The 55,962-nt window shown below is 33.0% G+C and overlaps 3 protein-coding genes and 1 long non-coding RNA gene across 4 annotated transcripts; 1 reads left to right on the forward strand and 3 right to left on the reverse strand.

Annotated features, from left to right (window-relative positions):
• Window positions 1-41: 41 nt before the first annotated feature.
• Window positions 42-4,375, reverse strand: LOC132715595 (mitochondrial 2-oxodicarboxylate carrier-like; the record flags this gene model as incomplete). The annotated part of the gene is made up of 5 exons (XM_060698611.1): window positions 4,194-4,375; window positions 2,828-2,960; window positions 2,288-2,417; window positions 1,060-1,170; window positions 42-114 (listed from the first exon to the last, which is right to left on the reverse strand). Coding segments are annotated over exons 1-5 (520 nt in total), but the record flags the coding sequence as incomplete, so codon positions are not given.
• Window positions 4,376-4,528: 153 nt separating this feature from the next.
• Window positions 4,529-11,318, forward strand: LOC132715592 (small ribosomal subunit protein uS12m-like). The gene is made up of 3 exons (XM_060698609.1): window positions 4,529-4,617; window positions 8,586-8,665; window positions 10,783-11,318. The coding sequence occupies exons 2-3, from the start codon at window positions 8,590-8,592 to the stop codon at window positions 11,244-11,246; spliced, it is 540 nt and encodes a 179-aa protein (XP_060554592.1). The 5' UTR covers window positions 4,529-4,617; window positions 8,586-8,589; the 3' UTR covers window positions 11,247-11,318.
• Window positions 11,319-22,702: 11,384 nt separating this feature from the next.
• LOC132715593 (acidic amino acid decarboxylase GADL1-like) lies at window positions 22,703-35,610 on the reverse strand (the record flags this gene model as incomplete). Its single annotated transcript, XM_060698610.1, has 9 exons — window positions 22,703-23,213; window positions 25,018-25,159; window positions 26,175-26,374; window positions 26,638-26,716; window positions 28,490-28,671; window positions 31,852-31,986; window positions 32,311-32,429; window positions 34,913-35,110; window positions 35,384-35,610. Coding segments are annotated over 9 exons (1,456 nt in total), but the record flags the coding sequence as incomplete, so codon positions are not given.
• On the reverse strand, window positions 32,758-34,167 carry LOC132715594 (uncharacterized). Its single transcript, XR_009623707.1, has 4 exons — window positions 34,034-34,167; window positions 33,409-33,486; window positions 33,141-33,240; window positions 32,758-32,912 (listed from the first exon to the last, which is right to left on the reverse strand). It is a non-coding gene; the product is annotated as an uncharacterized LOC132715594 (long non-coding RNA).
• Window positions 35,611-55,962: the final 20,352 nt, after the last annotated feature.

A 55,962-nucleotide genomic window follows, 5' to 3' on the forward strand; every position in this document is an offset into this window, starting at 1 on the left:
CATATTAAACACACCATGACGCCCAAATGTGGATGTCATACCTTTTCCCAGACCTTGTGATCCAAACCCATGTTCTCGTAATATTTCACGAGCAGTGGCATATGTGCTCTTTTGCTGAAGATAACAATTATAAACATTAGTACAAAGACGTTGCTTTTTTACTGCAGGGGGAGATTAAAGTTTTTTTTTTTCAACAAATTTCTTTTAAATTTTACAATAAACAAATTTGCAGTACATGTTGATGGAACACATTGAAATATGGATTGAAACTTTGAAAAGTTCACTGTGTAACTTTCCCTGAGATATAATAATATTTCATTGTCTAAGATATAATAGTTTACTGTGTAAATATACCTGAGATATCGCAATATTTCACTGTGTGAAATACATGAGATACCACAATATTTAACTGTGTAAATATACTTAAGATATCACAATATTTCACTGTGTAAGATATAATAGTTCACTGAGTAAATATACCTGAGATATCACAATATTTCACTGTGTAAGATATAATAGTTCACTGTGTAAATATATGCGAGATATCACAATATTTCACTGTGTCAGATATAATAGTTCACTGTTTAAATAGACATAGGATATCACAATATTTCACTGTGTAAGATATAATGGTTCACTGTGTAATATCCCTGAGATATCACAATATTTCACTGTGTAAGATATAATAGTTCACTGTGTAAATATACTCAAGATATCACAATATTTCACTGTGTAAGATACAACATGTTACTTTGTAAAAATACCTGATATATCAAATATTTCACAGTTTAAGATACAATAAATACCTGAGATATCACAATATTTCACTGTGTAAGATAAAATGGTTCACTGTGTAATATCCCTGAGATATCACAATATTTCACTGTGTAAGATATAATGGTTGACTGTGTAATATCCCTGAGATATCACAATATTTCACTGTGTAAGATATAATGGTTCACTGTGTAAATATACCCAAGATATCACAATATTTCACTGTGTAAGATACAATATTTTACTGATATATCAAATTTTCACAGTTTAAGATACAATAAATACCTGAGCTATCACAACATTTCTTTCTGCTTGTAACTTTACTTTAACAACTTCAAATGGATTTATAACTACAGCTTCTGTTAATCCAGAACAGAGTCCAGCCAATGCAAATATCTGAATAAAATATATCAAAAAACATGTTTAATCAGTTATATAATTCAAAAGTTAATCTGTCTAAAGAAACTTATGTGTACCTGGATCTGGCTCAAGTTGTTATCATATTTCAACATTGGGCAATGCAGATTTATAATATATCATGCAAGAAGATGAAATAATATTCCAGTCTTTATTAATCAGTTAATTATTTACTTATTATACCTACCATAGATTGAGGTAAATATCTACAATATCATAACTTCCATAGAATGAGGACAGTATCTACAATATTATACCTACCATAGGTTGAGGAAAGTCTCTACAATATTATAACTACCATAGAATGAGGAAAGTATCTACAATATCATACCTACCATAGAATGAGGACAGTATCTACAATATTATACCTACCATAGGTTGAGGAAAGTCTCTACAATATTATAACTACCATAGAATGAGGAAAGTATCTACAATATCATACCTACCACAGAATAAGGAAAGTATCTACGATATTATAACTACCATAGAATGAGGAAAGTATCTACAATATCATACCTACCATTGATTGAGGTAAATATCTACAATATCATAACTACCATAGAATGAGGAAAGTATCTACAATATTATAACTACCATAGATTGGGGAAAGTATCTACAATATTATAACAACCATAGAATGAGGAAAGTATCTACAATATTATAAATACCATAGATTGAGGTAAGTATCTACAATATTATAACTACCATAGAATGAGGAAAGTATCCTCAATATCATACCTACCATAAACTGGGGTAAGTATAATACTGTATCTACAATATAATACTTTAGTCCTACCATAGATTGAAGAAAGTATCTACAATAGTATACCTACCATAGATTGAGGTAAGAATCTACAATAGTTTACCTATGCTAGATTAAGGAAAGTATTTACATTATTACACCTTAGTCCTACCATAGATTGAGTTAAGTATCTACACCATTATGCCTACCATAGATTGAGGTAAGTATCTACAATATTTACTTTCCAAAGATTGAGGTAAGTATCTACAATATTTACTTTCCAAAGATTGAGGTAAGTATCTACAATATTTACTATCCAAAGATTGAGGTAAGTTTCTACAATATTATACCTACCATAGATTGAGGTAAATATCCTCCATATGCAAATAAATGTTTGTAACGTTCAAATGTGAAGAATTTTACAGCTCTTTTTGGTGTCTCAGCTAACAATGGAGGTAATATTCCTTTGTAAAATGACAGAGGTCTAAAAATGAATTAATAATTCTTTTTATTTCCATGATTTAAAATTTAGAGAAAACTAAAATATTTGGAAGAGCAAAACAAGATGTTAAATAGCAGAAGGCATATACAAGTTATGTTATGGCACATGTATTGTATTAGACTAACTTTAATACAAATGAAACTTCATTGAAGAACATAATTATTGAGTTACTTCAGGAATATTAATTAGATATTTCATTTAAGAAGTGGTTATTCAGAAAAATAAATATTTGATTTAAGGAATGCTACTTCAGGAATATATAAACTATATACTTCATTGAAGATCAGTAAATTAAGAAAAATTAATTAGATATTTTATTGATGGAATATTAACTATATATTTCAGGAATGTTACTTAAGGAATATTAACTTTCTACACTTGAACATTCTTACCCTTCAGTTCTGTACATTTTCTTGAAACAATCAGCCAGAGATGTGTATCTATTTGGATCCTCTGGTCCCCTCTGTATTTGAAATCTTGTTTTCACCAAATCCAAAGGATGCATTATTGACACTTCCACAAAACCTATCTCAGAAATACAAACATGTATTTAAATTACCTATATAACACCACTTTCATAGTTCATAACTATATCCTATAAATATATCCTATAAATATTTTGGAGACTGCATTAGTAACCTGCCTTAATATTCACCCTAAATAGAAGATAATGTAACAAGAGCTGTCGGTAGGACAGCAACGCTCGACTATTCTTAGTGCTTGATAGTAAAAAAAGCCTTGATTAAAAGGTAAAATTTCTCAGTAAAGAAAAAGGCAAATTTTTTTTAAATCCATATTACAGTTATAGGCCTTGGAGAGAGTCCTATTATGCTCTCAAAAAGAGTATAAAATTTCAACATGTTTCAAAGCCTTATGTCAATGAACTTTGAGGTATAACAAAAACTTTAACGTAAATTCTAAGTCAAAAAAGGGGCATAATTCTGTCAAAATGCTTGATAGAGTTACCTCCTCCTGTCTACAAGATGGGGTCATGATGGTGAACAAGTTTGCAAAGTTTCAAAGCCATATGTCAATGGACTTTGAAAATATTTGAGGTATTACAAAAACATTAACGTAAATTCTAAGTCGAAAAAGGGGCATAATTCTGTCAAAATGCTTGATAGAGTTACCTCCTCCTGTCTACAGGTTGGGGTTATGATGGTGAACAAGTGTGCAAAGTTTCAAAGCCATATGTCAATGGACTTTGAAAATATTTGAGGTATTACAAAAACTTTAACGTAAATTCTAAGTCGAAAAAGGGGCATAATTCTGTCAAAATGCTTGATAGAGTTACCTCCTCCTGTCTACATGTTGGGGTCATGATGGTGAACAAGTGTGCAAAGTTTCAAAGCCATATGTCAACGGACTTTGAAAATATTTGATGTATTACAAAAACTTTGACATAAGTGGTTACGCCGACGCAGACACCGAAGCTCGGGTGACTACAATAGCTCTACTTATTCTTATCGAATAGTCGAGCTAAAAAAGTGAGAGAAAAAATATTGTCTTTAAAAATAGGATTGGACTTATGATTATTCAAAATAAAATTTGACAGGTTTATGAAAATGATCATTTATTTAAATATGAAAGAAACTAATTGAGATCTAATTCTTATAATCATTTATCAAACATTTTCTGTTTAATGTTGAGTACCGTGGTACCATATGACAACGGGCATTTCTCAGCAGACCGGTTTCTGACATTTTTTTTTTTTTATACAAATTGTAAATTCGTTTTCTTTAATCAGAAGTTGTTTACCTGCGCAACCACCAGCTACAAACTGCATGGCAGCAAGGTGGTGCAAAGCCCAATCCTTCTCAATAACTGTCATTTTGTACTTAACTTTAAAAAGTGCCTTTAGAATTTATTTGTAAATCAATGTCAACAAACGTGTCATTGCATACTTCATGTACATAATCACGTGACTTTCGCTTAGGGATAAGTTCGTATTCATATTAATTTTATATTTTTGGTATGAAATAGAATTCTTTTTATAAAATCCTAATAAAAGCAATCAATAAATTTGATTCTTCAAATAGATTATAAAAGGTCCCACAAAAGCGCAATAAAATAAAATTAGAGTATAATACATAATTACTTATCCTAACCGGTGTTGGGGTAGTTTAGTCCCGCGCACAAGGTCGTGTTTAACTTGCAAGATTTTGATAATTTTTTAACCTTTGTAAGTAATTAAAGAATATAAACCATCTCCGATTTTATCTAACAGTTACTTTTTCTTTTATAACAATGTTCATTTCGTATGGGTTTCTTTAGTGTATTACATAATCTGGAAATTCCTACTTTGGCTTACAGAAGATTTAGAGGTGATATCATACAAGCATGGAAATTATTAAATGGGAAGGAAGATATAGATTATAATGTATTTTTTGAAAAAGCACAACTTGATAATCATCACATCAGAGGAAATTCCATGAAGTTGAAAATAAAATCATGTAAAAAGGAATTAAGAAAACATTTTTTCTCATTAAGAGTAATACCAGAGTGGAATAAATTACCAGATTCTGTAGTATGTTCACCAACGCTGAATTCGCTAAAAAACAGACTCGATAAGGTTATGAAAAACAAATTATATACTATTATACCGGATAATAATCATTGGGTGTCAGACCTCGAGGGGGTTTTAAGAGATTTCTGATCTCGCGACCCTACGCTGGATAAAGTAAAGTACTAAAGTAAAGTATATACAAGTTTAACTTTTGAAATGGCCCATGATCTGATGATTGGGGTCTTATCCTGGAGATAGCCTGCACAGTTGAACGGCACTTCTCACTTCCCCTCGGAGCGTGCTCATCGCTGAGATAGCCTGCACAGTTGAACGGCACTTCTCACTTCCCCTCGGAGTGTGCTCATCGCTGAGATGGCACAGTGCATTGGCAGAAGATTTGAAGACTTGAGATGGCGCCAAAGATCAGAACTTGTACTGCGGATCAGCTGACTCTGACTTATGCCGAGGGGAGTTGCCCAACAAAGTAGTCTCTGAGTCGACGAGGATGGTGTACAAGGGTGTGTGAGCCCCTAGCATGGATAAACGGCTTAAACGGCATCCCAGTGTCCTCAGGTGTCCCACAAAGCTCTGGTGTAGGACACTTCCTATTTCTCGCCTAGATAAGAAAAAATGACCTCCCACAAAATGCATGGTTCAATGGGTTTAACATGTGTTTAATAGAGGGCTAGACATGTATTATCAATATTGTGGGTTTGATTCCTGGTCTGGCCAACTAAAATTACTAATCAGTCTTTCGGATGAGACTTTAAATCAGGTCCCCTGTATGAGTGCTGAAACACTTGCCATTTTAAAGAACCAGGGGAAGCTTCTTGAATTGGCGCATCTTTCTGTATCTGAATCTTGCACTATCCTCCAAAATATAAAATGACTAATACTCTTTTGGAGGACTCGCCAATATGTGCAACCAGTGGCGAGTATAAATAAACTCAAAACACACACAGAAAATTGCCAGGTCCGCTTGTTTGCAGACAAAACTGCAATATACATTGTCTGATTAGAGCTGTCAGAGATAGAGATGATATTGATGTATCGTTGATATTTTTCTGTTGATTAATAATTGATACACATCTTAAAAAAAACAAAAATTTTGATTAATTATTTTAATGTCTATAAATTATAAAAATTCGCAAAAGCAGGTGGCCATGTCTGACACCAAGCTGTGTCTTTCATCAAAAGAGGGGTGAAGTGTCTGAGGGGTGAATTGTCTGTAAATCCTTTGTTGTAGCTCCCAAAACTTTATAGTCTGCTTTTTAACATTTTTAGCTCACCTGAGGACAATGTCCTCAAGGTGAGCTTTTGTTATGGCCCATTGTCCATCGTTCGTCTGTCCATGCATCAAAAATATCTTTAAACAACTTCTCCTTCTAAACCACTCGGCCAAATTTGTTGAAACTTTGCAGGGCTGTCCCTTGCATGAAGCTCTACCAAAGTTGTTTAAAGTATTAAATTCCATAAAGAACTCTGGTTGCCATGGCAACCAAAAGATTTTTTACAAAAAATCTTTAAGAATCTTCTTGTAAAAAAAAACTAAAGAGCTAGAGCTTAGATATTTGGCATGAAACATCTTCTAGTTTGTTCAAATAAATGTCCTAAGGTCAAAATTGGCCCAGCCCCAGGGGTCATTGATTTTCCTTATATGTACATAGTGAAAACTAAACAAAATCTTCTTGTGAAAATCCAAGAGAGGTAGAGCTTAGATATTTGGCATGTCACATCTTCTAGTGGATGTCTATCAAGTCTGTTCAAATAAAACCCCTCAAGTCAAAATTGACGCCCCCAAGGAGTTCATTGATTTTCCTTATATGTTTATAGTAAAAACTTAAAAAAATTGTCTTGTGACAATCCAAAAGCACTACAGATTAGATATTTGGCATGAAACATCTTCTAGTGGATGTCTACCAAGTTTGTTCAAATAAAAGCCTTACGGTCAAAATTGGCCCCACCCCAGGGTGTGATAGATTTTCCTTATATACATATATATATAAATATAGGTTTGTGAAAATTATTTACATCTACAAAATACCTTTCAAAAACACTGGATCCCAAGAAAGATACAAGAACATGGAAAGAATAACAATAAATTTGGAGAAAATAAACGTTCATACAGTGCTAAAGTATAAATACCCAGAAAATAAATGTGCATACATTTAGCACTGTATGAACGTTTATTTTCTCCAAATTTATCATATATATAAATATATATAGTAAAAACTTAAAAAATCTTCTTGTGAAAATCGAAAGAGCTAGAGCTTAGATATTTGGCAAAAAACATCTAAGTTCTTGTGTATGTCTACCATGATTATTCAAATGAAAGCCCTAGGTTCAAAATTGGCCCGGCCCCAGGGGTCATTGTCTTATATGTATATAGTAAAACTTAAAAAATCTCCTTATGAAAATCGAAAAAAGAGGTAAAGCTTAGATATTTTGCATGAAACATGTTCTAGTGTATGTCTACCATGTTTGTTGAAATAAAACCCCTAGGGTCAAAATGTATGTACTGTAAATCTGGTATTTTTCGCCATGTTTTAATTTTCGCTATTTCTTCTGGGGTGAAATGGGGCTCCACTTTGACCTATTTCTGAAGTGAGTGATCCAGGGCCCTATGGACCCTCTTGTTTATTTTCATCTGATGCGGCATTAAATCCCGTTATGTCATAGTATAAAAATGTAAAATTTGTAAAAGTTACCCATTTCAAAAACACACAAAAACTTTAAACTGCAAGATGTTATCCTAAACAGGGTCTTTCAAATGATTTAAAAACAGGTTTAATATAAAGTTAGAATTCTTGCTGCTTATCATGATGTTATTTGGAGCTAACTGTAACAAAATTTGGGCAAGTTGTTACAGAGCAAATCATTATATCACCATGTATCTGAACACAAACTGTGTAGTTTAATTTGACTGAGTCAATATAAATATAGAAGTATTGAATGTATTCCTTGGTTTTAACACCTACTTTATGACTATTAAGTATTCAACAATGCACCAACAATTAAACTGAAGGCTATTGCCACATACAGTTTCCAGACATTATAAAGACAACCTCTGAAAGGGAAATATAATTATTATATTTATATGCTAATTATGCTTACATGTAACCATGGTGCCAGGAATGATGATAATTGGAAATGACTCATTAAAACATGAACAATTAAACATCCATACAAGGCTACAATTTTATGTGATTTTTTGTCGTCTTTCATCTTTCAATCTCTGTAATTCCTAAAATATGAACATCATATTTGATATTGTCCAAGAACTCACTTCTATCAAATTTAAATGATACATTTATATAATTTGATCACTTTTCAACCCCCCAAAAAAATATGTTCAGACAAAATGAAAAGTTCAAATTTTGTTTTCAAAATTTTCTTCTTCAATTTTGTTCAAAAAGTTTCTTTCTTTCCTTCCTTCTTTTCTTTTTTCACATCAGCATTAAAGTCACAATCTGTATCATTTTCAATGATAAATTTCCTATTTATCAGTAAAACATTTCTTTATTGATAACAGTTTTACCCTCTTGTAATTTGCATCTGGGTGCACATACATGTATACCCCCACATCAATAGAACTATTGTTAGTTATATTTTAATGTTAACTTCATACTGTTATTTTTTTTCAGAACTATGGCCATGTCTTTGTTACAAAGGATTTGTGCCCCAGTTACAAGACAGTTCACACAGCTACCAATCAGAACATTTTGTAAGTTGATAGTTAATTGTTTGCATTTATGTTTTATGCTATTTCCCATTTTGCCTTTTTTTAACATTTGAAACAAAAGACTTTATTTGGTTATGTTTGAATATTATAATATTAAATGTGACCTTACATGTAATTCAGCTGATGTAGTGAAAACAAGTATTTATGTTATTTCTCTAACATTAATTATGTCATGCAGTTTACCATTTCCCAAATTGTTTTAAGTTAGAAGAGTTCCCACTTTTTCCCACTTAATAAACTAAATTGAGGAATGTTATACATAATTATAGGTAATATTTGTGTGCTATCTCTAATGTATACACTTTATTACATTACAAGAACACGAGTTTAAAGCCTTGTAAAATAAGCCTGTGCCAGTTTTCCAATGTAGAAATACATTTGACATTATACCCACTATTATTTATTCAATGATACTGCTTACAACCATTTTGTCATTAAACAGTTGTGTTGAAAAAAAAATCTTTGTTTCAGAATTTAAATATGCAACAATGAGATCATACAACAGTTTTCATTCAGCACCTGCATAGTACAAAAACTTTCTTCTAGTTTATGCCCAGATGGTCATATAATATTATATCCCTTGTCATACGTCAATGTCATGATAAGGGGCAATGGTCTTCTTACTATATAATTGGCAATGGTCTTCTAACTGGATAAAGGGCAATGGTCTTCTACTTGTTACAAATGAAAAGAAATGGCCATTTCTTCTTTGGTAGACTGTCTGCCTGTCCATTATCAATTCTGTGTTCATTCTTTTTAACACCTTAAAGGATGTTCATGATACTTTAGTTGTGAAATGTTGATCTTATTGAGGCAACATGCTGAACCAGGGTTGTGTTGGATTACTTATTGTTCAACCACTGAATGTCAAATGTTTGTGTGTTGGAACACTTAACTGTTGAACCACTGAATGTCAAATGCTTACAACAGACAGAACACCCGCTTCATGCTAAAGGTCACAGTTAAGAATTAAAAGTTAAAATTTGTTTCCATTGTGTATGAATTTCATTTGGTTGAAAGATGAATATATTCAATTTCATTATAATATTGAAATATTATTTAACAAATTTGTTTTCAGGCATACATGTATATTAATATTATTAATTATCCTGCTATATTCTTTACTTAACACCAAGAATGTTTATGACACATCTGTTGTGAAATACTGCAAAATACCTAATTTTGAAAAAATCTTTTCTAGTACATACATGTAAATCTATTTATCACATACCCTCGCCACTTTTGCGACTCAGTAAAAATGGTATTGCACGGCCAGGTATTAGATATTTTGATGTGACATCATTTGTGATGTATAAACATAACGTTAAGATGCGCTAAATGTTAGCCTTTACTGTAGGCCCGTCAATGAAATTTTTTTTTCACTTCAGTCTTTATTTTTGGTATGTGATAAACAGAATGTTAAATTTGTGTAAGTTCATTACTGAATGTATTGAACTTGTTGAATAATTAGAGGTTAATACTTGGTTGCTGCTCGTCATTATGCGATAATGGCCCGAAGATGTGCATAATGAACATTATGAACTCGAGGGCCATTATCGCATAATGGCGAGTAGCAACCAAGTATTAACGTCTTTAATACCTATGTCTGAAATACGGCGTTTAGACATCGCAACTAATCGTTTGTCGTCCTTTCTAAGAAACGGACAGTTGTCAATGTAAACAAATATCTGTCGTACTGTACAGTTTAACACTCCTATTAACTTAAAAAACAAGACAGCACAAAATAAATATAAGAAAATGTTGTTTTATTGTTGTTGTTATCGATAATACAGAACCCTACTCTTCACATCGTTTTGTGCCTTCAACTCAAGAACGGTATCTGAGACTGTCTTGTTTCCAACCTTTTCGTACAGTCAATCTTAAATCATTTTTAGCTCACCTGTCACAAAGTGACATGGTTAGCTTTTGTGATCGCTTTAATGACCCTGAAATACCCTAGATTTTGTTACTATATATAGTAACATAGGTATTAAAGTAATATTATGCTCTCCACAGGCTTTCATAATATAATTTTATTCATCTCGTTCATTAAACTCAGTATTGAACTGACTCTCAATATTCAATATTCTCTATTTCAGATACACTTCAAAAAAGTTCTTTACAGAAGTTAACCAGTCCTGTTACACATTCAAATTTATGCGGACAAAGAACAAGTGAAATATGTAAGATATCTCACACAAACACAAGTCTATTTGCTCGCTGTATGGCAAGTTTACAAAATATGCACAAAACTGGACCTAGAAAAAAGATAAGAAAGCCCAGATCTCCTGTCTTAGGAGGTGCTCCACAAAAACGTGGTGTTGTTTTAAAAGTGTTGATAAGAAAACCTAAGAAACCAAACTCTGCAAATCGTAAATGTGTTATTGTAAGATTAACCAATGGAGAAGAAGCAACTGCCTATGTACCAGGTGAAGGACATAATTTACAGGAACATAGTATTGTATTGTGTAGGGGAGGAAGACTAAAAGATGTCCCAGGTGTTAAACTAAAATGTGTGAGGGGTGTATATGATTTGGCTCATGTGAAAAAGAAAACTATGTAAACATTATGATAAAACGATACATTTTTATGTGACCTATGTTCCTTTCATTAAAATACAATTATTAAAAATATTTATGTTGATATGATTTTTATATACAATACCCATTTCTCCAGTTTCACTTGGCTTTGATGTTAATTGAATAATACCCTATCATAGCTTTTCAAATAATTCCACTCTGCAGAACTCTAAAGCAAATACATGTATTTTACAAATCTTTGTCCAGAATCACAAGATATACAACTTTGGACATGAAGCATAACTTTTCATTCATTGACAATGCTTGTTTTAAGTATGGCATTTTGCTCCCGAGTATCCTTCCTTTAAAAAGAGATGTAAAGCAAAAAAATCTTAACACCTAGTGTTAGCATTGTTTATAAATAGACTGGTACCACGTTTCTTCAAATTATGTCCCCTTGGTGATGATCCATACCAGTCTGAAATATACACTTTCTGTAAGCACGTTTACCTGGGTATTTTGATGCAAATTTATTGGAGATCAGCTAAGTTATGCCCTCTGATGAAGACAGCTCGACTATTCGAAGAATAGTAGGGCTACCCTGCATGCATACATCTTATCTCATCAACCATGAATGATATTTGCTTGAAACTTTACACACTTATTTGAGAGCATGATACGTCACTGTCCAAGGCCCATGACTAAGTATGGATCTTTAACTTAAAATTCATGGTTAAAAGTTTTGCATACATCATCAATCTTTGAAACTACCGAGGATTTTTCCTATGGAACTTAATATAAATTTTTGGTCACTATCCAAACCTAATAATTCTGACATGGATTTTGACTGAATTATAGCCCTTTTAAAACTTGGAACATTCCTTAGTTCCAGTTTATTGCAACATCAATCTTCATTACTATAAAAAATGCTGAGCCATTATCATATTGATATTACCAACTGATAGGATCTGGTGACCTTTTTGCTTAGGTTTTTATGCGCCCAAAAGAATTTCGCCGTATATTGTTATGCTACTGGTTGTCCATCCGTCTGTCTGCTGGGTTTTCTTGTCTGGTCTGTATTTTTTGAACCAGTGAAAGGAAACTCAAACTAGTTGGCAGAAATGATAACCATAAAGAGAGGATGTGCAGAGCGCAGGTTTGACCTTTCTCAGGTCAATGGCAAGGTCACACTTAGTCATTTTGTTTCAATATTAAAAATTTTGTGTCCGCTCTGTATCTTTTAAACCGATGGAAGGAAATTAAAACTTTTTGGCAGAAATATTACTTATATTAAGAGGTGTGCAGAACACAAGTTTGGACTTCCTACGTTTAAAATTGGCCCCACCCCGGGGATTAATTTATTTATATAGACTTATATAGGTGTTTTTGTGTCCGGTCTGTATCTTTTGAACTGGTAGGAGAAAATTCAAACTACTTGGCAGAAATGTTAATCATAATGAGACAATGTGCAGAGCGCAGGTTTGACCTTCCTCAGGTCAAGGTCACACTTAGTCATTTTGTATCATTTTAAAAATTTTGTGTTACCTCGTTTTTTTTAAAACTGATAGAGTACACTACCTCAGGTCAAGGTCACACTGACTCTTTCAAAATCCTTCAATATAGTGTATATATTACAAAGGGAGATATTACAATGCATGAATTTATTAATATGTTTTCTCCCAATATATATGTATTTACCTCCCTTTGTTTTCCAAAATTTATTACCTTTATAATGTTGTTTTTTATGCCCAGGGCATATAGTAATTGAACCGTCCGTCCCTCTGTCCGTAGAAGATTAACCTAGAACAGAAAGTTGGATTTTTCTTAAGTTCTACCTGTACCAATGGCTTCATAATTTACACACTTACTAATCCATACAAAGTATATGATCTGGGCAAGTTACATAACTATGGCTTCCAGCCTTGTTTGTGCCGTGTGGAGGCTGTAAAAAGTCGCCCCGTAGGTTCAATCAGGGATGTTATATTTCCGATCCTTAAAGATCGTTCAGCACGACATTATTGTTGTGCTTGTGGTATTTTAGTTCTATCTATTCGGCATCTTTCTTGTTGGGTGGTTCCAGTATTCCTCACTTGAATATTGTTGAATCACCCTTAGGATATTAGGCCTGCTTTTTAAATTTGTCTTTTGACGTTGTATCTGTGATATGCAGGCTTCATAACCTCAGATCCACTTTCAAAATTCTATTTTTTTTAGTTCTGCCCATTGTTTTCTCGTTTAGTCTATATTTTACCAGTTCATGTTAAATGTTGAATTCTGCTTAAGCCGGTGCTAGGGGGCGTGGCCAGTAGTTTGCATTTGACCATACCGTCCATGAACAGGCTGAATCAAACCGAGTCTGCAACATTTTCAATTTTGCCGTGTTTGGCTTTCTTTAGGGATTCTTATTTCACTCTATTCCATTTGCACCAAGTTATGGCCCTTTTCAGCACTTAGAAAATGAATAATGGTTAACCTAAACCGGCAAGTTGGAAATATCTTATGTTCTATCTGAACTAATGGCTTAATAATTTTCACACTTACTTATCAATATAATGTACTTGATATTGCAAAGCTATATAAATGTGCCATCCATTTCCCAGTAATTTCCCTTTTATCACTTTGAAAATAGGGCCTTGTATGATTAACCTATTCCGCCAAGTTGGATTTATCAAAAAATTTCACTTAATTACCTAATTTATTTAATGATATCTTTCATATTCGGTAGATGGATACCTTTAACGGTCCTCTTATTTTTTGTAGCGTTAGGCATCTCTAGGTCAAGGTCAAGGTCACTTGTGTAAAAAAATAAATCTAAACATTTCTGCTCATACAGCCTTTATTTTTGTGTCGCCTTGAAAAGGTGACATATAGGGGTTACTTTTGTTGGCGGTGTCGGCGTCGGCGTCGTTGTCGGCGTCGGCGTCCCCTAAAGCTTGTCCGGAGCATAACTCAGTCACTATAAGTCTGATTGACTTCAAACTTGGTATGCATGCTTCTTTCAATAACCCGAAGTGCAGTGCACAAGGACCAGTACTCTGCAGTTCTTATTTTTTGAGTTATTGCCCTTTGTTAATTTTCATACTTTAATTTTGTCCGGGCCATTTCTCTTCAACTAAAAAAGCTATGGACTTGAAACTTCATAGGATGATAGATCTCATTAAGAAGAAGTGCAGTGCACAAAAACCAGTACTCTGCACTTCCTTATTTTTGAGTTATTGCCCTTTGTTAATTTTCATACTTTATTTTTGTCCGGGCCATTTCTCCTAATGTATAAAAGTCATGGACTTGAAACATCATAGGATGTAGGTCTCATTAGAAGAAGTGCACTGCACAAGAACAGGTACTCTGCATTTCTTATTTTTTGAGTTATTGCCCTTTGTTTATTTTCATACTTTAATTTTGTCCGGGCCATTTCTCCTGAAGTATAAAAGCTATGGACTTGAAACTTCATAGGATGATAGATCTCATTAAGAAGAAGTGCAGTGCACAAGAATCGGTACTCTGCATTTCTTATTTTTGAGTTATGGCCCTTTGTTAATTTTCATACTTAATTTTTGTCCGGCCTTTTCTCCGAAAGTATAAAAGTTATGGACTTGAAACTTCATAGGATGATAGATCTCATTAAGAAAAAGTGCAGTGCATAAGAACTGATACTCTGCATTTCTTATTTTTTGAGTTATTGCCCTTTGTTGATTTTCTTACTTTATTTTTGTCCTGGTCATTTCTCCTCAAGTATGAAAGCTATGGACTTGAAATATCATAGAATGATAGATCTTATTGATAAGAAGTGCAGTGCACAGATATGCTGCTCTGCACTTATTATTTTTTTAGTTATTGCCCTTTGTTATTTTTCATATTTCATTTTTGTCCTGGCCATTTCTCCTAAACTACATTGTTCACAAGGCGACACATCCGACTCGCGGAGTTCTAGTTAAGTTAATGTCTTTCATGTTTATAATAGTCATACCAAGGGAGGTCCTCTTCCTTTTCCTTTAGTAAGGGGTCATTTGGGTCAAGGTCACCAATGTCAAAAATAGATTTTTTACACTTTTACAGGTGTATTAACCTTATTCTATCGACAGATGTCTTGTATATTTTGTAGGAACTTAAAATTGAGGAATTCTCATTTGGATGGAGGTAGGGGTCAGTTGGGTCAAGGTCACCAGTGCTAAAAATAGATTTTTACACTTTTGCTCATACAGCCTTTTTAGCTCACCACAGAACCGAAAGCTCAGGGTGAGCTATTAGTATCAAAGGGGGATGCTCCGTCATCAACAATCGTCTTCTTCTCTGAAATTTCTGGGCAGATTTACTTCAAATTTGGTCTGTAGCATCCTTCTGACAGTCACACTTGAATTTGCTCATGTCTTTCCAATTGGCCCCTTTTAGGGGTCAGCAGAGCTAAAAATAGAAAAACCTTTAAACATCTTCTTCTACAGAACTAATTGATGGATGATCTCCAAACTTTGTCTGTAGCATTCTTGGGTAGTCTTTTATATCAAGTTTGCTCATATTAATTTGATTGGCCCCTTTTAGGGGTCTCTTGGGCTAAAAATAGAAAAACTTTTAAACATCTTCTTCTACAGAACTAATGGATGGATGGATGATCACCAAACTTTGTCTAGCATTCTTTGGAAGTGTTTTATCAAGTTTGCTCATATGAATTTGATTGGCCGCTTTAAGGGGCCGCTAAAGCTAAAAATAGAAAAACCTTTAGATGTCTATTTCTACAGAACTAATTAATGGATGATCACCAAACTTTGTCTGTAGCATTCTTAGGTAGTTTTTTATCAAGTTTGCTAATATTATTTTGATTGGCCCCTTTTAGGGGTCTCTAGGGCTAAAAATAGAAACACCTTTAAACATCTTTTCCTACAGAACTAATTGATGGATGGTCACCAAACATTGTCTGTAGCATTCTTTGGTAGTGTTTTATCAAGTTTGCTCATATTAATTTGATTGGCCCCTTTTAGGGGCCGCTAAAGCTAAAAATAGAAATACCGTTAAATGTCTATTTCTAGAGAACTAATTGATGGATGATCACCAAACTTTGTCTGTAGCATTCTTGGGTAGTCTTTTATCAAGTTTGCTAATATTATTTTGATTGGCCCCTTTTAGGGGTCTCTAGGACTAAAAATAGAAAAACCTTTAAACGATTGGCTCCTTTAACATTTTCCCTTATATAAACGTGTTTCGACGGCTTTTTGCCCCCCCTTTTTGAGGCCTCAAACAGTGAAAAAATGCCCTATTTAGGCCACAAACTCTGTTTTCCGTTTGAGAAATGTTGTTAAAAAAAGTGACCACTTTTTCGGCGCCGTCCCCCATCCAAATATTACATCAGGGGGTTGCCAGAAGGGGGATGTGCCCCCTTCTGTTTGGGGGGTTTGAAGGGGGGGCGGAGTCCCCCTCATCGCCAAGAAAATTTTGGACATGTGACAGGCTAAAAATGGCCTCAGGTCGATCTTAGGGTAACTAGTAACCGACGCTGGAAAGCCTTTTACTCTATCTCAATTCATTGAGAAGTTGCAGCACTTTGAAATCAGGCTGATGGAAAAAAAAGAATGCAAAATAGTGATTTTTGGCAATTTTGAGACGTCCCCCCGTTGCCATGGTAACAGGAAATTTACCACTGAGCATGCTGTTACAGAGGCTATGGTGTAGTCAACACTTGTGCCAAGTTTCATTAGTATTGAAGCATTTTTCATAGTTTCATAGCAGTTTGAACTTGTTACAGGAGGCTTTTCAATGAAAATGGCTATTTTTCGCAATATGCTCATGGGGTAAAAGGTTAAGGGACCGCAAAAGCTAAAAATAGAAATACCTTTAAATGTCTATTTCTACAGAACCAATTGATGGATGCTCACCAAACTTTGTCTGTAGCATTCTTGGGTAATCTTTTATCAAGTTTGCTCCCATTAATTCGATTGGCCCCTTTTAGGGGCCGCTAAAGCTAAAAATAGAAAAACCTTTAAACATCTCCTACTTCAGAACCAATTGATAGAAGATCACCAAACTTTGTCTGTAGCATTCTTGGGTGCTCTTTTATCAAGTTTGCTTATATTAATTTGATAAGCCCCTTTTAGGGGCCACTAAAGCTAAATATAGAAAAAACCTCCGAACATCATTTCCTACTGAAATAATTGATAGATGATCACCAAACTTTGTAGCATTCTTAGGTAGTCTTTTATCAAGTTTGCTCATATTTATTTGATTAGCCCCGTTTAAGCTAAAGCTTAAATGCCCCAGGTCCTGGCATTTCTTCAAATTATTGTTTAAACATATTCTATGCTCAAGTTTGATATAAGAATATATTGACATTCCAACACTGAAAAGCAGTTGTTTCTGGTGAGCGACTCAGCGCCATCATGTCCCTCTTGTTTATTTTTAACTATTTTCCTAAAGATTAATTTTTTTTAAATATTGTTACTGACACGAATCTGAGCCGGGTGGCATTTGTGTTTAACAAACACGTTCTTGTTTTTGTTGGTTTTTTTTTTCAAACTTTATTTTTTAGCTTTTTTTCCTGTCAAGATTATAATAATTGAGGTGCTTTTATAGGTTTACATGATTTAATTATTTTGAAATGAGACAATTTTATTACAACTGAAACTGATGTTACTTGAGATATGTAAATTCACTAAATAACAAGTTGTAAATGAGGCATAAACAGTGCCTTTATGATAATGTGAGAGTGACATTGCATTTTTTGTGTACGTACAAGTTTACAAACTTTGTCTGATTACGTAAAATAGGTTTTTTAGAAGCACATATCACACTAGAGAAGAAATAGAATTTAAAATGTCTCAATGGCAATGTTGGTAAAGTCATGGGATATGTGATAAAAAAAAATTGTCAAAAGTTCGAGCCTCACAAGATGTCTAACTTTTTTCTCTCTTTCTTTCACTATTTTTTAGCTCACCTGACCACGAAGTGGTCAAGGTGAGGTATAGTGATAGGACTATGTCCGGAATCCGTCATCGTGCGTAGTGCCTCGTTCGTCGTCAACAATTGGGTTGTTAACAGTCTAGCAGTCACAGTTTTGATTGGATCATTGTCAAACTTTGTCAGAATGTTTGTCTCAATAAAATACAGATCGAGTTCGAAGATGGGATATCTCCGGTCAAAAACTAGGTCACAGAAGCTAAAAATAGAAAAATCTTTTTAACACTCTAGTGGCTGCAGTTTTGATCCAAATATTCTAGAAATTTGTCAATGATTTCTAGGTCAAGTTCAAAGATTGATCATCTCCGGTCAAAAACTAGGTCACAGGAGTTAAAAATAGAAAAAGCCGTTAACACTCTAGTAGCTGCAGTTTTGATACAAATATTCTGGAAATTTGTCAGGAAGGTTGTTTTGATAATTTCTAGGTCATGTTCGAAGATGGGTTATCTCCGGTCAAAAACTAGGTCACAGGAGCTAAAAATAGAAAAAGCTTGTTTACACTCTAGTGGCTGCAGTTTTAATCCAGATATTCTGGAAATTTGTCAGGTAGGTTGTTTTGATGATTTCTAGGTCAAATTCGAAGATGGATCATTTCCGGTCAAAAACTAGGTCACAGGAGCTAAAAATAGAAAAAGCTTGTTAACACTCTAGTGGCTGCAGTTTTGATTCAAATATTCTGGAAATTTGTCAGGAAGGTTGTTTTGATGATTTCTAGGTCAAGTTCGAAGATGGGTCATCTCCAGTCAAAAACTAGGCCACAGGAGCTAAAAATAGAAAAAGCTTGTTAACACTCTAGTGGCTGCAGTTTTGATCAAGATATTCTGGAAATTTGTCAGGAAGGTTGTTTTGATGATTTCCAGGTCAAGTTCAAAGATGGGTCATCTCTAGTCAAAAACTAGGTCACAGGAGCTAAAAATAGAAAAAGCTTGTTTACACTTTAGTGGCTGCAGTTTTGTTAGGTCAAGTTCAAAGATGGGTCATCTCTAGTCAAAAACTAGGTCACAGGAGCTAAAAATAGAAAAAGCTTGTTAACACTCTAGTGGCTGCAGTTTTGATACAAATATTCTGGAAATTTGTCAGGAAGGTTGTTATGATGATTTCTAGGTCAAGTTCGAAGATGGATCATCTCCAGTCAAAAACTAGGTCACAGGAGCTAAAATAGAAAAAGCTTGTTAACACTCTAGTGGATGCAGTTTTGATCCAAATATTCTGGAAATTTGTCTGGAAGGTTGTTTTGATGATTTCTAGGTCATGTTCGCGAAGATGGGTCATCTCCGTCAAAAACTAGGTCACAGGAGCTAAAAATAGAAAAAGCTTGTTAACACTCTAGTGGCTGCAGTTTTGATCCAAATATTCTGGAAATTTGTCAGGAAGGTTGTTTTGATGATTTCTATGTCAAGTTTGAAGATGGGTCATCTCCGGTCAAAAACTAGGTCACAGAAGCTAAAAATAGAAAAATCTTTTTAACACTTTAGTGGCTGTTGTTTTGATCCAAATATCCTGGAAATTTGTCATGAAGGTTGTTTTGATGATTTCTAGGTCAAGTTTGAATATAGGTCGTCTCCAGTTAAAAATAGGTCACATTGCCCAAATATTGAAAACCTTTTTAACCCAATAGAGGTCACATTTTTGACTCAATTGTCATCAAACTTGGCCAGGATGCTTGTCTTAGACATTGCTTGGATGCGGTTGATGGGTCAGGGGAGCGATGGCCTCTTGTTTAAATTTTACATTAGATGCAAATGAATTGAAATATAAAGGTAGTTTTGTTTTATCTATAATTCAAATATACCGGTAATAATGATTTTTTTGAATATCCTGTGTATCATGTAGTAGTCATAATACTTGTATAGTGCATGAATATTTCGCCAACTGATGTAATGCTGAAATATTTTGTGTACATGTATGCATTTTGTTATTATGCACCAACTTGCTAGATATGGCTACATTAAAACAGAAAAAATGAAATGAAAAGTAAAAAGAAAATAACCCAACACTTAAAATCTTTACAAGAAAATACTACAACAAATTCTTATTAGATTATCAATAATACAGAAATATTTTTTACAAAAAAGGTACAATTCGAACATGGTCGTCTTGCATTGATATTTAACTAGAAATTTACCAGACAATCTTACCCACTGCAATACACGGACAGTTGGTAAATTTGTCGATATTTTAATTTATATCGCAGGAGAAGGCACACAGTTTGAGACATGGAGTGGTCGCACCAGTAAATGATAACAAATGTCAACTCCCTCCTAAATGATTGTCAATGTCATTTAAAAACATTTAAAAGCTAGTGTAAAATTTATAAATTTTTCAAGGAATATATATTTGACTAATCAACATGATCTTTGCTGAATCCTTTGGCAGTTTAATATTTGACTGAAAAAAGAAGAAAAAAGTGTGCAACCATAAATGCGTGAACTACAAGTTTGCAACTAAAATGCACTTGAACACGATATTTTCGTGTATTGAAACTTTTTGGAACATGCAAATTCAAACATTTGTTTGTTTGTTTGTTTCATTTTACGCCTTTTCCCAACAGTATTTCAGTCATATAGGCGGAAGTTTCCTTATCATCGTTCCTGGAGAGTTACACCAGTACAAGACTACCTTCCTCCGCGCTAAACTACCAAAGCATCTCGCGGGTATCTACACAGTATTGAAAGATACATATTTTGTCTTGTTTGGTACAGATGCGAGTAAGTGAGCTTAAAAATTGCCCTGTCACTTGTCAAATCCAAAATATGTAAATAACCAGTTTATATCGTCAATAACTTCGTAATATCAGAAGTTTTTAAACTGAGACCTTAAACCAAGTGTGTCGTTATCATAGGCATATTAAAGAATTTCAAAAAAGCATACAAACCCACTTATCTGATGAAAATACGTGAGGATGTTGTATTTATTCATGACTCGGTAACCATTTGGTCAAGTTTGCAACCAATTTTCTCGCATGAACTAAGTGTGCAACCACTTCACGTCCTGCCCGCATAGCATTTTATTTATTATATTTTTAGGCATAATATTTTGTGCTTTTGATTTTCTGGTATAATATTATTTATATGTTTCTTTGAATTTTTATCATTTAAAATTATACTTTATTGTTGTTTTCAGTAAGTATATATACTGTGTGACAATTGCATGGAGCACTTTGTGCTTCAAAATTAGTTTTTAAGGGCATGGATGGTGACATGTCTGGGGTCTGTACACAGCGAAAAGCATATAAAATTGTCACTAAGTATTCATGTGATAAGAGCATAGCTCTTTGGCCTGCATCAAAATAAATCTTAATATTGATAATTGAAATAAAACATACATATTTTGGACAAATGTTATTAATGGATATCCTTTCTGTTTAAACATTATGTTTGATAAATTTAAATTTTATTTAGTACTTAAAACAAATTTGCATCCTGGCGTATATTGTCACGCTATATGTGATGCTCTTGTTGGTTATCAAATTATATAATTACATAGCTAATTCACTGAAACTTTATACACTAGAGGCACTTATAACCCGACACTTACATTTTTCTGTATAAATATGTTATTTGTGGACGGATTTTGTTTATTTGGACCATACAAAATTCAACATATCATATCATACTTACAACTTACCTGCCACATCCATATTGAGGTCACCAAGAACTGTTAGAACATAACATGAAAACATGAAAACTGGCTATTTAAGCAAAGTCCATTAAAGCAGGAACCTCAAACTTTGTGTATATATACATCATAATAATTGATGAGCTTGACCTGTGTATCGCCATGAAACGTGTAGCATGTATGCTTTGGTATTTTGACATTGAGATAGGCAGAGTTCCAAAAGTATCAATCTAGAGCCCTGGAACTTTCTAAGAATATCTGTCGTCATGTGAATACACCTTTTGCCGCAATTTCATCGAAAATTAGCAGGGTTATGACCCCTAATTAAGCAGACATTAGCAATCTGTTTTTATATTCCCGAAAAAAGAATTCCGGAAACGTAAGAGTGGTTTATAACTTTATATAAATATTTGCACTCTTGAATTCACAGAGATGATTGTCAAATATCATAAATCATTGAAAATTAAAATAAATGGAGATCTCTCTCTTGGAATGGTGTGAAAAGTTCTGATGATTCTATAGACCATGCTACAATGACTTCTACATAAAAACAACAACTGTACATGTGACGTTCGGTGCTGTATATAAATCAGTTTACTTGTATACTAGGGAGTACCGGTGTTTTTTTTTTAGTTTACATGTTTGTATACCACGTGTATATCATGCTAATTGTTTCATAGTCAGCGACAATAAACGTCTTGGCATCTGGTCTAAGTTATTTCTCTATAAACAATCAAAACTATTCATGAAATGAATGATTAGAACTTGAGAACTAAATAAAACAACTTGGTATGCAATATAATTCTTTATTTGAAAAAATAAGATTTTTGTAAAAAAGCACACATATATATAGTTATATCTAAACTCATAGACTGGAAAACATTCGAAATATGGAAATATATTAATAGTCTGTTTTGAAGATTTGCGAACATATAAACTTTGAAGCCCGCGAATATATCTGCACATATAGTTATTTGCACTTGTATCATGTGCTACTGCTATATTACTATCACAAAACTGTGGAATTTAGGGGTACCCGCGGCCTAATAATTAAAAGTTTCATGCTTTACTACTTACTACTTAATTTTGCAAGCAAATACGACTGTATAATGTCATGCAGTAACATTTTTGGGTAATAGTCAGAATAAAAGTATTTGAATTTAATTTAGTACAAGACACATATTTATTGAAGCTTGGAAAACATGCGCGGGTGTCAGCTTGGTTCCCGATCGGCTTCAATTGTAACCATTTACGTTGTACTGCTGATTTTTTTTCAATCACAAATCACGGCCTAGTCTATCTATCTCCTGCACAAGGAAATCCATATCTTCTGTTGTTGTGTCAAAATTAGTGAGGACCATTCTGAAAAAGTTGACGAGATCTCCGTCTGGGTTATATCCGATCATCATGGATCCACACTGCATCATACCAGCTTTAATTGCTGGGGCTACCTGTTGTAAAAACATCATAAATAATTGATATAGTAAAATCTTACTAGCAATTAATTTCTATCCTAGTTTATAATATGATACATTGGTTATCATTTTATAAGGCATTGTATACTTAAATCATAAAATGATGTATTATTCATAAAGTATAGATGCACTGATATCTTATGTCGAAATGTTTGAATTTCAACTCTAATGGTGAGCTAAGATGTTCGGATTATGATGACTGTATTATACATAATCTCTGTAATAATACCTGTATATATATATTGTGTTACGATTTGGGGAACTGCATAATAGATAAATTCAGGTTCATTACAGATTATTAAATGATGAAGAAACAATTATATACTGTAATACTAATACAACTTCTACATTGTCAAATTTGTTTTTATGATGTGCGTGCGTGTGTATGGTCTGTGACCTTAATGAAAGTGTTTCAATTGTGTTCCTCATTCCACTATTATAACCACCTTTATTTTTCACACAACCACACAACAACGCTGTAACGGGGGGTGGGTGTATACTGGAATCAGTTTGTCCGTCAGATTTTTCATGACCGCCTAATAACCTAAATAATCATTTTGACAAACAGTCTTCACATTTGATATTGAGATTGGTCATGAGTATAGATTGATTGATTGAGGTCATTATGTCAAAGGTCATGGTCACAGGGGCCTTGACTAAAAAAAGATTGTCTGCCAAATAACTTAAGAATTCTTTGATCCACAGTCTTCATATTTAGCATGGAGGTTTCAAATGACCATTTGGGGACCCCTATTGATTTTGAGGACACTAGGTCAAAGGTCAGGGTCACAGGAGTTCAAAAAACTTGTCCGCCCAATTGTTTCAGAATGCTTTGATCAGCAGTCTTTATATTTGGCATGGAGATTGGGTATGAGAAGTAGACGACCCCTAAAGATTTTTAGGTCAAAGGTCAAGGTCAGAAGGAGTTTGACTAAAAAAGCTTGTTCGCCCAATAACCTTAAGAATCCTTTGACCCACAGTCTTCATTTTGGGCATTGAGGTTAGTGATGACCATAAGATGATCTCTTGATTTTAAGATCACTTGGTCAAGGTCACAGGGGCCTAGACTCAGCCCAATAACTTAAGATTCCTTTCAACCACAGTCTTCATTTCGCGTGGAGGTTGGTAATGACCATAAGGTGACCTCTATTGATTTTGAAGTCACTTGGTCAAATGTCAAGGTCAAAGGGGTCTTAAGTTCTAAAAGCCTGTCTGCTCAATTGCTTTAGAATTCTTTGTTTAACAATCATCATATTTGTTATTGAGGTTGGTTATGACTAGTAAATGACCCCTTTTGATTTTGAGGTCACTAGGTCAAAGGTCAGAAGGGCCTCGACTAAAGTGCCCAAAATACTTAGTAATTCTTTGACCCACAGTATTCATATTTGTCCTGGAGATAAGTCATTAGATGACCCCAATTGCTTTTCAGATCATTTGGTCGAATGTCAAGGTCACAGGGCCCTTGACTTAAAATAGCTTGTCTGTCAAATAATTTCATATTTTGCATGGAGGTTAGTCATGATTATAAGATGAGCCCTATTGGTTTTGAGGTCACTGGGTCAAAGGTTACTTTGATCTTTGCCAATTAAACATATAGAAAACATAACTTAACAATGCACCGGCTTTCTATCCTCATGTTTGGCAGGGAGATTGTCCTTGAGCTCTAAATGACCACTGTTGGTTCTGACAATTCGGTACACGGGGTATTCACGCAATGACAGTGGCAGATCTAGTTTTTACACCTATTTTATTTCGTTTTTGTGCTAATCTAATTACGAACCTTTGCAAGTTTATCCCACCATTCTTTGGTCTCCTGTTGACCTCTTAAGCTAGGGGGTATATACCAGAAACATACATTGGTGCACTCTGGCTCCTGTATAAGTCTGAACCCTGGTGTCTTCTTTAACTTGTCAGATAAATATCTGTGGAAGTAAAACACAAAAAATGCTCATGAAAGTTAATAACATTTCATTACAAAAAGTGTACATATTAAAGATAAATGTTTAATGTGACAATAAATAAGTGTTGTATAGGTCCAAAAATATAGGACAAGTGTTTTGTCTATAGATATACAGTACGTGTTTTATATGTATACATATATAGAATAAATAAAGAGTGGTAGGCTTTGTGCCTACAGATAGAAGTGTTTTACATGTCACATTAAATGAAAATGGGCGTTTTAAATGTCTAAAGGCATGTGATGAATATTTTTATGTTAACAGATATAAGTGTTTTATTTGTTTACATATATAAGATGAGTGCTTTATGTTTACAGACAAAGAAAGAGCGCTTTGTATGTTTACAGTTATAAAACGAGCGCTTTGTATGTTTGCGGATATACAATGAGAGCTTGTGTGTTTACAGTTATAGAACATATCTTTTGTATGTTTACAAGAATAGGATAAACGCTTTTAATGTTTTCATGTACGACAACGTTGTATGTTTACATATATAGAAGGAGCATTCTGCTTATTATTTTTACAAAATAAGCATTTTAGAAATTTAGAATGAGAGCTTTGTACGTTTACAGTTATAGAATAAGCGTTTTGTATGTTTACAGAAATAGAATGAGCGTTTTTTATGTTGTCTGATATAGAACAAGCTTTTGTATATTTACATAAAGAGTCTGTTGTTATTTATTCATACAGAAATAGTATTTTAAATTTTTATAGATATAGAGCGAGCTTTTTTGTATGATTGAGCTTTTTGTATGATTTCAGGTATAGAGCGAGCGTTTTGTATAGATGTAGGATAATGCTTTGTATTACGCTTGCAGATATAGGATAATTATTTTTATATATCTCTAGATATGAGTGTTTTATAGGGAGAGTGTTTATATATCTACTGATATAAATGAGTGTTTTATGTCTTTAGATATAGGGAGAGTGTTTTTATGTCTACAGATATAAATGAGTGTTTTATGTCTTTAGGTTAAACCTAGACAGCATAAACAGGTGATCTATTCGACTCTCCATCCCACTATCTCCTTCCTTCTTCCATAACATCCATAGTTTAAACACATCAACCTTTCTACCACATTGTACAGACTTGTCACCAGTGTCAAAAGAAACATCGTAGTTCTTGTCTGGTTGAAACAAATAGCTGGCATTAGCGCTGTGACAATCCATTATTATACCCTGGTAGAGCAAAATATAATACATAACATGATTTCTTAGTATGAATGAATATTCTAGATTTAATCTATAGCTGTTATTCTATACATTTTATATTATATACATGTATATGATTAGTTCTAAAACATCATGTTTCTCTTCTATTGCAATGTGATGCTTTAAAGTAATTCATTAATTAAAACATATTTGTACAAGTTCAAAAGTATACACATTAAAAAATAACTTTTTAATAGTTTTACGGCACAGTTTACCAGGTTACAAGTTACCTTTTGCTTTGTTAGAAATATAGAGCATTGCTGGGGGACACCCATCATCTTATGAGCGTTCCATACCATTGAATCTGCACTGTGTAAATAAATAAACATATTTCTTGAAAACTTAAAACATTGCATCTTTTATTCAACTTCTGAAGAAAAAAAAAAACCTTTCGTATTATGTGTTTTCATTTTTTAATGACGAATGCTTTATTTTGTCATATAAAAATCAAGCATTGTGAACGGCAGTTTTTGAGTTCAGTTTGGCAACTATTTTTCAGTGCAACCTTATTTGAAAAATATAGAAATACACTGATATGTATTTCAGATAAAAAGTTACTTCTAGCTTTTCAATTCCCTTCAAAAGATATTTGTCACAGGTATAAAAAACGCTACCAAATATACAAATACATGTATGTACAACAAATGACTCTTAGTATAGGTTAGAGTGCATATTGGGTGTTCTTCGTAAATAAGAAAGCTAAAAAGGAGCGGAGCTTGCGAAGCGACTGTAGCTTTCTTATTTACGAAGAACATCCAATATGCACTCTAACCGGCTTAGTGCTCCGCCCATTTTTTTCCACCCAACACACTGCGTGACGTCACACGATAGCCTAAATGTGTATAACCATATTTGGAAGAGGTAGCGGTACACATTTTCGGGTCACGTGTTTTGCATAGCTTATTCCCGCATTCTGTCTAGGTAAATAAATCAGACAATATCACGGTGTATATCCATATCGGTACCCTCTTTGAACATACACAGGCCATTCTCTGCTAAAAACAAACCAGCGGTGGATAACAATGCAGTAAAAAATCATTGTAATAAGGAAAGGAGGTATGACACGTAGAAAAAATGTATACCACGGAACACTAGAATGTTTTATTTATGTGCTGATTTGTCATGTGCCCGATTTTCATGTAATGCAACTTCACAATGAGCTACAAAAAGTCGACATGTCTTGCCTCGCCTGTCACCTCGACAAAAAATTAATAAATACACCCTACTTTCGGTTTTGCAGCGGCACGGGCTGTAATATTTACATAAAAAGTAAGAAATTTGTTTGTTTTGTTTGTTTGTTTCATTTTACGCCTTTTTCAACAGTATTTCAGTCATATAGGCGGGTAGTTTCCTAACCATCGTTCCTGGAGAGTTACACCAGTACTAGACTACCTTCCTCCGCGCTAAACTACCAAAGCATCTCCCGGGGATCGAACCCACGCCAGAGAGGTAAATTGATTAGAAGTCATCGACTCTAACCCCTCGACCACGGAGGCGGTCACATAAAAAGTAAGAAATAATACATACATACTTTGTTGGAATAAGTGAACTTTTTATTTGGAAATTATAAAATGATACTGGTTCCGTAAGTAATAAAACATTTTTATTGTTATTTTGCCTGTTTTCATTTCAATGAACCTCTTTTTTTTTAATTCTATGCCGTAGTGACGATATACATGTGCGTGTACGGAAAACAACATGATGCATAAATATTGATTAGTAGGAGTAAACCTCAAGATCTCTGCACATGCGTATATTTCACTATAAATAGCGCTCTTCGAAACTTAGCTCCGCCCACTTGCGTTTTATAATATAAAACGTCCAGTTTATATAAAATCTGTTCTATTAAGATTTGAAACCTAAAAATTTGAAAAATCCTCGTCGGTGATTGGCTTAAAAAAATTGGCGAGCACTAATACTTCTGTGACCTTGTTACCTTAATTAAATAGACCTCAAACGTCACCTCAATTGAATACCAAACATCTAAGGTTATTTATCAAGTCAATCAATGAACGCTCTACTTAAACATTTTCTAGAGTAAGATATGAAGGTCAACTTAATATCGGATCAATTGATTCTTACTTTTCAATACCCTTCAAAAGATATCTATATTTGGTGGACATAGCTGCACTTCCGCCCCACGCGCCGTCCACGTGCAACCAGAGCCCGTGTTTCTTACAAACATCAGATATTTCATCTAGAGGATCATAAGCTCCTAGTACAGTTGTTCCTGCTGTAGCATTTACAAAGAATGGCTCATAACCCTGAAATATATGCAATGTTTCTTGTTTCGAATTTTACACACGATTTTTTGTAACAACTCGAACATTTTATATTTTTCAATTGTATGCATAATAACTCTGACAGTACATACTTTTAATTAAAAGATGAAAACAAGATGCATTTGTGAAAAAACGCTATGCCATCGCATTAATACAACACTAAATACATGTAGTAGGAACAGGAGTACATTTTTGTTTCGATACAACTGAATTGTGCCATAATGCAGTAGTGTCAAGTGAATTTTGGGGGTCAAGGTCATATTTCACCATGTCGAATGACGTTAATAATGGAACACAACAGCACAGAAGTAATAATAACTGGCAAAGAAACAACAGCACAGAGGTAATAACTGGCAAAGAAATGCTGTCATAGTTCATTAAAAAGGAGCTATCTATAATGTTTTCATGGAATGCTTTTTATTTTGGCCTATGGAAGGAGCTATCATTATTAGCAGTTAATGTCATGTTTAGTTTTATTTTGATTCGTAAAAATCAAATAAACAAATATGTTGTTATATTTGTATTTAATAACTTTATGTAAAAAGCATGTGCATTGTGATATTTTTTTCACGAAATTGCAGACTCAGTTTAACAGCTTGTCCCTCAGCTTTATTGGCAATACTAAAACCCGGATTTCGAATATCGTTGTGGTCTACATTGATGCATTCATTCATTTATATATTTTCAAAATTTTCTTGCAAGAAGAACGTTCACCTGCCAATGTATATAAGGATTGGTAATGAAACTGTTGTAAACGATTATCCTATTGATTTCATCCACATTACGTTTATCTATTGCACAGAATGATTCTTTTGACAAAGTGTACCAGTATCCGTATGTTGAAAGCTATCCGGTTTTCTGCAATTACTGCTGTCACTTGGCCATCTAACTTTTTATGAATACTTTACCATTACTTTGCATGGCTTAATAAAACTGAGCCTGCAACATTTCATAATTTTGATATTTAGGCCGGGTTATGGTGTTCTATTGGGTTTCAGCTTTTCTCTATTTTTAGGGGAAGAAACTCATGTTTTCTAAATTAATTGTTCTTTTTTGTCTATCTTAGGTATTACTTACTATTTTTGTTGTATAACATTTACCAGTTGTAAGGTCATCAAAGGCATAGAGGCCCTGAGGAGTGAATATTAATAGACGTTTTACTGGCTTTATATACCTTAGACTGGAGTTTCTTCAGTTAGTACATACCTACAGGTTTTCTGCTACAGGAATCTTCTAATCACTATGTGAAACTAATTATTATTTTCTATGTGTTTGTATATAAATTGTTAATAAAATAACCTTTGGTAAAAATGAAAGGTAGAAAATTAAAGCTATGCATATAGGTGCTCATGTCCATATATTGAAACAGAGAAAGGATAACATCCTGAAGTTATCAATTTTAAACACTTGATATATATGCAGTTAGTTATATAGTAAAGTCTAATGGAAGGTTAAAAGAGGGACAGTATTTGTTACTGTAAGAGATATGCATTTAATGTTTAGACACTCACACAGCTCAATCTTTATTATACATGTATGATATAGACTATTTGAGATTTTTTAAAAACTTTTATACTATACATTATTATAGTTTTCTTCCTACAAGATTATGAATTCCATCCAAGTACCAATGTTAATAGGATATTATATTTATTTTCAATGGAATCTGGGAATTATTAATGTAATGTGCATACATATATATCATGGTTTATGGATATAATGTGGCTTGAAATATTTCTGTATTTAAAGAAAAACAGTTATGATGGAAGAGACTTGCATTTAAATTTATAAATAATAATACATGTATTACCTAGTCTACAGGTTATATGTGTTTATACCCAGCGTTAGCTGGCTAATAATAGTATCTATAATAGAGTTTCTAAATTATATATGTAGTTTTCTTTCTACTAGATTTTGAATTCCATCCATTAGTGCCAATGTAATGTTAGGATTTCATATTTATTTAATAGAAACTGGGAATTATTAATGTTATGTGTATACATGTATATCTTAGTATATGGATATGATGAGACTTATAATATTTCTGTATTTAAAGAGTTACAGTTATGACATTATTATTAAAGATTTAAAGTTATAAATGATAATACATGTATTGATTGAAAATGTCCTTAAACTTGGATCAAGCAATATAATTTATAAAGTCATATAAAAATCATATGGTATTCTGAATTGTTAATTGAATTTTTTCAACATGTGCATAGTTTGAAAAGGACAGCTTCTATCTTATCTATTTGTTAGCTCAACCCCTACAGCCGCGGTAAATTATTCTGTGGGTCACAGGTTTGAGTTCTGGTCAAGCTGAAAGTTTGGCATCTAGCCCTGTGTTTAATTCACTATGCTCTTTAAACATCAGAAATTCAAGGACACAAATCAGTATTGTGGGGAAATATGTTGTGGTTTAGAACTGGTCATTATTAATTTAAAGAGAAAATGTGTAGCCGGCCGGATAGCCCAGTTGGTCTTCTGACAGTCATAGGTTGGAAATGACAAATGTTTGATTCATTTAACAGATTGTATTAAATTTGAAATGGACAAAGGCAGTATTGTATGTATGATACTTTTAGACCTACAAAAGGCATATGATACAGTTGATAACAATATACTGCCAATGAAGAAGTTCTTCTTCTTCTTCATGGAACCTCAAGAACATCCGCCATAGGTAATGACATTCTTACATGATTCAAGTCTTATATCTGATGAACAGCAGCTGTACTCATTCTACTACTGCTCCAAGTACCTAGTGTGTCCCCCTGAGGTTCATTTCAGGTCCTCTTTTATGTCTAATATATGTCAATGACATGTCTGCAACCCTAAGCAATAAGCTTATATCATATGCTGATGACTCAGGTATCCTTGTATCTGGTAAAATAAATCTGAAGAAATTATCTCTTATGGCATAAGTCTTATAAGTGATTGGATAATTGACTATAAATTGTTTTTTCATCTTGGCAAAACAGAGTCTATTCATTTTGGTTTAAGTTTCAACTTAAACTGGGCCTAGTCTCAAAGACACATGTAATGGCACTGCTATGAATTACACATCTTTTGTTAAGTATTTTGTTGCAAAACTTGATCAATGTTTTTTTTGGCGTCGCTTTTGATGCTTTGCATCAATGCTTTTCTTGTATATACATGGATTACCTTTTCGTTGGCCTCTTTTATCTGTCTCTCTAGCTCGTCTGGAATCATTTTGCCTATCTTGTCTGACTTAACAAAGATGATATTGTTCATACCGATACCCATCAATGCCGCACTCTTCGTTACTGAATAGTGACACTACAAGAATATAACATATACGGCATCTCAAACTATATAAGCAATACAAAATCGGCATATTAAAATATTTTTTAACTCCAGTAGACTTATATCTATCCCATGAAAAGATAATTAAGGTCGTTTAATGTCATACAGTACAATATAGAGGGAAAAAGCCCCATAATCTCGTGTTCCTTGCGAAGTCAAATGTCACTAATCCAACTAAATGAAAATAAATTTTGCTGTTAACTAAAAAAGTCAAACTTTCTTGTTTAACACTTTATAATCGTTTTATATGGTTTACTGAATTTAAATGTTACGTAGAAAACAGAGAAAAAAGACAACCTTTTCAGACGTGAAGATACAAAGAGGTTTCTTTACAGCATATAAACCGTCAGTTTTAATCTCTGGAAATTTAGCATAACGTGCAACATTCATTCCATACATATTTCCCATGGACCCTCCTTTAAATATAATTCATGAAAAAGTTAAATATGCACACAAAAAAGAGTCATGGTAGCTGTAGAAATTTTATATAGCATTGTATCATTATACCCAGCAGGCACATCAACGTTGTTTCAACGTTGAATTATGGTCAGATTTCAACGTTGAAATAAGGTTGGATTTATATTCGGATTTGAAAGTTGAAACAACGTTGAAATTTCAACGTTGATACAACGTTGAAGCTTCTAGTTTCAATGTCATTTCAACGTTGAAAACCCACCATACTTTAATTTTTGGATATAAAGCAAAGTAACCAAGTTTAACAAAATATCAAGACAATATTAAATACTTCAGATATTTTATTTCAAAATACAGTTCAAGTGCAGCTAAAATTCACTTTAATAGTTTTAACAATTAAGCTACAATCTGTTCCAATCTTTTCTTCTAGATCTTTCTGGGTATGTCAAGTGTTCGAGTACTTCTTTGGCTGTCTCTTACTGCTTCTGCAAATAAAAATAAAAAGTTTGTAGTTAAAAGTGACTTGGTCAATCTCAAATTATACATATAATTACTCAACTTAGTGATTTGTTTTTATCTTAAAATGCTTTTATCTAAGATTTACATCATAAAACAGCATAGAAATTGAAACATAGCTAAGTTTGATATTGACAGCAAATACTGTATATAAGACAACAAAATCTTTTTAAAAAGAAGCTATTTAAAAGTCTCACCTATGATTTGTAAGAAAAACTGCTCCCCGTCAGTTCCTTGCAGCATATTCCCAAGAAATTAACATTCTAGGCTCTAGCTAAGACCATTTTATGCAGCATCCTGAAACCAACAAACATGTAAATTTTATATTAATAATGTTACAGGAATATTCCGATAGAAATATATTTTAAGACAAGATAAATATCCAGTAGTTGAAAAATTTATACTTTGTATTGTAAAGAAATTCAAATATATAAATTAATAAGAATAAATTTCAATTTAACAAACCTGACAGTCCCTTTCATGTTGAATGTATGGTATACAGGCTACAGCTGCAATACTCTAAATTTCAGCCAGGACCAGGATCTAGAATATAAAATAATATATAATAAAATAGAAATAGATTTATTATTAAATTTACGACTATTAAACTTTAAAGTTTAACACTCAAATTTGTTATTTAACTTAATAATAATCACTATAATGTATTTTTTTCAAACTAATTAACACTGTATTATACTATCAATAAAATATAAACATAGTTATATATATTGACGAATCGTCTTGGGACGTAAATTAAGTGGGCCGAACTACTTTATAGGTTTCAATTTTAAAATTGATTAAATTCTAAATAGGATATAGTACAGACAAATGTTTAATAATATGAAAAATAAATTAAAGAAAGACAAGATTTGTAAAATCATAAATTGCCAATGACATCAATAACTTCATGCTTACAAGGCCTACCGAACCCAAATCATTCAATTAGGTCGCGAAAACGTGTCAAATCAACTCAATCATGTGTTTATATCTCTCATTTATTTCATAAAGTAAATTAAAGTAGAATTTAAAGAATAAATAATAATATTTTAGAAAATAATCAGTAAACTAAAGTAAAACATAACGGTAATACCTTCGAAATCCAAATAAATTGCCAATCGTGTTGTTTTCAAATTTTCCAAACAGCGCCACCATTTGCACGAACGATAATCATAGACATAGACCGCAACAATTACTTCCCCTGACCAGCGTTATTTTATAAACGGGGTTTTGACTAATTAATATCAATTTATTAATTAATATTATTCATAAAGAACTAAAAAATAAAACAACAAACAACAAAACATATTAACTAATATTTAAAGCGTTAATAGAAAGTGAAAAATTATTTCCAACTTTATTTGTTTAATATTTTTTGAATAAACGGAAAAAGATTGTATAACGCTAATTTTCCTGACAAAAATCACTTACAGACTAATTCAATAAAGGAATAATATCACAAAATTAGTGGTATAAAAGTTTATATAATGATTAATCTAAATGTAAAATTTCGACCATAAACAACGTTGAATCAACGTTGTATATACATTGGCAATATATCGGTATGGTCGCCCATAGTTGAATATTGGTTGAACAACGTCACGACCATATTTCAACGTTGTTTCAACGTTGAAACAACGTCGAGTGCCTGCTGGGTAGTTCTCTACACATAATTAAAGATGTTTGTTTAATATCATATTATAAATAATAGAAATAAAAGTTACGGTCTGTTTTCATATTCAGTATCAATCTCTGTACATTTCTCCTTTTTAAACTAACCAGTTTTCATCACCTTGTCTAAGGGAGAAACTAACATAAGTTGAAAAATATATCCATGTAGATTGGTCAACTTACTTGGTTTATTTTCAATAGATTACCGGTATATTTTATGGAAATACCGGTTAATTTCCAATCAGATACCGGAATATTTTTAATTACTAAAATAAAACAAGTTATGTTCATGTTTTTCTACCTGGTACAAAGATAGCGTCACCACCGTCAAATCCAACGTAATGTAACATTTTACTGTATATTTCATCCTCCATCAAAGTAAAGACCGGAGCTACCTCGTATGTGTACATGCTAGGATTCAAGGCGTCTGTCAGCCAGTTACCCGCTAGTGAATACTGATTCATACTACCATATAACTGATTAAAGAACCGCGGATTTGCTGAAATAACACATATATACTATAATAAAGTACATGAAGAAGTTTTCTTTGAAATATTACAGAAAAATGATTGTGCAACGTTGCAAATATTCAAAATACAATAAAAAGAGAGAAAGAGACACGCACATCACATGCAAAAAACCTTGAATTTCCCATTAAAACAGTGTAGTATATATTGACCCTACCGATCAAATTATCGGCCGCGGTAAGTTCAAAATTATACAAGCTAGTTCTGGACAAAAATTACGGTTAATGTGATACATTTGTACATACATGTTTTGACACTGTATTGTATAACATCTTTACACATGTTCAACAGCCTGTCTTCACTGGCAGGTTCATCTGTAATCTTCAGTTCCTTTAGCATTGCCTTCAGTGTCTCTGGTTGATGAAAGTCACATACACGTCTGAAATAAAATACCAGACAACAAATTGGACTTGTTATAGTGAACCACCCCACTGACAAATACAATAATGCCAGCGCTTTTAAACTTTGAAACCTTTAAACATTTACTTTAAGATGCAGGCCTTTTTGTAATTAATGCCTTTATTTAGATCCTATATGTTTTGTGATTGATATTGTTACTGTGTTTATACACTTGCAAAAAAATATATATGTATATTATTTTGCAAATAAAACACTTTTCAAACATCGAAGAATATGTAAAATGTTCACTGCAAATATTTGTGCACATTATATTTAATCATTAAATTACATGCATTCATTTCTTGTTGGAAAATTTGACTTAGAATTTGTAGAAAATAAATTTCTAATTACCTCCCTTTATTTACATGAAATGTTAAATTCGGTAATATCTTTATAAATAATGCTTATTGGAACCTACAAGATTGACAAATCTTAAAGTTGAGCATCATATTTATGAATTAAAACGATGAAAAAATATGTTACAGGATCTTTAACTAGTAGAACTTCACTCTCTGGTGGTAAATAGTACTGAATGGGGAGCAGATAAATATGATTCAAGCGTTATCATAGAATGTCTGAGTCAAAATCTATCTTCTTCCTGTAAAATAATTCGTGGCATTCTTTGTTTGTTAAAAAAAGACATTATTTTTTAAATTCAAAATTCAGTCGTCAAGAGGAAATGTCACTTTATTGAAGACGGAAATCGGAAAGAATTGACTTCGGAGATAAACTTTGTATTCCCCCACCACACACATACACAGACATACGCACGGAAAACAATAAAACTTACTCTTGTTTTAAAACATATTTATTCTAAATGGTATAAACAATACTATATGTTTACATAATGGAAATGGATGAGAACTTGAGATGAATCTAAGAAATTCTTATCCTTTGACAAACAATCTTTGTCTTATATAAATTAAAAACTGTAAGTATTACAATGTATATAAAAAGTTATAGAGCAGATTTACAGTTAAACATATATATCTAAGACTAACTAAAAATGTGGCCATAAGACACGGGTGCCCTGTCAATCTTATGACTCTATGTTAATATTTTTGGGCTACATGTCACAGGTTGAAAACTTAAAATCATTTACTATGTAAAGGGCAAGAACTTAACAAATACTGAAAAAATCAACAAGCAAACCCAAAGGTGCATAAGTACACATGCTGACAAACATTCTTGTAAACTTTCAGGCCTACAGGTCAAATACTTTTTAAGCTATGCATGAACAAGTTGAAAATTGCAAATTTATACTTAGTCAAGGGCAATTACTCTAACAAAACTGAAAAAATCCACATGCAAAAACCCTAGGTGCATAACTTCACACTGATGTTGATAATGTTTTTTTTCTGTAAAGTTGGTTGATTCTAACCAGAACACTCAAGGACTAAGTCAAGGGCAATAACTCTAGAAATACTAGATAAATCCACATGCGAATCCAATCTCTAGGTGCACAACTACACATGCTGACCAACATTCCTGTTAAGTTTCATGACTCTAGGTTAAATACTTTATGAGCTGCGCACGACACAAATTGAAAATTGCAAATTTTCACTAAGCCAAGGGCAATAACTCTGGCGAAACAGAAAAATATCCACAAGCGAAACCCCAGGTGAACAACTTCACATGCTGATCAACATTCTTGTAAAGTTTCATGACCCTAGGTAATATACTTTTTGAGCTATGTGTGACACAAGTTGAAAATTGCCAATTTTTTTAGTAAGTCAAGGACAATAACTTTGATAAAACAAAATTAATCAACAAGCAAAATCCCAGGTGCACAACTTCACATGCTGATCAACATTCCTGTAAAGTTTCATGCTTTTTGGTCAAATACTGTTTGAGCTACGTGCGACACAAGTTGAAAATTGCAAATTTTTACTGAGTCAAGTGCAATAACTCTAAAATACTGAATAAATCGAAACGAAAATACCCAAATGCTGAGCAACATTCCTGTGAAGTTTCATGACTGTAGGTCAACTACTTTTTGAGCTACGTGCGGCACAAAATGAGAACGGACGAACGGATGGATGGGTGGACGTACAATGGTAAATCTAAATGCACCCCCCTTAAATTTGGGAAACAAAAACATATGTAAAAAAAGAAAACGAAATAGTGGGAAAATAGAGAGAAAGAAGGAATGTTTCATTATGGAAAGCGTCATTAATAAATCTTTATTCGTTTGTTCTATATTATTTTGTATATGTGTAAATATATTAGTATTGCCCTGCTATGTAAGAGATGGGTCACCATAGATATATATAAAATATATGAAGGTTTATGTTGAATTATTGCGAGTTAAGTAAGAAAAATCTACGGTAGGTGTACAACACTAAAAGAAGAAAAAAAAAGAAATAGTAGGTAGTTTCAATTTGCCCATACACCCCACAATGACATAGAGTGGTTAGTTTTAAGCTCTTCAGTTCGTTCGAAGACGTGTATGAAGTACCTGCAGTTTACGACTAACTATATAAAATGTTTGGCGTCTGTTTCCTGTCCTTGTTTAAAAATGTTTTGAAGGAAGACAGTGTTGGGCTGTTCCTTGTGGTTAATGCCCAACAGTTCCAATCACGAATAACAGCAAGAAAGCGTTCTGATACAAAGTACACAAAGTAGTCCTTGATGCAATTCATTTAATATCTTCAGCGTTCCATAAGCTGTATCGGTATTGATTTGGATTTGGTATAAATAATGAGAGATACAGATGTACTTTTATGCCAATCCTTGTCAAGCGCGTCACTAATGTCAAAGAAAACCACACCAACTTTAACACCATTGTCTAGTAATTTGTTAACAATAGAAAACGATTTTCAAAGCTCAATGAATTTCTGTTTTGGAATCGATAGGTAATAGATCTCTATGAAGGTCAGTTTCATCATTTACATTTTAATCGCCCATATTAATCAAATCATATATAAGGTGAGTAAACTAGATCTATCATTGAAGATAATTATACCCCACCCACCATTTGAAAGTTAAGTTATATGAAGCCAAATTTGAGCTGGGCCTATATTGTATGATGTTTCACTTGTGCACCAATAATGATTACAATTAATTTCCTTGCTAACATTATTTTGGTAAAAGAAAGAAGAATGGAGATATCTAAGTAAAAGAAAAACACAGTTTTTTGTAGCCAATTTGAATTAAAAAAATACTAATTATGTCAAACTAACCATCGCAGTTATTCACAATCCATTCAGAAATTGCATTGATATGTCAAGTTCAACTTAATTTATATACCTGTACCTGAGATGGAATGGGACGTATAAAAATAAAGTTGTAGCCATTAACATTATTTTATTTAATCATTAACTGGACCTGAATTGAAAGTAAATGTCATTTATGAATCAAGATCAATGTAAGTCTAATCAACTTAAAGACCTATCCCCAAGGACTGTGTTTTGTCAATGTATTAGGGCAGTTTTTTTCATAAACAACAAAGCTATCGCCACTTTGTGAAAAAAAAAAGAGATAGCAAAATAAAAGAAAAAATCGAAGTAAATTTGAATAAAAAGGAACCTAATTATATCAAACTACCCTATCAGTATTATCAAATTTTAAACACACACTTTCATTATGATATTGCATGGATATTTTAAATTCAAGTCAGTATCTCTACTCTTTCCTGAGATGGGAAGGGACTTGAAAGTCAAGGTCATTTATGACTCAAGATCAATGTAAGTCTCATCAACCTGAAGGTCTATACTTCTCAAGGATTGCTGTGTCCAAGTACGAATATAATTCGTTCATAAATAAGTAGGTTATAGCCACTTTGGTACATGTTTGTGATATTTTCTCAGAAAAATTAGAGAAAATAAAACGCCAATTATGACAAACATAAACTATCAGAGTTATGAAACTTGACACACACACACACACACACACACACACACACACACACACGCACGCACGCATGCACAAACACACACACAAACAAGTGTACACACGCACGCACGCACAGACGCATTGCAATCAATTGCAAAGATATGTCATGTTTGTCGAAGCTTTAATAATTTTTATTTACTAATTATAAAGTTTTACCGCCAATCATAGCAAAAGGCAGTGACAATTTAAAAATTACACCTGTGTGTTTCTTCTAAACTAAATAAGGGTCCATTCTCCCTTTCAGTCACTGAGAGCACGGACCCCGGACATATCACCAATCATGTCCTAATATGGTATTGAATAGTATTGCCAAATGGTGACCTATTAATTTTGATTCCAGTAATTGACTGAATGTGTCTAAATATATGTTATTTTTTCTTTTCTATTCGATGTACAATACATATGAATACTAGTCAGTGATGCAATGAGGCCTATGAGACCATTATATGCATCAAACTAAAATGTTACCAAAATAAAAAAACTAAGTAAAAAAATACACCTTCAAGGGTCATTTAAAAGTCAATGTGAAATTTAGTTTGATCTTCATCTAAAGGATGTTGTGTCAATCCATTCACAAATAACAAACCTTGTAGGTCACTCAAGGTCAATGTCAGTCTAGTCATCTTGAAGGAACATTCCGTATAGAAATAAATGACATCAACATCAGTAAAGAAGGTGTCTCTTATCTCCATGCCAACCTCAACGCCAACGCTACTGTAAGGAAATAAAGTGATCCCCTTTTGGTTTTTGATTGCCCAGTCGTACAATCATGACCACCGGTCAAAGTGTTGTGACCTCCACACGCACTCACGCACACACACGCACGCACGCACGCACACACGCACACACGCACACACACACACACACACACATGACCTTTGTTTATAAACACATAGTCCCATTTACTTTAGAAAGTGCAAACCCATGTTTAATGATGGTATAGTTATTGATTCATCAGCGAATACCCACGGCCGAATTATAAGCATTTATCATTTAACAAAGTTAATCAACCATATAGGCATAAGTATCCGACGATGAGTATATTAAGAATAAATTAAGCTTGTATTGTGCATTTATTGATATTTAAGATGTATAATTTAGGTTTGAATGACAGACTATTAAGAATTTTAAAGATTGTACAATTTCTATTAATTTATGTAAATTAAAATTACAAGTATTCTGATTTTATTTTTATATTTCAATTGATCTACGTCAAGGGGAATATTTTCTCCTGTAACGCTTAAGAGAGATGAATTTATTTACAAAAAAAAAATATAAAAGAAAATGAATGCTTGTATTTCCCTTCCATGTATCTGTTTTATTTTACTTTTGTTCGCTCATTTCATGCAAAATATAAATAAAATAATAAAATGTAAAATATCAGTAGTGTAGAAACAGGGTTAGGACGTTAAAAATAGACTTCTTTTTTTGTAGAGGAGTGGGAAGTTAGGCAAGAACATTAAGAGCATGTAAATGTTTTGTTTTTTTTTTACAATATTATATACTTTTGTATGTTTCTTAGGTGTCACATTGGCAATCAAATGATTTTGTTATAATGAATAATAAATATCTGAAGTTTTATTACAATTATTAATCTCTTTATATAATTTATATTATTGATTTCTTGATATTGATTGCACTGAAAAGTGCATGTTTCTTGAATATAATTATGTATATGATGATGTTCTACGTACAAATCAGAAAAAAAGTTCTGTTTTGTTCTGTAACATTAAACATTGCTGAATATATTAACATATGCATGTATAACTACGTCCGAGTTTACTTCGTTAAATTCCGTGAACATTAGGTCGTAAAAAGTGCAATTGCCGGTGTAACGTTGTAAAGTGACCCCATAGAAAAATGACCCCCGGTCATTATTTCATATCAAATAGTGACCCCCTTCTGTAAAATAGTGACACCTTTATATATAAAATAATGACCCCCTATTTTATCTATAAAATATTGACCCTCTGCTAATATAATCTCTAAAGTCGACGCCATGTTACAATTGCGTATACGTGTTGTTATCATCATTTAGGCAATTCAGCTAGATCTATATATAGTCCATCATCTTTTTACAGGTAAAAAGGTATTTTGACTGAAAGAGATCAGTTCTTTAAATATCACTTTATTTTAGAACTAAAATGTAACAGATACCGTGCATATTAAGCAAAATATTTAGCACCTGAATTTTCTACGAGCTGCACTCTTACTCAATTATATATGCTTAGTGCGTAATGGCACAGTGATATATAGCGTTCGTTTAATAAATGTTCGGGTCCCGGAAAAGTCGTTTTAATCACATATTTAGTTGTTTTATTTCGTTACATTTCAATTTAATGAATGTTATATTTCATGAACATAGAGCTATTTGAGAACATGACGTTTTACACTGATTTGTTGCCAGCATAATTCAAGTCAGCTTAAGGAGATAAATGACTGATCATACATTATGTGTAGATACAAACCAACTACAAATGTGCAAAAATGTTATTACAAGACCCGCATTTTCCCTATTGAACAACAATAAAATCGCTGTTGACATTCTTTATTTAGACATGTGACGTAACCATTAGACACGTGACGTAAAAATGCGAGGCGCTGAAATAAGTACGGAAACAAATGAGGCCAAATTTAGCTTTATATCAGGTACGGCAGCATCTATTTGTTAGAATCGAAATAAAATATCCAGATCTGTGATGTTATATCGCTTGTTAAAATGACTGTTTGTATGGTGGCTAATTCTTGCCATTCGTGTTTTGGCCCCGCGACCCCGCCAAGCGAAAATATTAGAATTAACAAGATAAAATGATTGGGCGCAGAGCGAAAACACGCTAATAATCGGGGGCGTGGAGCGAGATTCAAGGGGGAGAATCACGCCGTTCGTTACCCAAACAAACAAGATGGCGGATGCAGCCAAAAAGTAGGGTTTTCCCTTTTTTCTCTGAAATTCGTGATGTTCTAATGTAAAGGTACATATAACAACCTTCTCCACAATTTTCCTGGCACACAGGGTTTTATTTCATGATGTTTCGTCCCGTACTTTATCTGAAATGCGCGTCACCAGATTCGAAGCGAGAGAATTTTTCACCGGTTTGATCGTGGTAACGTACGGCCTTTTCTCTAAAATTCACTGATTCTTTTACATATATGTATATTAACTGAAACCACTGACTTTAAAAGTTGTAATATGTTGTCAAGTAAGCAATCATGCCCATTCTGGCTAGATTTACTGCTGTAAATATTAATATCGGGGCATTTTCTGGAAATGATAACGTATGGCGCACACAATTTCAATGATAACGTACGGCGCATTTTACTACTTGGTGGATTTCCATTTGTCCAATCAGCTGATAATGAGTTATTTTTATGTAGGAAATGATAGATATCTGAAAAATATGTTGGTCAGGTCAGAAATAATTAACTGAATAATGCTGTACCATCGGGTATAGATATCTTTCTAGCTGGAGGCATAATAGATATTCGTTGTTAATATACCAATTAAAACACACGGTTATAGTTTGAGAATATTTTGTATAAAATGTAGAATGGAAAGAAAAGCCTCCACTTACAGGAAACATTTGTGTAGTGTTTTCTTCACATTAAATTTCGCCAGTGCTGTGCGATAATTATGGTCTTATCCCCTTATCGGAAAGAAGAAACGCATTCAGCAGAGCAAAAATGTTAAAAAGGGACGGACGGCTTGATATATTTTCTTTTCCAGAGGAAAAGTCTAAAATCATTCCTAACAAATTTCTGATCAGCAAATTTTAATATTTGAACCCGTCACACATTTACAAAACGAAAATTGATTGCGACTATAGCTTACACCCAGATGGTTGAGTCTATCTTAATTCAATCTGGTCGCTCATTGAAAGAAAAATACATAACAGAGAAAATTGAATGAGTGTAGGTTCAATAATGAATTTATTGAATGAGTTAGAAATAATGTTATGCGAAAAACTTCAATAATTTTAGTAAATAAGAAATTTTCTGTTTATTTGACGGGCGGTTAATATTAAAACAACGCTACCATTTAGCGTGACGTTGTGCCACTATGACGTCAGATATATTTACGCGACATAGCCTTAGAGTTTTTTTATTATAGTAGACAGTAAACATTCTATTTCATTCAAATAGGCTTAAAAGCCGATGAGGACATAAAACATGCACAATAACGAACAGTTCATATAAACATAATATCACAAATCATGAAAAGGTTTGGAGAAGATCAATTTTGATTGATAAAGTAAATAACAGCCGAAATTTTATAAAGGAGTTACATATGAACATTTTCAAAATTGATCTTAAAACCAGTAACTTATTCCCTGCGGTCTGGAGACCGCAGGGTATTGGTACGCGTTTAACTTTTGAGGCATGGAGGAGCACGTGACCTGTTTTCGGTACATGGAGGAGCATGTGATCTGTAAACCGTATATGATTGGTTAATTGACCTTTTCGAAAACCCAGCTAAATACCGTTTGCCGGTACGTTACGGATTTACCTGTAGGGAATTAGTCCGAATTACGTGATATTTCTTATTTCTATAATTATTTTACCGCTTAGGGTGGAAAAACTTGAATGATGTGTTTGAAAATTATCAATGTTTCTTTAATATCTATCTCAAATTTTACCAACAATAATTGTTTTTACTGAAAATCTACAAAATTAAAATATTCGTAGTGGCATCTGCCATAATAAATAGAGATATTTTCTGCGTAAACTTGTGTGTTTGCTTTATTTTTTTTTGCTCGGAATTATTCATAAAATGGTAGGCCTATTTAATCATTTTCTTAAAAAGAAATAATTGTTTTATGTTCGACCTTCTCCGGTCTTCAACGGTCACATGCAGTTTCCAAAGACCTTCCTCTATATTGTTCGATTATTGTCAACAATATTCCTGTTACAAACGTTTATTTACCCCCCCCCCCCCAAATAATGTTGAAAATAGTTAAATGAATTTTTTTTATATCATTAAAATGTTCACCGCAGGAAACCATTTTACACGTAGGTCTCTTGTATATACATATACATACACACATATACATGTACATACATACAAAAAACATACATTACATGAACCATTAATGCAAAATTGTTCTTTATTAATCGATTTTTAACACATAAACGCAATTACCGTATGTTTATACACATATCCTAAAAAAATGAGGGTCCCTTCGCATCAGTTGCGGATTTCATAATTGTAAATGAAAGGAACGTCATAATTTGATCAAAACAATTACATGCAAGAATTTGCCTATCATATTCTGGCGTTTTTTTCCACAAACGCCCCAACAAAAACAATAATTTTTTTTAAAAAAAGTATTGCAGGTATCAGCAATAAAAGTGACATTGAAATTTGCTTATTAATTTCTAGTCTTAATTATAAAGTTTCAAATCGGATTTGGATTTCGATGTTTTATCCATGCCTGAAAACCCGTCTGAACGTTTAATGCCAGACCGCTCATGCGCATAGATGACGTTATTATCTTTATGAAAGAACGGTTTTAAAAATTATTACGTTACTCTTAAACTAGTTGTAAGTGTTCATCCGTGTTATTCTACAGAAATTAGAAACTTCGACGAGAGCGATAGCAACCGGAGAATATTTCTTATTTCTATAGAACAGCTACGGATGAATACAAACATACTTAGTGTCAAGCTTTATTTGGCTTCATTAATCTAAACTTTATTTCGTCACTTTACCTGTCCATTTGCACAAACGCGGTTTTATGAAGCACTATGAAAAATAAAAGGCTGCTATGAACGGACTTTCATATATCATCGACTTTTGTTCTTCTATGAAAATTTACACAAAGAATTTTAAGAAATACAACATTTTCATTGGATAACAAATAAAGCTGGACACAAATATTATTTATTTCTGTTTCTTAATTTGGTTCTACACATCCTTTTATGTCTTGTAAACATAACTTTTCTATTGTAAAGAAAATCAATTAATCAGAAAAAATGCGCCGTACGTTATCATTGATATTTTGTGCGCCATCCGTTATCATTTCCAGAAAATGCCCCGATATTAATATTTTCAGGGGTTATTAGATGACGACATATTACAACTTTTTAAAGTCAGTGGTTTCAGTTAATATACATATATGTAAACGAAACAGTGAATTTTAGAGAAAAAGCCGTACGTTACCACGATCAAACCGGTGGAAAATTCTCTCGCTTCGAATCTGGTGACACGCATTTCAGATAAAGTACGGGACGAAACATCATGAAATAAAATCCTGTGAGCCAGAAAAATTATGGAGAAGGTTGTTATATGTACTTTTACATCAGAACATCACGAATTTCAGAGAAAAAATGGAAAACCCTACTTTTTGGCTGCATCCGCCATCTTGTTTGTTTGGGTAACGAACGGCGTGATTCTCCCCCGTGAGATTTAGAAAATAAAACGGCGGGGTCGCCGAGCTAAAACACGCTAATTAGCGCCTCCGCTAATTAGTTAGTTTTCGCTGCGCGACTCCGCCTTTTAAACTTGTTAATTCCCGACTTTTCGCTTGGCGGGGTCGCGGGACGAAAACAAACAATTTAGCGGGGGCACGGGGCAAAATTTTATTTATTAAACTTCGCCCCGCGCCTCCGCTAATTAGCGTGTTTTCGTTCCCCGCCCCGCCGTTTTATTTCTTAAATCTCGTTCTACACCCAGCAGGGCGACAAGTTAGTTATTAAACGTCGCCCGCGCCCTAGCTTATTAGCGTATGTTCGCTCTGCGCCTCCGCTTATTCATCTTGTTTATTCTCGACTTTTTGCTTGGCAGGGTCGTGGGTCGAAACATGCTAATTGGTAGGAGCACTTTTAATTGTTTCACATGGTTTTAAGTAATTAGTATTTTACAAGCTTCATTTTACAATATATATAAATTATTTTTTACAGGTACTCTGAAAAAAACAACATTTTTTATCCTTTTAGCCACTTTGAACTTGATTTTAGTAGCAAGTAGATTTCTTTTATGTGTGAATGATTTTCTTGTCTCTTGTAATTCTTATATAGAATGGCTGTGTACATGTCTTATGATATTGTTTGTTTGTAATATGCTATATGTACATAGATGAGACACAAATAAACAAATATATATAGCACTCGTGGAGTTTTTTTTTGAAAACACGCTAATTAGTTTTATTTATTGAACTTCGTCCCGCTCCCGCTAATTAATTAGCGCGTTGTCGTCCCACGACCCCGCCGTTTTATTTCTTAAATCTCGCTCTGCGCCCCCGCGGGTCGAAGTTTTGTTTATTTAACTTCGCCCCGCGACCGCGATAATAAGCGTATTTTCCTCCGCGCCCCGGCATTTTAACTTCCTAATTCTTGACTTTTCACCTGCATAAGTCGTTTGTAGTTTTCCATCGACAAAATCGTCTATGGTTCTTCTCTAACCTTAAAAGAATAGCGAACTTTTAAAACAATTTAACGTCCGTCATAAAACGTCCGTCCCTGTCTAAAATTCCACCAAATTATTCCCCTTTTAAATGAACTCAAAGAAGGGACATTTTGTTAAGACTTTGAATTTATTAATTCGATTTTTTGTCAGGAAACGGACAATTTTTTCATTAACCTTATATAATTTGCTTTCTATCTATATGTAGTTGCTATGGTAAACATATGAGTTTTGATGGTAAACAAAGGAATTTTCTTGACCGGAAGTAATCTAACACACAGCGTTCGCCTGCTAACTAGTTGTCATCACATGTAAACAATATATCAAATGGGAAAGAATATTGAGATACTTGATTGACTATCAGTTGAAAATGCAAAATATTAATATGGAAAACATCTATGTATAGTTTATGTGTGTTGTTTTAATTTGTTTGACTGATAAATAAGTTTTAAAAGCCAAGTAAACTAAGTGTAGCAGCAGCCGGACACATGACGCTTCGTAGTAACCACGTTGAAAACGTGAACGGTAACTGAGATATGGCAAAGTGCATGCTCACGCTTTGACTTCCGCTCTTTCGAAATACTGCATATACATATAGCGAAAGTTCGTAATTGAAGGGCTCACGAATGTTGTTTTCACAATTAATGCCCTAAGAAATGTGTCATTCATTGTTGCTAATAAAAGAAAAATAACATATTTGAGTTGCACAAAATGAAGGAAAGTTGTCCCTGTTTATGAATAGTTATAGTAAAAAATAACATTTGTAAATACAAATTCTAAGTTCAAGGGGAATAATTCTGGAAAAAAGTCATGCTAGAGTTATGAGCCTTGTCTACAACATGTGGGTAATGATAAGAAATACACATTTGAAATAGATACCTTAAAGAATAAAGAAGAAATAATATTTCTTAAAGAAAATTTTATGTTTAAGGGAAAATAAATCTGAAAATATTTCTTCAAGAGATATTACCCTTGTCACATAAGATATGGCTGATGATAAGGAATATGAATTTGAAGTCTGAAGTAGATACCTTTAAAACTAAAGAAGTTATGATAAAAAATAACATTTTTTAAGTAAAATATCTAAGCTCAAGTGGAGATAATTCTTGACATATTGGTGCTAGAGTTATGAACCTTGTAACATAAGATATGGTTAATGATAATGAATATATATTTGAAGTATGAGGTTGATTCCTTAACTAATAAAGAACTAAATTGATAAATATTTAAGGACAATACTAAATTCAAGGGGAGATAAATCTGAAAATATTGTTCTAGAGTTATGAACCTTATTACACAAGATGTGGTTAATGATAAGGAACATATAATTGAAGTATGAAGTTGATCCCTTAAGAATTTAGAAGCAACAGTCAATTTTAATATTTTTAAAGGGAAATTCTAAGTTCAAGAAAAGACACATCTGAAAATAAACTAGAGTTATGAACCTTGTCACATAAGATGTGGTTAATGATAAGGAACATACATTTAAAGTTTTAAGTTGATACCTTAAGCAATGAAAAAGTTAAAGTGAAAAATATTTTACTGCACCAAAACTTAAATCTTAAATCTGGACGCGGACGCCGACGTCGGAGCGAGTAAGACAGCTCTCCATATATTACGGATAGTCAAACTTATAAGAACAAACAAAGACTGCAGTCAAATGATATATCCTATAGCTGTTATGATTTGTAGAAAATCCAGACTGAGGCTGGGTTTCGATTATAATAGCTATCCCCGAGAGTTTCAGTTCAATAGTAGTGAAAAGATCCGGTCAAATCGTTACACGGTCGCACGGACACACGCACGGATAATGCCATTTCATGAAATTCGTGACCAGGTCTTTCCTAAACAGAAAGATCGATGTACAAGGCCGATATCCAACTTACACCCCGTCAATGATTGGCTTGAGCAATGGCTGATATAATGCACAAACATTTTTTACACAGCGCATATCATGTAAAAAGTTTATGTCAACGTTCTGCTTAAAAATAACAAATATTGCATTTAACTCTCTTTTCCTTTAAAAAAATGATTATTAAAGATTTTCTATGCTCATCCTTGAGTAAAATGATTTAAGCACAGAACTAAATACATGTATATTGAAATTGATGAAATTCTAACGGGAAATGTCTAATTTTGAATAAAGTTATGAACAAAATGTGTATAGGAAGCTGCTTTCAAGTTGGCCTAAAAACACACACACACACATAACTGTCAGTTTTTTAAATGATACTATGTATTCATATTGTGTGTTATCCTTTGTGTGTATAGTTTTAAACGTAACATATCAAGTTTGTGTGAAGTCAAAACATGTTTATTTTATTTTTACAAAAAGAATATGAAGCAATTATCAATATTTTATTATATTTAATTTGAGCATAGTGTATCTTTAAAACTGCTAAATATGCCATTTGTCAATATTAAAGTAAATGGGTCTGTAATGGAAGTAATGTAAAAGAATGAATCATTAGTTCAGGGTCTTTCAAATAGAATTTGAAAGACCCTGATTAGTTTAAACAATATTTTATTTTTATGTAGGCCTACATCTGTTGGCCGATAAGCAGAAAACTGTGTACTAGTATAGGGAGATCAATAAAAACAACTACAGTATATGAAGTTGAAAGTGTGCAAAATTTATTATGCCATTAGAACAAATACCTATTAAGCAAAAGATATCCCCATATCTGGCTAAAAAAATTCTGCCACAAAACCAGATTATGACATAATCTGAGATGACCGCCAGACACATTTTTAGTTTAAACAATATGTTATTTATAAACATTATATTTACATGATAATTGACAAAAATTGAATTGTACAGATTATTAAAAATAATCATTATATTGATTTAATCGCCATTATTTGCATAATTTCTATACACAAGTTCTGAGAGCATCCTTTCGCTCAAATTGAAAAATACGAAAGTGACTTATAAGATATCAAAATAAGCTTTTAAATTGGAATGTGTGCTAACATTGCAGTTTGTAGACGTATATTAACAGAAGTTATTTAATATCTATTATCAAAAATAATCATTATGATGATTTTATACCCCATTTATTTGCGTGATTTTTATATTCAAGTTCACGATCTTCCTTTCGCTCACACTGAAAAATACGAAAGTGACTTAAAAAATATTAAATAAAGTATTCTAATTGAAATGTATAACAATTTTGCAGTTTGTAGACGTATTTTTCATAAACGATTGATACTTTTTTCCGAAATAACGATTATGATGATTTAATATCAAATTATTTGCATAATTTCTCTGCTGTATACAAGTTCAGAGATCTTCCTTTCGCTCAGAGAGAACAATACGAAAGTGATTTATTCGGACGACTATGAGCGATAGGAAATGAAGTAAAAATATTAAATGTAGTGTTTATTAGTTGATTTTTTTTAAATCATTAAGATGATTAAATCTTCATTTATTTGCATAAAGTTTAAACATTAGCAGAGACATCTATCTTCCTTTCGCTCATTGTGAACCTGACGAAAGTGACTTATTGAATATCAAATATATAGTTTAAATAGACTTTAGATAGACTTTAATATCAATATTGCAGTTTGAAGAAAGTACTGTGTAAAAACGTTACATTTATATATTCTGTATGAATATTAATGTATCATAAAGATTATTATGTCCCGATTTTCAGAGAAAACTTATATACTAGTATTTCAAAATATATTATTACAATTCAACAACATTGACATTGTATAGCCATATAGATTATCTTGCTTGATTATTTATGTGCAAACACGTGTTGTCATAACATTTGCGGACCCACATTAATTGACAGTAATCAAGCGTAATCCCACGTGTATGATGTTTAATGGAGATAAAAGAAAACTTCAAAGTCAGCTTCATTATGTTTTGTCCTATGATCATTGAACATAACAGAACAGAACATAACATATATTTGTCTAACTTGAACATTTACATCACGCACGCACGCACGCACGCACGCACGCACGCACATACATACATACATACATACATACATACATACCCAATTCACCATAAACAGCAATACTTTTGTAGTAGACATTTTAACATTCAGTAACCATTTCATGAATCATACATACATACATACATACATACATACATACATACATACATACATATTTACATACATACATACATACCCAATTCACCATAAACAGCAATACTTTTGTAGTAGACATTTTAACATTTAGTAACCATTTCATGAATTTTCTATGTACCCTTTCAATATTTTCTGCTTTAATAAAATCCTAAACTTCACTCGAATAATTCAGTATAGATGCTTAATAAGAATCATAAAGATTTAACATAATAATTATTAACAAGCACTTCTAAATCTTTCGTTATGACAAAAAGTGACCCGACTTATTTCAAAGCTTTGTCTGCTAATGTTTTTGTTGCATTCATAAAAGATCCACCGCTGGAAAAAACTACACCTAAATAATTGAAACATGAAACAAGTTCTTATATTTTCCCATCATAATACAGATGTTAATCTCTATTTATTATCCACCCTTTCTTGAAAATTACAACCTTTGTTTTTTCAACATTCACTTTGAATTTCCATTTCTAACAATAATTTTTTTAATCATTTAATGATTGTTGTAGCCCCTCTGTCGTCTCTAAAAAAGTACGGCGTCGTCAATAAATAGTAATAGGTAGATAGATAACTGATCTAATGTTAAACACGAATTACTGTCATTTTGTTAAAACACCTTATATCATTTACGAATAGTGGGAACAAAATCGGCGAAATTATCTCCCCTTACAATAGGCCTACATCACAATTGAAGAAATCTGACAATGTATCATTATGTCTAACACATAATTCAACCTCATTATACAAAGATCTTATAACATTAAAAATTCTTCCATTTACACCATTCTTTATTAATTTGACCCAAAGAGCATTTCTGTATATTGAATCAAAACATTTCATTAAGTCTACAAAACAACAATATATTTTTTTTGATTAAGCTGTCTTTCAATAAAAGAATGCAAGAGAAAAATAGCATCAACTGTACTGTAATTAGATTTAAAACCAAATTGTGCATCAGTGAGAATATCATTTACAAGTGCCCATTTTTTCAAACGTTCATTTATTACCACTGTAAAAACTTATCAAAGTAATACCTCTGTAATTTGTAGGTAAACTTGAAGCGCCTTTTTTAAAAACAGGTTTTATCATGCCGCTTGACCATGATTTAGGAAAACATTGTCTATCTAAAATATATTGTTAAATGAAATTTCTAAAGTTGTTAGGGAAGTTGATCATCATTCACAGATGACCCTTATTGATTTTAAGATCAGTAGGTCAAAAGTCACTAACAGAATGAATGAAGGGGGCGGGGATATTTCGTGTTCTACATAATATAAATACAGTGAAATTTTTGTGACCTCGTGTACATAAAATGTTCATGTATAATCGCCACAACACGTAACTATTCAAGATCAAAGGAAGTCAGAATTCCTTTTTTTCCTGCATTAGATATGGCCCTTCCTTACTTCACAAGTTGTGTAACTTCAATTACTGACTTTAACAAAAATTCTACTACCGGCGTATAAATATTTAACTTGTTGCATTTTGTTTTACTTACACAAATACATAAATGCCAATTATTTCTGTGCATGTAACTTTAAGTTATAAATGTTTATCAAATATATCTGTCGTGAACAAGTTCAGAAATATCTCGCATGAATACATCTGAATACATTATTTTATAACATTACTGACGCCGCCTGCAGAGCTAGTTGTATGAATAAGGGGAGCTATGCCGGACCGTATATATCACGGAACGTATATGTCACACGTGTGTAAAAGACAGGAAATACGAACATTGGAACGGCTGAAGTGACGCGAGTTTGAACGCCGACCTGGCCCTTCTGGGATTTGAACCCACGCCCTATCGAAACTCTGTGTCCTCACTGAATATGAATACTCTTTAGGAAGGAGATTCTGAATTAAGCATCTAATATTGTTATGTATGCAACATATTACATGTATATAGTTTGTATCTGACCAGTTGGTATTTCCAATATTATCATTGTTCTATTTTAAGAACATAAACTACATGTATGTACTAGAACGTTCTTAACTGTTGTAGAAAACTCATGCATTATATTTAGATTGAAATTTCTGGAATGATCTTTATTGGTGAAGTTGCTAGATTATGATTACTGTAGTAAATGGAAGACTATTCTAGAAACTTCTTAAATAATATATATAAGGAGACATTTTTCATTACTTGTACCTTTTTAAGTCATCAGTGATCTATTAAGTCATCAGTTACCTTTTAAGAAATCAATATATTTGGAGTATTATTCAACTTGGATATTAAGTGAATTATTGGAGCTTGGATTTTAAAATAAATTATTCTCGTGGATTTTATTGTGGGAATTTATTCTAAAGTGTTCTTGGATTTAACTTGGATTTAACTGTGCTATTCAAAAAGGATCATTCCAGGATCAGATAAGACATTTTAATCTTACATTTATATTTAGACTTCAGGTATTTGTACCCATAATTTGTTATCTTGATTTTCTTTATTAATTTTTCTGTAATAAATTTGTTGTTACAAGTTTGTTGCTGGCTTTTCTTTCTCGTTACGCCTGGCTCGTAACAGAAATTGGGGGCTCGTCCGGGATTTGAATATTTCTTTTTGGCTACATTATTGGAAATTATTACAGTTTATTTTACATTTTATTATTACCGTATTTACTCATCTGAGTTGATATCATAGTTGTTCTATTAAGTGTGCTTTTCAATTCTGAATTTAAAAAAAAAACACCACAATTTAAGTTTAAAAACCAGCAGCAAGCCCAGTCATGTCCTTTTGATTTAGAAAAGTTTGTAGTCGAACCTTCCCAGGAGGTATTAAGATTTGGCTAAGAAAACTGATTTGGGATTGATCTTTGCAAAAAAAGTATAATTTATCAGAAATTAAATCTTCAATGCGTAAACAAGAAAATTAAAAATCTTCTGATTCATTATTTTTTGGATGAAGATATTTTTGGACAAGATGCACTTTCTCTGAATTGTTGAAACAAACCCAGAAATTAAGATAAAAGAGCTTGAACTTCAATTTAAATTTTGAACTAGAAAAAATGCAATTAGAAAAAGAAAGGGAAGAAAGGCAGTTACAGTTAAAAAAGAAAGGGAAGAAAGGCAGTTACAGTTAGAAAAAGAAAGGGAAGAAAGACAGTTAGAAAAAGAAAGGGAAGAAAAGACTGTTAGAAAAACAAAGGGAAGAAAAAGAAAGGGAAAGGCAGTTTGAGAAAGAGAAGAGAAGAGAGAGTAATTTCAGTTAAAAATGAGAGAATTAGAAATCAAAGAAGAGAGCAAATCAGTTTGGAACATAGAATAAATTTTCAAAATTTGATGTCACTAAAAATATTAGGCTTGTTCCACCTTTCCAAGAAAAAGAAGTTGATAAGTAATTTTCTTCATTTTGAAAAGGTTGCTGAAAATTTAAAATGGCCAAGAGAGCACTGGACATTACTTTTACAGAGCGTCTTTAACTGGTAAAGCTCGTGAAATTATACACAACTTACAGTTGAACAAAGCTCTAATTATGATAAATGTAAAAGAAATTAATTCTGAAAAGGTTATGAGTTAAAGTACCAGAGGCCTACAGGCAAAAATTCAAGAAATTCTAAGAAAGAAATTGGTCAACCCATGTCGGGAATTTCAAGAGAAAAAGAACAACTTTTTGATCGGTGGTGTCTATCTAAAGAAAATAAATTAAAAATCATGAAAAGCTCAGACAAGCTCATGTTAGTTGAAAGAGTTTAAAACGTGTATTCACTCAGATGTTAAATCTTTTCCTAAGATGAAAAACAGGTAGAAACTTTAGAAGAAGCTGCCCGTCTAGCTGATGATTATTCTTTAACCCACAAAATAGATAAATACAGAATCCCTAAAGAAAGCCCAACACGGCAAAATTGAAAATGTTGCAGGCTCGGTTTAATTGAGCCTGTTCATGGACGGTACTGGAAAGTGCAAATTACCGTCCACGCCCCCTAGCACCGGCTTAAGCAGAATTCAACATTTAAACATGAAATGGTAAAATTTGGCGAATTTAGAAACATCCGCAGATGTGTTCATACGGCGGTTATCATGGAACCTTCACATGTGACACAGTAGTGCCATTCCATGAAAAAGCGGCGTATTGGTCCCCAAGTAATAAAAAGCGTGTGCCCTAAACGAGAAAACAATGGGCGGAACTAAATAAAATGGAATTTTGTAAGGGGATCGGAGGTGTTATGAAAAGCCTGCGTATCACAGATAAGACGTCAAAAGACAAAATTTAAAAAGCAGGCAACATATCCTAAAGGGTGATTCAACATTATTCAAGTAGGAATATTGGAACCACCAACTAGAAAATGCCGAAAAGTTTGAAACTAAAAAATACCACAAGCACAAACAATAATGTCGTGCTGAACGATCTTCAAGGATCGAAAAATATAACTATCATTGATTAAATGTACGGGGAGACTTTTTACAGCCGCACACACGGCAACAAATAACACGGGTGTGATCATAAAATAGATAAATACAGAATCCCTAAAGAAAGCCCAACACGGCAAAATTGAAAATGTTGCAGGCTCGGTTTAATTGAGCCTGTTCATGGACGGTACTGGAAAGTGCAAATTACCGTCCACGCCCCCTAAGCACCGGCTTAAGCAGAATTTCAACATTTAACATGAAAGGGTAAAATTTTGGAATTTAGAAACATCCGCAGATGTGTTCATACGGCGGTTATCATGGAACCTTCAATGTGACACAGTAGTGCCATTCCATGAAAAGCGGCGTATGGTCCCCAAGTAATAAAAAAGCGTGTGCCCTAAACGAGAAAAACAATGGGCGGAACTAAAATAAAATGGAATTTTGTTAAAAGGGGATCGGAGGTTATGAAGCCTGCCGTATCAGCAGATAAGACGTCAAAAGACAAATTTAAAAAAAAAGCAGGCAACATATCCTAAGGGTGAATTCAACATTATTCAAGTAAAGGAATATTGGAACCACCCAACTAGAAAATGCCGAAAAGTTTGAAAACTAAAAATACCAACAAGCACAACAATAATGTCGTGCTGAACGATCTTCAAGGAATCTGAAAATATAACATCAT

This window comes from Ruditapes philippinarum, unplaced genomic scaffold, assembly GCF_026571515.1.
Source record: "Ruditapes philippinarum isolate M1 unplaced genomic scaffold, ASM2657151v2 ctg5926_1_1_1_1, whole genome shotgun sequence".
NCBI classification, from domain to species: Eukaryota; Metazoa; Mollusca; class Bivalvia; order Venerida; family Veneridae; genus Ruditapes; species Ruditapes philippinarum.

Excerpts from the sequence above, each read along its gene's own strand:
- LOC132715592 (XM_060698609.1), top strand. The coding sequence starts at position 8,590 with ATGGCCATGTCTTTGTTACAAAGGATTTGTGCCCCAGTTACAAGACAG. Across the intron at positions 8,666-10,782 it reads GCTACCAATCAGAACATTTT|ATACACTTCAAAAAAGTTCT; the intron begins GTAAGTTGATAG and ends TCTCTATTTCAG.